Raw genomic sequence first — 55384 nt, forward strand, 5'->3', positions numbered from 1 at the left:
CAAATTGTCATCAGCAGGTTTCAGAATTAACAAATGGCACAGTTGACACCACTCAGAGCTATCGGACCAGGCCGGCTGCACACTCAGGCAGGCAGCATGTTATGTACCATTCCCATTTTCAAGCTTTTCCTCGCAACCATGAGACATAAGACATTTTTCAATTTCAGCTTAGATTCTGCAGCAAGGAGTGAATTCCACAGCGACTGAACATGCAGCCCCCAGCCTTGGGGACTGGCCTTGGCACTGAAGGCCATGCCAACGTGCATGGAACACAAGCCATAGAACCTCATGGATAGTGCCAGCCAGTTTGAGGGATGGGTTTGTCAAGGCACATCCAATGTACGGGGCCAATATGTGGCTGCATTGCACTGAGGCGCTGGAGCACATCCGTGACTACGTACAAATACTATGGAGAAATTATATAGATGCCAAAGAACAAAAGGACTTACTCCAAAGCAGCTGCTCCCCATGTATGATTACAAATGAATGGGAAACATATTCTCCAGCATGTGCAGGCACATATTCAGGCAGAAATACCTCGCTCTTCAGCTGCTGAAATAATTAAACTCTAGGGCATCAAGACAACTTTCTCTTCAGAAGAGAAAACTATATTACTCCCACCCTCCATCTCCCTTTACTAGCTTCCTCGTGATCTCCAAATCCTGGTAATTATCCTTGTTGCCAAAAAGATGCAGGAAACATCTCCAGCTGCCCCCCACCCAACCTTTCATCTACCTCTGTCTGCTCCCTCAGTACTTGCGTCTGATCTTTTATCCTCCTTGCTACAGAAAGATCCGTGCAGAACAAGCATCATTTCTCTTCATAGAGCCAGGCCAGCGTGGGAAAGCAGCCTTGGCAGCTCTGAGCCCACTGGTGAATCAGTGAGGAGCCAGAGTTTGATTAGCAAGCGGATAAAGAAGAACTGGCAGATAAAGAGTTTATTTGGATTTGTCTGAAAGCTTCTGAGAGAGTCTGTAACATGAGGTTATTAAGAAAATAAAGTAGGCAATTGAGATACAAACCATGATCATGGATCAGGAACTGATTAAGAGACAGAAAATAAAGGCTAGGAACTTACGGTCAATTTTCATTGTGGTTTATGGCTAACAATAGGATGTCCCAGAGCTTCAGTATTTAAATAGGATTGCCCCTTTGGCCCAAGCGGTTAGCCAGTATTCAGGCTCTTGCAGGATGTTTTCTGTTAGGATGGGAAATCCCTTATGTGTCAGGTACAGTAATTCCTCACTTAACTTTATGTTCCTGAAAAATGTGACTTTAAACGAAATGATGTTAAGCTAATCCAATTTCCCCATATGAATTAATGTAAATGGGGGGGTTAGGTTCCAGGGAAATTTTTTTCACCAGACAACTATATATTTTATAGATATACACACAGTAACGTTTTAAACAAACAATTTAATACTGTTCACAGCTATGATGATTGTGAAGCTTGGTTGAGGTGGTGAAGTTAGAGGGTGGAAGGAGGGAGGGAGGGATATTTCCCAGGGAATGCCTTGCTGCTAAATGATGAACTAGCACTCGGCTGAGCCCTCAAGGGTTAACACATTGTTGTTAATGTAGCCTCTCACACAAGGCAGCACGAACACGAGGGAAGGGAGACAATATAGCAGACAGAGACAGACACACACCCTGTGTATGGGAGAGAGAGAGAGATGCACACTGCCCCTTTAAGTAAGCTGACCCACTCTTAAGTGCATTGTCTTTTTAAGTGGATCAGGAAGTTGAGACAGCAGCTGCTGCCCCAATCTCTCTCTGTGTCTCTCCGTCCGTGTCCTCTCCCTGCTCTATATGGAGAAGGAGTAAGCGGGTGCAGGAGCAGGGGGGAGTGGGACACCCTGACAGCCCCCTGCACAGCAAGCAGGAGTCTCTGGGAGCAGCTCCGAGGGAGAGGGCAGAGCAGCACATGGCAATGGGGGGAGGGACAGCTGAACTGCCGATTGATAGCCTGCTGGGTGGCTGCTGCACAGGGAACTTAGGGGAGCGGGGAGCTGATAGGGGGGCTGCCGGTCCACCCTGGTTCCAAGCCCCCACCAGCTAACTGCAACGGGCTGCTCTTCCTGCAAGCAGTGGACAAAGCAGGCAGCTGCCAAACGACGTTAGAAGGGAGCATTACACAACTTTAAACGAGCATGTTCTCTAATTGATCAGCAATGAAACAACGTTAACCGGGACGACTTTAAGTGAGGAGTTACTGTATATTCTTGGTTACAAAAATATGTACACAAAGTCCTGTTTCCCTCAACATAGTGGAAGCAAACAACAACAGACAATTTCATTGCTCAGAAATCCCCAAATCTAATCCTCCAACAGGCTCTGTACCCAAGAAGCCTCGTCTTCCTGCTTCCTCTCAGGATCACGCTCATATCAGCTTCACCCAGCGTTTTGCCTCCAACACTCGCAGCCTGCAACCCATATTCTAGTCCCTGCTTTTGCAACCAGGACCACCCCTCAGGCCATGCACTTAGCTCTGACCTGCCATGCAGCCTAGTTCCCCAGGCTGTAGCTCCAAAGCCTCCAGCTATTTTTACTATATAAAAGGGCTTTGTTGCTGCTTCTGTTGACATTGGCTTAAGGAGGCCTATGAATGGGTCTGGGATCCCAATACCCACCTGCTGGCAGCCATTAGCACCTTTCAGCATAACGATATATTTATCAGTGATCCCAAAAAAGGTGAGGGGGCAACATTTGCAGAGGACACAAAATTAATTAGGTTAGGCAAGGCTAGAGAAGACGGAGGAACTCCACCACAAGGACCTGACAGAGCTAAGCGACAGCAGGTAATAATGTAGATCAGTGCACAGCCATGCAGAATGTATAGAGCAATTGGGACTACTCATACTCATTTCTGGGATCGAAATTAACTGGAACCAAGCAGGGAATAGAACTAGGGTTGTGAACAGCTATACAAAAACCTGGTGTGTGCACATGCACATGCACAGGGAGGTATAGAACAGAACTGAGATGCGTCAGCAGAGAGTACCAGAGTTAAGCTTGCATTGTTCCTGCTTCTAGTCCATAGCTATTGGACTTTCCTTTCATGAACATTAAAATCCACCCCACACAAACCTTTGGTACTCCCCTGCCCTTGGTGGAGCAGTGCAGCTATCCTTTCCCCTGCAGAGGCTGGGTCACTCTGGAACTTCTCCCATAGGGTGACCAGACAGCAAGTGTGAAAAATCGGGGCGGGGGTGGAGGGTAATACAAGCCTATATAAGAAAAAGACCCCAAAATCAGGACTGTCCCTATAAAATCGGGATATCTGGTCACCCTATTCTCCCAGAATAAATACAAGTCCCTCTTTTCCTTGGTGTGCTTGTTCTTTTTAATTAGATGCAGACATTTATGCCATCCCCCCACCAGACACACTGCTGGCTCCCCTTGGACATGTTCCGAGGCCTGCAATTTATTCAAATGACTGAGCACTTGTACAATAGCAAGGTGGGGCTGACAAGGCATAATTCTGCAGTCTACAATCACACTGGCCCTGGCAACAGCCAGCAGGATTCCTGTGATCAGCTGGAGCGGGTACACAAATGGGAACCTGGGACTAGATCGTTGTCTGTCTCCCTCCCAGTGAGTGAGCAGCAGCTGTGGTGCTCTCGGCTATTTAACAACATGGCAGGTCCTCTTCATTACAGCCCAACAAGAAATCCCAAGTTTGCTCTGCCAAAATGCTAGACAAGGGGGAATCCCTAAGTTTTAGGCTGATAGCCAAGAAAGGGACTTATGTTGGACTGAGTGTTCCCATCGGGAGTGATACCGGTATAACGACCTAGGTTTATATCCACCCCTTCACTTATGCAGTATAACTTTCTCATGTAGACAAAGCTTTGTCTCTGCGCACACTAGCAATATTGAATTTTTATAGTACTTTCCATCCAGGGATCTCAAAGCAAAGCACTTTACAGTCCTTACTGAAGCGGGCGCCTCTCAAACACACATGGTAGGGCAATGCTACCCCCATTTATAGTCAGTAAGCGGAGGCAGAGAGAGAGCGTGGCTTGCCCATGGTCACAGTAAGTCAATAGAGGAGAGAAAGAGCTATTAAAAAGGTTGGTCTTGTGGTTATAATGCTGAACTAGGCCCCAGAACATCTGAGTTTAGCTCGCAGACTGCTGGTATAGCCTGGGGCAAGGCACTGCCATTCTGTGTCTTGGCTCCCCGGCCCAGCTGTAAAATGGGAATCTTCCTTCATCTTGTCTATTTAGATTGTAAGCAGTTTGGGGTCAGGGCTCTTGCCACAGGCCCTGCAGTACAAACTAATGGGGTACGGATCTCATCTGGGGCTCTAGGCCAGTAGCTCTCAACCCTTCCAGACGACTGTACCCCTTTCAGGAGTCTGATTTGTCTTGCGAACCCCAAGTTTCACCTCACTTAAAAACTACTTGTACAAAAATCAGACAAAAATACAAAAGTGTCACAGCCACTATTACTTAAAAATGGCTCACTTCCTCATGTTTACCATATAATGATAAAATTAAATCAATTGGAATATAAATATTGTACTTACATTCAGAGCCATCCCTAGGGTAGGGCGAATTGGGGCAACCGCCATGGGCCCCGCACTTCAGGGGGCCCCACACTTTGTGAGGAAACGGGCGGGAAGGTGAGGCAGGGGCGAGGAGGAGCCGAACCTCCCTAACAACTTCCTCCCAGCACCTCCTGCCTGCCGCAGGCCCCACCAATCAGTGCGTCTCCCTCCTTCCCAGCACCTACCTCCGTCTGGAGGTGCTGGAGGGAGGGGGAGAGGAGCGAGGGCGCAGCGCGCTCAGGGGAGGGGGCAGAACTGGGTGGGGAAGAGGTGGGGCAGGGCCTTGGGGAAGGGGTGGAGTGGGGGCAGGACCTGGGCAGAGCCAGGGGGGAGCACCCCCTCAGCAGATAGAAACTCGGCACCTATGTCCCGGGCTCCGCACCCCCCCGTAGGGACGACCCTGCTTACATTTCACTGTATAGTAGATAGAGCAGTATAAACAAGTCGTCATCTGTATGAAAATTTAGTTTGTACTGACTTTGCTAGTGCTTTTTATGTAGGCTGTTGTAAAGGTAGTCAAATATCTAAATGAGTTGATATACCCCCTGGAAGATCTCTGCGTACCCCCCGGGGATATGCCTGCCCCTAGTTGAGAACCACTGCTCTAGGTGTTACCATAATACAGATAATAATGTGGTAGAGCTGGGAATAAAACCTAAGAAACCACTTCCCAGTTGCCTGCTGTGACCACTAGCCTGTACTTCCACCAGCTAGGGTTGCCAGGTGTCTGGTTTTCGACTGGAACACCCGGTCGAAAAGGGACCCTGGTGACTCCAGACAGCACCACTGACCTGGCCACTAAAAATCTGGTTGGCGGCGCAGGGGGGCTAAGGCAGGCTCTTTGCCTGCCCTGGCTTCGCACAGCTCCTGGAAGTAGCCAGCATGTCCAGCTCCTAGGTGCAGGGGTGGCCATGGGCCCTGCCCCAAGCACCAGCTCCACAGCTCCCATTGGTCGGAAACTGCGGCCAATGGGAGCTGCGGAGGTGGCGCCTGCCGGCGAGGGCAACACACAGAGTTCCCTGGCCCCTCCGCCTATAAGGCGGACATGACGGCTGCTTCTGGGAGCCACCTGAGGTAAGCGCTGCCTGGAGCCAACACCCCAAACTTCTCTTGAACCCAACCCTCTGCCCCAGCCTGAGCCCCCTCCTGCCCCCCAAACACCCCATCCCCCGCCCCCCCCCCGCGCCCCCCCCCCCCACACACCCCAAACCTCTCATCCCTGGCCCCACCCCAGAGCCTGCAACCCCAGCCAGAGCCCTCAGCCTCCCTTCCCCCAGCACTCCCCCCTTCCCCCTGTACTCCAACCATCAGGCCCATTAGCGATAATATTTAATGAATCTGTAAACTCGGGGGTGGTCCCGTTAGACTGGAGAATAGCTAATGTGGTTCCTATTTTCAAGAAAGGGAAAAAAAGTGATCCGGGTAACTACAGGCCTGTTAGTTTAACATCTGTAGTGTGCAAGGTATTAGAGAAAATTCTGAAAGAGAAACTAGTTGAGGACCTGGAGGTTAGTGGCAATTGCGATAAATTACAACATGGTTTTACGAAGGGCAGATCGTGCCAAACGAATCTGATCTCCTTCTTTGAGAAAGTAACGGATTTATTAGATAAGGGAAATGCGGTGGACCTAATATACCTGGATTTCAGTAAAGCGTTTGATACTGTACCCCATGAGGAATTATTGGTTAAACTGAAAAACATGGGGATCGATATGAAAATCCAGAGGTGGATAAGGAATTGGTTAATGGGGAGAATGCAGCGGGTCGTATTAAAGGGTGAACTGTCAGGATGGAGGGAGGTTACTAGTGGAGTGCCTCAAGGTTCGGTTTTGGGACCCATTTTATTTAATCTATTTATAACTGACCTCGGAACCGATTGCAGGAGTGGGCTGATAAAGTTTGCGGATGATACGAAGGTGGGAGGCGTTGTAAATTCGGAGGAGGATAGGGATATCCTGCAGGGAGACTTGAACGAGCTTGTGAATTGGAGTATCAGGAATAGGATGAAATTTAATAGTAAAAAGTGTAAGGTGATGCATTTGGGGATAACTAATAAAAATTTTAGTTACAAGATGGGGATGCATTGGTTAGAAGTAACGGAAGAGGAGAAGGACCTAGGGGTCCTAGTAGACCGCAGGATGACTATGAGTCGACAATGCGACGTGGCGGTGAAAAAAGCCAATGCTGTCTTGGGATGCATTAGGCGAGGTATATCTAGTAGGGATAAGGAGGTCCTGCTTCCGTTGTACAAGGCGCTGGTGAGACCTCATTTGGAGTACTGTGTGCAGTTCTGGTCTCCCATGTTTAAAAAAGATGAACTCAAACTGGAACGGGTGCAGAGAAGGGCCACTAGGATGATCAGAGGAATGGAAAACCTGTCGTATGAAAAGAGACTAGAGGAGCTTGGGTTGTTTAGTCTGACAAAGCGAAGGCTGAGGGGGGATATGATTGCTATCTTTAAATATATTAGAGGGATTAATACGAGGGAGGGAGAAGAATTATTCCAGCTTAGTACTAATGTGGATACGAGAACGAATGGATATAAACTGGCCGTGGGGAGGTTCAGGCTTGAAATTAGACGAAGGTTTCTGACCGTCAGAGGGGTGAAATATTGGAACGGCCTTCCGAGGGAAACGGTGGGGGCGACGGACCTGTCTGGTTTTAAGATTAAGTTAGATAAATTTATGGAGGGAATGGTTTAATGGTAAAACATAGTAGTCAAGGAAACCAAGAAATGGTAGGTAAATTGTATAATGGCTGACAGGGGTCAGGCTGGAGACTCTTACCTATATGCTCGGGGTCTTACTGATCGCCATATTTGGGGTCGGGAAGGAATTTTCCTCCAGGGCAGATTGGCTGAGCCTCTGGAGGTTTTTCGCCTTCCTCCGCAGCATAGGGCAGGGATCTCTAGCAGGAGGGTTTCTGCCGATTGAAGTCACCTAAAACAGGATTGGGGACTTCAACAGCAGAGTCCAGGGAAGGGGTAGGGACGGTTTTATGGCCTGCAGCATGCAGGGGGTCAGACCAGATGATCATAATGGTCCCTTCTGACCTTAAAGTCTATGAGTCTATGAGTCTATGAATCAGCCCTGAGCCCTCTCTCACACACCCCAAACCCCTCATCCCAGGCCCAGAGCCTGTACCTCCAGCCAGAGCCCTCACCCATTCCTGCACCCCCAACCCTCTGCCAGCCCAGAGCCCCCTCCCGCACCCCAAACTCCTCATCCCCCAGCCCCACCCCAGAGCCCTCATCCCCTCCAACACCCCAATCCCAGCGCAGTGAAAATGAGCGAGTGTGAGGGAGAGCAAGTGATGGAGGGAGGGGGGATGGAGTGAGCAGGGGGGGGGAAGAGGCGGGGCCTCAGGGAAGGGGCGGGGAAGGGGACAGAGCAAAGGTGTTTGGTTTTCTGTAATTAGAAAGTTGGCAACCCTATCACCAGCTGGGTGAGAGGCGTCCCAGTCCAGTTCCTACATGATGTGCTCATCTAATAAAAACTTTGTTACTGTGGTGCTAACACCCTCCTCCCTGCTTGATGGCAGTACCAGCAAAGGTGGCAAGGAAGAAGTGGGCCATAGAGGTTTAACTCCCCTCTTCCCCTAAAGATAGTGTCTCCCATTCCCCAAGCTGTGCAGAGGCACCTTCTTGCAGGGTGTGAGAGAGCTTGTGAAGTTGCTGCCTGTGCATGATCCCTTATGGGAACACAGAGGGGACTTCAGTCTCTCGTAGGGTGAGCAGATGTCCCATTTTTATAGGGACAGTCCTGATTTTGGGGTCTTTTTCTTACATAGGCTCCTATTACCACCTGTCCCGATTTTTCACATTTGCTGTTTGGTCACCCTAGTCTCTAGCCAGCACCTTTCACCAAGAGAAAGGTGGGGGAGAGAGTTCATCTTCTTGGCTTCCCACACATGCTCCAGGCCACCCGGACCCTCAAATGATATTGGCTGAATTTTCAGGGCTTGTTCAAACTCTGCAAAACCAGCATCTGCCCCTTTAATTCTTGGAACATGCCAGCTGACTACATCTCCGGCCCCTTAAATGCACTGCAGCCCCTCACAGCTGCCTAACCCTCCTCCCCACCCAAATAAGTCAGCAGCTGCCTAATTCCCCTGCCAAGTGTCCCATCCTCACTTCCTATGTTAACCCCCCTGTAACCACCTCCACCCCCTCTTAGAGCCAGGCCAGCCTGGATTCCTCAGCCAGCCCTCCATAACAACACAATGCTGACACGCCCTCCCCACCCAGCTTCTGATCTTTCCTGCAAAACCTGCTCTATCTCCCCTCTGTACCTAATGTCAAATTCACCCGGTCAAGCCAGTTTTCCAAAGGTTAATCAGAACAAATGACCAAAGTGAAAGAGCAAACTGATTTTAATTACAATGAGCCGCTGGGAGCAGAGACATCAGAATGTTAAACCTGTTTGTAGACGAGGCTGGGCTTTGAAGAGGGACTGCACCAAATATATTGGAAGGTTGGTTTTGTGGCAATCAGTCTTACTCTACTTAAATTAAACCCTGTGACATGGTCTCCTCTGTCCAGCTCCAACGTTTTCTTGTTTCACCAAGGAGCTGATCTTTTATTATTGCCGTTCTTAGGAGTGTATGAATTTTCCATGCTGCTCAGGCACTAGTTGTGTCTGCACAACCATTTTGTATCCCGCAGATTTGGGGCACCTGTGCTTTCAACAGGGATATAACATCCAAACTCCCTGCTTTTCTTAATCAAGTGTTCATGAAAGCAAGGAGGCAATAGGGCTGAATTCAGCTGGCCAGAGCTAGAGGACAAGTGCAGGGGTGTGTGGAACCTTCCAATCTGCAGCACCCCCTGCCACTCCAGGCTGATTTCTCCCTGCCCCCCACAGCTTTCCCTGTTGACCTCAGTGTTGACCTGCAGCACTGCTTTGTAATCCAAACCTGGGGGTCTCCTAACACAAACAGCTCTGCCAATGCATTTCACTTGTCTTTCCCTGGCGCTGCGAAGGGCTGCTAGAAAACCCAGCCCTGCACTCCAGGCTGAAAACAGGGATCCAGCCAAACAAGAATACAATCACTTTACATGTATCAGAGGGGTAGCCGTGTTAGTCTGAATCTGTAAAAAGCAACAGAGGGGCCTGTGGCACCTTTAAGACTAACAGAAGTATTGGGAGCATAAGCTTTCGTGGGTAAGAACCTCACCTACCCCTCTGATACTTGACACCATGCAAGGCACTGCATTTAGCCGTATGGAATGGAAATCTATCTGAAGAAGTGAGGTTCTTACCCACGAAAGCTTATGCTCCCAATATTAATGTTAGTCTTAAAGGTGCCACAGGACCCTCTGTTGCTAATCCCTTTACAGTAATCTGTGCAGGTTTGTAACTCACTTCTATTCCTAGCTCTGCCACTGACCTGCTGGATCATCTTGGGCAAGTCACATTGCCTCTGTGCCTCGGTTTCCCCATCTGTAAAATGGGGATGAGGATTTTGAACTCCTTTGTAAAATGCTGTGAGATCTAGGGTTGAAAAGTGCTGTACAAGTAGAGCCCTAATGGATACAAAATTTGGATCTGCATTCGATCTGCAAAAATGGTTTTGAAGGGCTCTACATTAAGAGCTAGGTATTATTATGCTATAATACAGTTGGGATGTTATAACTTGATTCCCCCACCCCCCACATAGTCATCTGGCCAGTGAGCTTGTTCCTTACTCAGAACTCATTCAAGTTACTTTGGAGATCACCATGACCACATGCATTGATGACTGTCTAAGGAGCCCTGAACAAAGGATAATGGGAATAAATAGCAAACTGGATGGGGTTTGAAACTGCATCCCATCTCTGTTAGTGAGCAGAAGGAGGGTATAAGCAGTGTGTTAATGCATTTACAGAGGCTGTTGAATTCAGACGAGCTGCAGACATTAGTGAGGACAGAGAAATAATACCAAGGGACCTTCAGAGATCAGAAACAGAGGCATAAGGTCAGGGAGAAAGTGCACAATTAAACATCCAAATGAAAAAATAATCCCAAACACAGCCATTCATTTGGTTGGCTGGAAATGAGGGGGAGAGCTTTCTAAAACAGTTCTACTAGGCTGTGGAAGAGCCCGCAAGAGGTTATGAACGCCTTATCGTTTGGGAGTTTTAAGATCAGGCAGGAAAAAGCATGAGCAAACATGCAGTCAGGACAACAACACACAAGTCAGAGGTGAGGGATGGCCCTAAGGGTTTCCTTTTTAGCTTTGTCCAACCAGCTCTGTTAGTTGTTAATAGAGACTAGGCCATTCCTTCTCCACCTGGGCAACTATTGGACTGACTATATGCTCTTCAGAGCCCCTTCATTAGGGTGACCAAATGTCCCGATTTTATAGGGACAATCCCGATTATTGGGTCTTTTTCTTATATAGGATCCTATTACCCCACCACCCCCTGTCCTGATTTTTCACACTTGCTGTCTGGTCACCCTACCCTTCATTAACTTACATGTAAATAGCAGGAATGGCAGGCAGGCAGGCAGGTCATCAACTCTCTTTCTTTCTCCTGGAAGGTACCACAACATATTTCAATCACCAAAGATAACTTCCCACCACTCCCCCCACTTTCCTGAACTTAATGGGCAGTTTCACCTTGACAAGGGGGAACCATAGACCACCTCTGTTCCCTCAGCTGAGCTGGGATTGGAGAAGCAGCAGGAAAGGGTTCCCTGCTCTCTGCTAGCTGTTGAGCTCTTCCCTGCATGTTAAGCTGTTTGTCCAGGAAGAGGATGGTGGGGGTGGTAGTGGTTAGGTGTCTTTAACACAACCCAGCTGGGTGGGGGTGGGATTTGGGAGGAGTAAGCCAGACAGCTTATCAGAAGGAACTCTCAGTCACAGCTCTGGTAGGAGAGGACAGAGGAAAGGAGATCAGGGCCACCAGTGCTCATGTGGTCTTTTCCACCCCAATGCCATGATCCAGCATCTCGGTTGTGTCTGTTATAGCTTAGAAAAAATTGACACTTCCTCAGGGTGAAGCCCAGCAGGAAAGGCCCAAGCTATTTTTGTGCCCTCTTGGCACAGCCAACAGGAGCAGTCCTCCTCAAAGGGTAAGTCATGTGGTTCAGTGGACCAACTGACCACAGTGTTAGTAACCAGGAGAATCTATGTTTTAGTCCCATTCCTTCTTTCAGTGGGCACAGGGACTAAGAGTATGTCTACACTACGGGATTACTCCAGTTTTACAGAATTCGATTTTTGGCAACAGGTTGTATAAAGTCGAGTGCATGCAGCCACACTAAGCACATTAATTCAGCGGTGTGCGTCCATAGTACCGAGGCTAGCGTTGACTTCCGGAGTGTTGCACTGTGGGTAGCTGTCCCATAGTTCCCTCAGTCTCCCCCGCCCATTGGAATTCTGGGTTGAGATCCCAATGCCTGATGGGGCAAAAAACATTGTTGCGGGTGGTTCTGAGTACATGTAGTCAGGCCCCCCTCTCCCTCCCTCCGTGAAAGCAACGGCAGACAACCGTTTCGTACCTTTTTTCCTGGGTTACCTGTGCAGACGCCATACCACGGCAAGCATGGAATCCGCTCAGCTCAACGCAGCAGTCATGAACATTGTAAACACCTCGCGCATTATCGTGCAGTTTATGCTGAACCAGAACCTGCAAAATCAGGCGAGGAGGAGGTGGCGATGGCAGCGCGGCGACGAGAGTGACGAGGACATGGATACAGAATTCTCTCAAACCGTGGGCCCCGGCGCTTTGGAGATCATGGTGTTAATGGGGCAGGTTCATGCTGTGGAATGCTGATTCTGGGCCCAGGAAACAAGCACAGACTGGTGGGACCGCATAGTGTTGCAGGTCTGGGACGATTCCCAGTGGCTGCGAAACTTTCGCATGCGTAAGGGCACTTTCATGGAACTTTGTGACTTGTTTTCCCCTGCCCTGAAGCGCCAGAATACCAAGATGAGAGCAGCCCTCACAGTTGAGAAGCAAGTGGCAATAGCCCTGTGGAAGCTTGCAATGCCAGACAGCTACCGGTCAGTCGGGAATCAATTTGGAGTGGGCAAATCTACTGTGGGGGCTGCTGTGATGCAAGTAGCCAAAGCAATCACTGAGCTGCTGCTACCAAAGGTAGTGACTCTGGGAAATGTGCAGGTCATAGTAGATGGCTTTGCTGCAATGGGATTCCCTAACTGTGGTGGGGCGATAGATGGAACCCATATCCCTATCTCGGCACCAGAGCACCAGGGCAGCCAGTACATAAACCGCAAGGGGTACTTTTCAAAGGTGCTGCAAGCACTGGTGGATCACAAGAAATGTTTCACCAACATCAACGTGGGATGGCCGGAAAGAGTTCATGATGCTCGCGTCTTCAGGAACACTAGTCTGTTTAAACGGCTGCAGCAAGGGATTTACTTCCCAGACCAGAAAATAACTGTTGGGGATGTTGACATGCCTATAATTATCCTTGAGGACCCAGCCTACCCCTTAATGCCATGGCTCATGAAGTCATACACAGGCAGCCTGGACAGTAGTAAGGAGCTGTTCAACTATAGGCTGAGCAAGTGCAGAATGGTGGTAGAATGTGCATTTGGACATTTAAAGGGTCGCTGGCGCACTTTACTGACTCACTCAGACCTCAGCCAAACCAATATTCCCATTGTTATTGCTGCTTGCTGTGTGCTCCACAATCTCTGTGAGAGTAAGGGGGAGACATGTATGGCGGGGTGGGAGGTTGAGGCAAATCGCCTGGCCACTGATTACGTGCAGCCAGACACCAGGGCGATTAGAAGAGCACACCAGGAAGCGCTGCGCATCAGAGAAGCTTTGAAAACCAGTTTCATCACTGGCCAGGCTACGGTGTGACAGTTCTGTTTGTTTCTCCTTGATGAAAACCCTCCCCATTGATTGACTCATTCCCTGTAAGCCACCCATCCTCCCCACTTCGATCACAGCTTGCTGTCAAAGGAAATAAAGTCACTATATTTTAAAAACCATGTATTCTTTATTAATTGATTATAAAAATAGGGAGAGAGCTGACAAGGTAGCCTGGGTGGGGTGTGGGAGGAGGAGAGGAGGAAAGGAAAAGGCCACTTCAAAACTTGTTGAATGACAGCCTTCTGTTGCTTGGGCTGTCCACCGGGGTGGAGTGGCAGGGTGCACGGAGCCTTCTCCCCCCCCTCCGCGTTTTTGGGCGTCTGGGTGAGGAGGCTATGGAACTTGGGGAGGGGGGAGGGTGGTTAAACAGGGGCTGCAGTGGCACTCTGTGATCCTGCTGCCGTTCCTGAAGCTCCACCAAACGCCGGAGCATGTCCGTTTGATCCCGCAGTAGCCCCAGCGTTGCATCCTGCGTCCTCTGATCTTCCTGCCGCCACCTCTCATCTCGAGCATCCCTCCTGTCCTCACATTCGTCCCTCCTGTCCTCACGTTCATTGGCTGCTTTCCTGTACTGTGATACTGTGTCCTTCCACTCATTCAGATGAGCTCTTTCATTGCGGGTTGACTGCATGATCTCAGAGAACATTTCATCGCACGTGCGTTTTTTTCACTGCCTTATCTGAGATAGCCTTCCGGATGGAGGAGGGAGGCTTGAAAAATTTGCAGCTTCAGGAGGGAAAAAAGAGAGAAAAGTATTTAAAAAGATACATTTTACAGAACAATGGGTATACTCTTTCACAGTGAACAACACTATTCACATTACATAGCACATGTGATTTCGGTACAACGTCGCATTTTGCATCTTAATATTGAGTGCCTGCAGCTTTGGTGTTAGAGATCACAAACGCAGGGCCGGGCAACAGAATTTGGCTTGCATGCGGCCATGGTAAGCCATTGTCTTTCTGCAACCTTCATAAAAGCAGCACCCTCCTTTCCCATACCAAGCAAAGCCCGTTGAGTGCTGCGGTTTTCGTGTTAACGTGCAGCAGCAGAAACCAAACTAACACACACACACCCGCATCCAATTGTCTGGGATGATCGCTTTATCCCTCCCTCTACCGCGGGGCTGGTATCAGGGAAGATCCCTGCTAGCCAAATGTGAACAGCTCAGCGCCAATGCCACCCCCCCCCCCGACTGCTTGGCTAATTGCAGGGAAGGATTTATTTTCAGCCACAGGCAAACAGCCCAGTAGGAATGGCCACCTCTGTCCCCTTAATTAAATTCCCGTATTTCAACCAGGTTCCCATGAACGATATCACTCCCCTGAGGATAACACAGCGAGATAAAGAATGGATGTTGTTTGAATGCCAGCAAACACAGGGACCATACGCTGCCAGGCTTTGTCATGCAATGATACTAGATTACTTGCTACTAGCATGGCGTGGTAAAGTGTCCTACCATGGAGGACAGAATAAGGCTGCCCTCCCCAGAAACCTTCTGGAAAGGCTTTTGGAGTACCTCTAGGAGAGCTTCATGGAGATGTCCCTGGAGGATTTCCGCTCCATCCCCAGACACGTTAACAGACTTTTCCAGTAGCTGTACTGGCCACGAATGCATCCCAAATCCTCAGGACAAATTAATCATTAAAAAATGCTTGCTTTTAAACCATGTTTTATATTTACAAAGGTACACTCACCAGAGGTCCCTTCTCCGGTTTCATGGTCCAGGAGACCGCCTTGGGAGGCTTGGGACGCTATTTCAGTCAGGCTGAAAAAAAGATCCTGGCTGATGGGGAGAACGGTGTGCTGTGTGCTCTCTGCAAGCTCATCCTCCTCCTCCTCATCTTCCCCATCCGCAAAATCCTCAGGCATGGCTAAGAGTACCCCCTAATCAGAATCGACAGTCAGGGGTGGGGTAGTGGTGGCAGCCCCCTCTAGAATTGCATGCAGCTCATTGTAGAAGCAGCATGTCTGCGGCTCTGCCCTGGACTGTCCGTTTGCTTCTTTGGTTTTCTGGTACGCTTGTCTGAGCTCCTTAACTTTCACTTGGCACTGTAGTGAGTTCCTATTGTAGCCTCTCTCCATCATGCCCTTGGAGATTTTTTAAAATATTTTGGCATTTCGTCTTTTGGAACGTAGTTCTGCTAGCATGGAATCGTCTCCCCATACAGCGATCAGATCCAGTACCTCCCGTACGGTCCATGCTGGTGCTCTTTTTCAATTCTCAGACTGCATGGTTACCTGTGCTGATGAGCTCTGCATGGTCACCTGTGCTCTCCACGCTGGACAAAAAGGAAATGAAATTCAAAAGTTCGCGGGGCTTTTCCTGTCTACCTGGTCAGTGCATCCGAGTTCAGATTGCTGTCCAGAGCAGTCACAATGGTGCACTGTGGGATAGCTAGCGGAGGCCAATATCATCGAATTGCATCCACACTAACCCTAATTCGAACCGGCAATGTCGATTTCAGTGCTACTCCCCTCGTCGGGGAGGAGTACAGAAATTGATTTTAAGAGCCCTTTATGTCGAAGTAAATGGCTTCATTGTGTGGACGGGTGCAGGGTTAATTTGATTTAACGCTGCTACATTTGACCTAAACTCGTAGTGTAGACCAGGCCAAGGACACAAAGCCCTTATCCAGCTGTGTAATGGAGATAACCATCCTTTCCCAATCCCAGAGAGGCACCCAAGGGGTTAATATTGCAGCACACTCTGAAGATGTTCTCATTTACCGTTGCAGAGATGGAGCTGGATCCCTGTGCCCCTATAAGGGAAGCTGGCTGCAATCTCTGGGAAGAGCCAGCCCTGGATTTCCATGCCCACTGTGATCAGGCTCAGCCTGCAGCCCATCGTCACCACAGCTAGCATCTAAACACAGCCCGTCTGGGATGTGGCTTGATGTTGGTAACTCAAAAGCAGCACAAACCTCAGCATAGCTACTCCCAGTGAGCCACTCCTACCCCCACCCCCCTTAGATCCTGCACTTGGCACAGTGGGAGTGACTCACTGGGACAACACAAGAGTTACACCCCTCGGTGACACCCAGACTGTGAGAGCTTATCCCAGACTCACCCTGGTTTCTCTTTGGCCAGCCACTAATGATTCTCTCTTACAGCTCCTTGTAGATGGCATTCTGCCTGGGGAGCCCCTCACTCCAGCTTCCCCAGGGAATCCCTTTCTAATTGTCCCCTTTGCTCGTTCATGTGGACACACGATGATGAGGTGAGGTGGAATGATCTCCAAACTGGTGGTGCCCATGAATCATTAACCAGTTTCTCTCATTTGCTTTTCTCACTCTTCTTGTCCTGACATTCTTCATCTCTGTGTCCCTCTGCCTCCTGCTCACTCCTAGTGACGTTCGCTATTAATAATATTCAGCATTTGCAAATTGCTTCTCTTCCAAAGACTTAAAGGGCTTTATGCAGATGGAGAGGTGTCAGTATTTCACTTTTATAGGTGGGGTATTAGAGACACAGAAAGCTCAAGCGGGTCAGTGCAGGGCTTGGAGTAGAAGAGGTCTCCTGATTGCTAGTCCAGTGCTCCGTTCCCCAGACCACAGGTGTCTGCTTCTGCAGCATCCACCCCAGTGTGCCTGATGCTAATGCTTTTCTCCTCTGAAAGGTGCTTATCAGAGTTAACTAACTAACCCATTAGTGTTTCATTTAGGTGTTGTCTACATAGAGGGGTTCATCTGCATTAACTTGAATTAGTATGCAGTCAAATGACCTCCATCCCCACGATGCATCATGCCATGCTTCAGAGTGTACTAACTCGCTAGGTAACACCTATTCCATAATCACTTTGATGGTATATTAAGCTCATCACTTATTGAGTTAGTGTGGACTAATGCTCATGTGAACACACTGCCCCGTCGCACTAGATTGGCAGTCTGCCAACTGCTATCCCACACTGCTTTGTGTGACACCAGGACCAGACTGTTTGTTTATCTGTGTGCTCTCCTGTGCTCCGGGGTCACGTTGATCAAATGAGACAAGACACTCTGTACTCTGCAATTCTGCAGCTGTGGCATCCGTTGCAGAATCCACCCCTTGTACCAGGATTTAAGCCTTTGTTTCAGATAGATTCAGTCTCCAGGCCTTATAGGAGGAAAGAAAACCGGCCAAATATGCACTGAGTGTAAAGCACAGGGCAGTGCGTGCTGCAGACAACCTGGAACAATCAGTGGATCATTGCAGCACAAACATCTAACTGATATCTTTATCCAACTGCTCCCCATGCCTTCCAGGGAGCCTACAGTCCTAACTGCCCCCTGCCAAGCTGCCAAAACCTTCTCCTTCCAATTTGAGAACATCTAGGATTCATTTATGCATTGCCAGTACAAAAATCTGCAGCCTGCTAAAAAATTAAACATTTTAGGGCAGTGCAAAACTAATTAAATTCAATAGCTAATTAAATAAGAGGGAGAATATCATGCTGAGTATAATAATCGTTTCCAGATTAACTTTAATGCAAACATGTATCTGAACCTGCAGCAGAATCTGCTGTGCTGGATTGCCACAGAATCCAGGGGTCTGGCTACAGAATTTAGGACCAGCTTGTCAGGGAGAATAGAGACTTTGGGTCTATCGAGTCTGTTCTGGATCAGACAATGGGGTATTTCCTGAGGGGGAGCTGTGAACAGAGAACGCTCTCTGGAGTCGTTGCGGGACAAGTTGGGAGAGTCTGAAAAACAATGATGGGGCCTAATCACATCTCTGTGCACACAGCTCCCCTTGATGCAAGTGCACATGAATCTGAGTGGACAGCTGGGCCTGTTGGGATTTTGTTTTAATTTGTATTATAATAATGCCCAGAGGCCCCAGCTGAGAGCAGGGCCCCATTGTACAAGGCTCTATATACATCCATGAGTCCCAAAGAGTTTACAGTTTATGGCCCCAAACCTGAAAAACATGTGCTGATCTTTACATGCATGAGTTATCACATTGATCTCTGTGAAATTGAGCACCTGCTTCACTGGTCACAGGATGGGGGCCTAAACAGACAAGACAGAGAGTGGGAGAAAGGAATTATTATCACCCCCGCCCCACGGGGAACGGGGGCATAGTGGAAATGAAGTGCCTTGCTCAAGGTCACACAGGAAATGTGTGGGAGAGCTGGAACCGAATCCAGATTTTAAAGTGATGCTTTCTTTGAGTTCTACACCTTTCCTATTATACAGACTCACTTTCCCCTTCTTTCTACAATATCCTTGACTACTTAGTGTTCTCTGGGTCAAATTCAGCCCTGATGCAGCTCCATTGACGTCAAAGGGATTTCACACACTGCACAGAGCCCTGAGTTTTCATTTTTTAATCTAGGGCTGTGTTTCCCTCTAAAGTAGTCATGGGGTCCTGGCTTTTAAATGAGCTCTATAAAGCATTGTTGGAGAAGACAGCAGTGTGGAGGAGGCTGGGGTGCAGTGCCAGCTCTCTGCTAAGTCCCTGCAGCCTGATACTTAGCAGACCTTTTGCTGTGAGAATGCAACTGTTGCGGCCGTTTCCCTGTTGTTGGTTAGTTTAGCCCTCCAGCTAAGCCAAAATGCCCATAGCCCCTTGTGGACAAATGGAAGGCCAAACAAGAGGTCCCTAAAGCCAAAACGTTAACCTAGTCTTTTCCCTGGCTCAAAATGCTCCTGTGAGAGCCTGACAAACTGTGCCTGGCTACAGTACTGAGCCCTAGGGTATGTCTACACTGCAATTAGACACCTGCACCTGGCCCGTGCCAGCTGACTCAGATGGGCTCAGGTTGCAATGCTGTTTAATTGCAGCGTAGACATTCCATTCCAGCTCAGGCTGCAATGTGAGCTCTGGGACCCTCCCCCCTCACAGGGTCCTAGAACCCAGGCTACAGGCGAAGCCCAGACGTCTATGCTATAATTAAACAGCACCCCGCCCCCCAGCTGGCACAGGCCAGTGGCAGGTTTTTAATTGCAGTGTACACATCCCCTTAGAGTCAGCGGGAAGTTCAAAGGCACTAGCCCTGGGGAGGTGTCAAGCCTAGCCAAGGACTCTCCTGACTCCTCCTACCACAAGGTTACCTCACTGCTTCCCCACAGGCCCTTCATTCCCCTCCTCAGGACTTGCCTCTCCAGGCAAAGCATAATCCCCTCCTTAGGGTTCATTGGCTGGGTGTCTTTTTTACGGTTTCTTCCTGGACCCGTTCCACTGTTCCTTCAAAAGCTCCCTCAGGCTCTCCCAGGGTCTTGCACTCAGAAGGGTGTGTGTGTGTGTGTGTGTGTGTGTGTGTGTTTTGTTTTTGTTTTTGTTTTGTCATAGAGATGCCCAGCAAGTCTTGTCCCTTCCCCAACCTCTCCCGTTGTGAGGGCAGGGCTGCTCCCCTAGCACTTATATCCTGCAGCCTGTGCCATCTCTGGCATTCCCAAACAAGTTTCAAACAACACCACTCTCGCCCCCTTCTTCTTCTTCTTCTTGAGCTACCCAGCTCTTTCCCTGTTTTTTTCAGCCGCTACCTCCCAGGATCCTTGCTAGGCCAACAGATCCTGGGCCTCCCTGCCCAGACCTTCTTTTTTGGCTAAAGAAACCCACCAGTTGCCCCTGCTAGGAACAGGAGAGAGTCACAACCATTTCCCCTCGCTGAACTGGGGAAAGACTAGGAGTACTTGTGGCACCTTAGAGACTAACAAATTTATTAGAGCATAAGCTTTCGTGGACTACAGCCCACTTCTTCGGATGCATATAGAATGGAACATATATTGAGGAGATATATATACACACATACAGAGAGCATAAACAGGTGGGAGTTGTCTTACCAACTCTGAGAGGCCAATTAATTAAGAGAAAAAAAACTTTTGAAGTGATAATCAAGCTAGCCCAGTACAGACAGGTTGATAAGAAGTGTGAGAATACTTACAAGGGGAGATAGATTCAATGTTTGTAATGGCTCAGCCATTCCCAGTCCTTATTTAATCCTGAGTTGATTGTGTCTAGTTTGCATAGTTTATTCAAACTCTTAAGAACATAGGCTTATTTTTAAAAAAATGTAGGTACTTTAAAATCAGGCATTACAGTGTCTAAATATGGATTTAAGTAAGTGGCCTGATTTTCAGAAGAGCTGAACACCCACAAACAGAAGAAAATGTTTGGACACTGATCTACATTTTTACCTGGCTCATGGGCTTCATTGAAGGACTGGAACTTTCATAGATTTGAAAGTTTGGTAAAAAAATGCATCCGAAGAAGTGGGCTGTAGTCCACGAAAGCTTATGCTCTAATAAATTTGTTAGTCTCTAAGGTGCCACAAGTACTCCTGTTCTTTTTGCGGATACAGACTAACACGGCTGCTACTCTGATACCTGGGGAAAGACTGCATCTATACAACTGGCCCACTTCCCAAAATGCCCCCATTTCCTTTTGGCCTACCAGGGAGTTGGCCCCAGTGTTCTCTAGCCTAATTTCATTCTGCTCATTACATTCTGTCCATAACATTTCATTTTTAATTGAGCATGGGATTCCCCTCTTCCTGCCCTGTTGTGTAATGTTCCTGTATGCTCTGGAACAGCCTTCACCCCAGAAATGGCTGCATTTCTGAGTTACAAAGTGTTCACTCCAGATTGGTACTCTGTAAAGCCAGCAGGGTGCTTTGGGATCCTCGGAGGGCAGGTACTGTGGAACTAGGGTAACCAGATGTCCCAATTTTATAGGGACAGTCATGATTTTTGGGTCTTTTTCTTACATAGGCTCTTATTACCCCTCACCCCCGTCCCGATTTTTCACATTTGCTGTCTGGTCACCCTATGTGGAAATCAGTCATTACTGTGGAGTGAGTATTGTGTGTAACCTGTTAGAATTCCTTCGCTGTGCCCTCCTGCTGCAGCCCCAGGGGCTGGTGCTCTCTGTGGGCAAAGACCCCTGCTGTTAGCTGAGAGTGTTCACTGATCTCACTCACAAGCCTTTGATCAAAGGCTCTCTTGCTTTGGGAAGTTTTCTGGCCTCAGAATTCTCTGCTGTGCTGATCAAGGCCAATTGTGCTGATCCGGGGCCTGAAACATCAGAGAAAGCTGGCTTAGGACTGGGTGCTCCCGGGGCTTAGCCATTCGACAGGCCTTTGCAAGAGCATGACCCCATGTGAAGGGGGGTGGGTGGGACTAAGACTCCTGTCAGAATGTACAGCTTTCTGTACGCAGGGTTTCTCCTATCTCTGATTTTCTCCTCCACTCCCTAGCCGGCTCCGCTTCCTCTCTCTCAGTGCATCCCATCGCTTGTCAGTGTGAATTAAAGCAAACTCCTCCATCCTCTAGTCTCTTTGTTGCTTTGCCTAGGAACTGCATCAAATGATTTGTTTCACTCTCCCTCACCTCTCCATCAAGCCCTTGCCTCTCACTCTCTTTTCTTGCATCTGGGCGCAAGCAAACAATACATATTTTAATACAGCTAAATGTACATGTATACAACAAAGAATGCAGGCCATACTTACAGGATGGGGGGACTCTATCCTGGGAAGCAGTGACTGAAAAAGAGTTGGGGGTTGTGGTGGATAAACAGCTGAACACGAGCTCCCCGTGTGATGCTGTGGCCAAGAGGGCTAATGCGAACCTGAGATGCATAAACAGGGGAGTCTCGAGTTAGAGATGTTATTTTACCTCTATATTTGGCACATATGTGACTGCTGCTGGAATACTGTATCCAGTTCTGGGTCCACAAGTCAAGAAGGATGTTGATCATTGGAGAGGGTTCAGAAAAGAACCACAAGAATGATTAAAGATTTAGAAAACAGGCCTTGTAGTGATAGACTCAAGGAGCTCAATCTATTTAGCTTAACAAAGGGAAGGTTAAGGGGTGACTTGATGTCAGTCTATAACTACCTACATGGGGAATAAATATTTGATAATGGGCTCTTCAGTCAAGCAGAGAAAGGTGTAACATGATCCAATGGCTGGAAGTTGAAGCTAGACAAATTCAGACTGGAAATAAGGTGTAATTTTTTAATGGTGAGAGTAATTAATCATTGGAACAATTTACCAAGGGTCATGGTGGATTCTCCATCAGTGACAATTTTTAAATCAAGATTGGCTGTTTTTCTAAAAGATCTGCTCTAGAGGAATTATTCTGGGGAATTTCTGTGGACTGTGTTATTCAGGAGATCAGCTAGATGATCACAATGGTCCCTTCTGGCCTTGGAATCTCTCTTTCTCATGACTCCCTATTGAATTCCAGTGATGCTTTCAGCTCCTTCCTGAAATGCTCAGAACTGCCCCCTACATATAATTATGCAGTATGTGTTGGGTCAGTTTTTTACCCCCAGTTAGTAATCCAGTCTCATCAGAAAGAGGGTCAGGGAGCTCACATAATCCCTGATTGCTCCTTTCCCCCTGTCCCAAATAGGGAAATAATCCCCGTTGTGTTAAATGATTGTGGCTGGAGCATGGAGAATAAGGAAGAACACAGACCAGGCAAAGAAACTCACCAAGATTTATTAATCTCACACAGGAGAGAAATCCCAGCAGCTCCTCAAAAGCAACAATCCCCTTTGCCCCAAACCCTGCAGGTTACATCCCACCCGCAGTGTGTTCTCCCCCATGGGGTCAGCACCGGGGGACGTCAGCCACTCTCTTGTCAGGGGCTAGACAGTGTTGTATAAATGGGAGTGGTCCAGCTACCTTAATGAAACATTCCATTGAGACTGCAGGACTAGGTGGGAATGCAGGGGAACAGTTGCAGGAACAAGAGAGGGTTCCAGGGTGGCTGCCCTGAAGCCAGGGGACTCATGCAATGGAACAGCTCTAACTTTGGATACAGTGCCAGTGGTTATCAAACAAAGGGGCCCATTTCTTAAGCCAGATCTTCCCCATGATTCCACCCCACTAACCAATCCTGTTCCCATAGCCGCCTTGCAGCCAATCGAGATTTCCATGAAGATGAAGAAGCATTAGGACAGTAGTGAGGAGTAAAGATTAAACTAAACCTGCTTTGCTGCCATGGGTGCAGTTGCTTGCTTTCTTCTCCCCAGAGGCTGGTCAGGACCAAGTCGCCCTTTGATGCCTGTAGCCTCGTCTCACCAGCTGACTTTGCAACCTGGTTAAGTCCTCCGGTGTTGACTACTCCTATTGTGGTGTCATCCACAAATTTGATCACAGTTATAGTTACACCAAAGAAACATCTGAAATGTCAGGCACTCGCAAGATCCAACCTGAAACATTGCATTGAATTCTGGGACTCACAGTGCCTGTGAGATATTGACAGATTGGATGCAGGTCGGAGAAGGCCTGGAGGGAATGATTTATATGAGGATATTGAAATAATTAAATTACATATAGCTTAGCTATACAGCAATCCAGGGGAGCGGAACACAATAGACTCTTAGCTATTTGAATGGTGTAAACACCAAGGAAGGAGAGGGATTATTTAGGGTGGAACAAAGGGGTGTAGCTAGGAATAATGGGATGAATTTGGAAAGGAACAAAAGACAAATATCAGGATACACTGATGGAAAGATGTATTAGTCTTAGGAAGAGTCCCACGAGAAGTGGTGGAAGCTCCGTTGCTTGGGACATGCAAAGCTAGAGTGGACAAAGCACTAGGAAGTGTCCCGTAGGGAATAATCCTGCTTTGCTAGGGTGGAGGGAAGAGACCGACTTAATAAACTAACAGAGCTTTTCCATCTTGAGCTTCTATGAGTCTATCAGCATGCGTGGGAGGGGACACTGAGATGTAATAATACCAGGTTTTCCATTTTTTACTTGCTATATACTCATTTTAATAATAGTGATGGTGGTAAAATTAGTATAATAAGCTATTAATATGAGTTGCTGACTTCCTTGCAATTGGGGTTTGGGGCTAGGATTGCAAACAAGGCCCCCTCTGATACAGAGAGGAGTAGCTGGGGGTGGAGGATTAGCACTGGAGCACGGCCTAAACCTGCTGGGAATTACTAGAGAGGAGAAGACACACAGGCGGGGAACAGAATTCCGCTGCTTGGGACGTTAGAGACATTGCCCCAGTTTTTCCAGTGACGGAGGTTTTGAACTGCCCCACTCTCACATACACACACAGAGATCCTATTCCCATCCCTAGTTCAAACAAAATGACAAACTCTCTTCACACATAGCTACACACATTCTTCCAACCACTCCCCCCAGCATTCTGATACCCACACTACAGCCTATGTTTTCAAACAGGGCACGTCAATTTTGCTCATCTCAATTTTCCAGTACCCAAGATGCCATGCAAAATTAGTGGGCACTGTTGAAAATGTAGGCCTAAATGTGTAGGGGGAATACCCCCTGGGTGACTGTGAGCAATAGACACACACACAGGGCTTATCAAGGGGCTAGTTAATCTGGCTAATCTCAAGAGGGAAGTTCAGATCCTTGAACCCCAACATGTGGGCAGTGCCTTACACTGGATCACACAGTTAATTGTGTGGTGTCATATCGTACATGGTGGTAAAACTCCACCCCCTTCTCCTCGCCACACATTTTCAATATAGGCAGTGGGAGTGCAGTCCTTTCCCCAGTGATCATGCTGTGTCTAGTTCTCCATGTCTCTCATTTTTATGTTAGCATGCTCCTACTTTCTGAATTTCCATTGATGGATTCCACTGCTCCCACAAGAATGGTACAGGCAAGTGGGTAGGGGTGGAACAATCATAAAGAAGCCACAGCTGACACTGTTAAGATTAGCCATCACTGCAGTGCAATTTCCCAGTGGCTACATCGTTCCATCTGCTTGCATACTCAGGGGTGGAAGGGTGACTCCCTTACTGGATTATGCATTTCTCCTCTTGCTTTATATTATCAGTGGATGGTCAGCAGGCCCTGAGGTCTCCCTGGTGAGGTCACAGCCAGTGGGTTGCCAGTTGTTACAGAACTTTCTTCAGCCAGCAGTCCTCTCTGAGCAGAGACAGTGGCGTCCTGTAGCTGATGAGTCCATGCCTCAGGGAGATGGGTGTCTTCAGCGCCTTTCCGCAGCGGGCCCTGGCAGCACCTGGCATTTTCCTCCTGGATCTGGGTGACCTCGGTGTTACCTCCATACACACCTGCAGCATTGTTGGCCACATTGGTAACGTGGACTTTATTGCCAGATCTCTTCTTCTTCCGGCTCTTGTTCTGAAAGAGGAGGCAAGTGAAGACTTGCTTGAACTTCTTGCGGAAATGCTTAGAGATGAGGGCATAGACGATGGGGTTGAGGCAGGAGTTGGCATACGACAGGCAGTGGGAGGCCAGGCGGCAGGCATAGGTGGCTCGGTTGAAGGGGAAGTAGCCAAACCAAAAGCATAGGATGACCAGGTGGTGGGGCAGCCAGCAGAGGCAGAAGATTATGGCCACAGCCACAATCATCTTGGTAACCTTGCACTTGGCCTTACGGGACTCTGAGATTCTCTCGATGGGGTCTACGGAGGTCCACAGGAACTTGATCGTCCTGGCATAAGCCAAGCTCACAACAACCACGGGCAGGAGGTACCCAAACACAAAGGTGAGGATGTCCAGGATCTTCCGGCGTTGGTCCTCCCAAATGGGGACACAGATGGGCACCCCGTGGTAGTGGATAATCTGGTAGTAGCTGAGGTAGGGCCCTGAAAAGAGCAGTGACAGGGTCCAGATCACTATGATGGCAACCGCTGCATTCCAGGAGGTCCGGAGATCCCGGGATTTCAGTGGGTAGCGAATGGCCAGGTACCTGCAGAAGGGATGGGGTGAGGCAGGGGTTAAACAGCAACACAAATGAGTAAGCAAAGGAACTTCACTGTCACTGTCCTGCTATTCCATGCAGCCCCCTCCCAGGTGCTGTCTCCAGTGAGGCCTCTCATCTTCACTCCTCCACCCCTTGGGAGGGAGGATTAAGCAGAACCCCCTGGGCAATTTGATCTTTCTTTCTTCCACCACTCAAGCATTCTTCCCCCCAATCCCTCCTCCACCCAATGGACTCTTTGATCCTCCTAAGCCAGCCACGGGAGAGATTCTAGTTTCCTCACTGACACCCTGTTGCACTGGGCCTGGGGGACTGATGGGTTTGGAGAGCAGAAATCCAGCCTCAATTCACTCCTGTACGGAAGAACAAACCAACCTCTCCCCAACGAGGAAGAAAAAGGGCTGGGTAAGCAGACTGTGGGAGAGCTTGTTTTGGGTGCTGAGAGAGAGGAGGAGGAGGAGGTGAGGAGCAACAGAGAAGGGAGGGAGAGAGGAAAGGGAAATGGGGGAGAGGGATAACGAGAGAGGTTTATGGGGGGAAGGGAGAATGGAGGGAGTTGGGAGGGGAGATCTGTGGGTTGACAGAGAAGGGAGACCTGTGGAATGAGTCAAGGGAGGGGATGGAGATGGAAGATGAGGGAGCTCTGTGGAATAGGTCATGGTGGATCTGCTAGGATTGTGGTTGAGGGTAAGAGCACATGCATGGCCCTGTGCAACAGCCTGCCACTGGATCAGAAATGGACAGCAGTGACAAGGGGCTACAGGGGATCAAACCCCAGACACAGTGAGTGACCCTGTCCTGGGTGGGTTGTGCCTGCTCCTGACAGATACCGGTGGGGTCTGCCTTTCTCCTACACTTACCTCGCCATGCCAATCCAGTTTTTTGAACTGAAGTGAGAGACCCAAAGCGTGAGTGGGGATGGGTGGGGGAGGCTCACCTGTCAACAGAGACGGCTGCCAGGGTGAAGCTGCTGGCGTACATAGTGAGGTAGATGAAGAAGTGCACAGCCTTGCAGGCAAAGGAGCCAAAGAGCCACCCGTCCAGTGTGTAGATGGTGGCTTGGAAGGGGACGCAGCAGATGATGAAGCAGAGGTCTGCCATGGCCAGGTTGAGGATGAACAAGTTGGTGGTATTGTACTTCACCTGGCCATTGTGCAGCAGCACGGCCAGCACCAGCCCATTCCCCACTGTGCCCAGAAGGAAGATGAGGGAGAAGACCACCGGCACGATGATGCCCGCAGCACGCACCTCCAGGCTGTTGGAGGAGGCATTCCAGCTCTCTGGCATCTCCCCATCAGACAGTGGGCCTGGCAAGGGAGGGAAGAGAGAAAAACAGCAGATCCTCTGTGTCTACTGTGCATCTCCAGTGTGTCTGCTGGGTGTCAGCGGCACAAGAACACCTCTCAGTGGAGAACACAGCAGCTACTGTCAGCCCTGCTCCTATTGACTCCACCTAGCTGGAGCTCCACCTTTGTGGCCCCTTTGTGGTGTCTTAGCAAGGCGAACCCATGAGTCTCCCAGTGAGAGGCCCTAGTGTGTATCTTAGCTATGCTGGTATAAAGGAGCGGTGGTGGCTTTAGGCCTATGCAGCTGCATAGATCCCTGTCCTTCCAAGGTCTCACTTCACACTCCCACTAACCCATCATACCAGGCCCCATCCCTGGTCCCCAGTCTGTGGTCCCGTTGGAGTGTGGTGCCCAAGGGCTCTGGCAGGGGGTGAATTTCATAACAGCTCTTCCTACCCCTGCTTAGAAAGCTGTACTTTGGCTCCATCTCCTGGCCCGTATGAGGGAGGGTCCCCAGGAGCCACAGAGCCTCTCTCAGAGGCAGAGGGATTTGCTACAGCCTGAGAGAGTCACAGGCAGGGAGGAGGAGACTGGGGGTGTTGTGGATATAGGGAGGTGGGGCTTGAACCTGAGTGGGGCGGGAGCTGTCACTTCACATAGAGCCCCACAAAACCAAGGGCCAGTTCTGGCCAGAGCAAAAGCAAACACATGCACAGTGAAACCCCAGTGAGGTGACTGAGGTGCAGTGGCATTTGGGGTGAGACTGCAGTACGTTTGCTGGGCGCTAGGAGTCGAACCCTGGCCTGCTGTCACATCAGAGCACAGCGGTGGGTCATAGCCTTTGACACCCTGCTAAACTAAGAACAAGTCCTTTCGCTGATGCCCTTGTGGCCCCTGAGGTCCAATCTCCCATTAGACGTCAACATCCAATAAGCTGATTTAACGATGACATCAAGAGATGCAGAGTCCCTTCATCAACTGTGACATAATTGACTGGACTTCTATTGGGATCAGCCAGTCAGGATTTGCTTGGCTTTAGGTCACCACAGGGACCCTAGCTGTGCTAAATCCAAGACAGCCTCCTGCACCAGCCAACGCTGCATGAGTGCAAGTACCAACGGTGACACCGGCCTCTGTTGGGGGAGCCTCTGCCAGGCACCACTTGACCCTCTTTACTCCATTACATTCCCAAAGCCGTTAAACCTCTTGGGATTTCTTGTTTTAGTGAGTTTTAATCTCAGCTTTCCTTTGACAGGGGCTCAGCAGAGGCCCCCAGGGAAGTAGGAGGCAGCCCTTGGGGGTGGGGAAAGCGACCCCTGCACCTTCTATCCCCACAGCATCACCTAACCAGCTCTGATAGCAGGGAGGTCTCCTAGGCCGAGGGGTTCTGCCATCTAAGTTAGAAGGGACACAGTCAGCCCTACCTTACAAGAGCAAACCAGCATGCCTGGCCCCAGCGCCCTCCAGCCCGGCTCCCTCTGCTCTGTCCCACACCAAAAAGGGGTTAGCGCTCTCTTTCAACCCAGCGTTCCCACTGTTCTAAAAAGTGGTGGGGCCAGCGTCTAGAGATCACTCGGTGTCCCACACCAGGGGATGGCTGCCTCTTGCCATGTTTGAAGTAATAAGAGATCGAGGGATGAATTAGAAAAATGACCAGTTTTGTGTGAGCAGAGGCAGTTTTGTTCAGTGGACACAGCCCAGGCCTGGGCATCAGGAGACCTGGGTTCTACTCCTGTCTCTGTGACCTTGAGCAAGTCACTGTCCCACTCTGCGCCCATTTCCCTTCCTCCCACTCTTTGTCTGGCCTGTCAGTTTAGACTGTGAGCTACCGGGGCAGGCACTGTCTCTTTATGTGTTTATTTAGCACCTAGCAGAATGGGGTCCTGGTCTCGGCTGGCTCCTAGGCACTACCGTAAGACAAAGTAATAACATTAAGAAGCTAAGTTCAACTACATGAGCAGGGAACTGGAGTATTCTGGCTAATTCCAGGACTTCGCACACACAGTGACCTCAAGCAGAGCACTGCGTGACAGCGCACGTCACCAATGAGGCACAAGCATCGTATCCTATATTAGATTATCTTCTTATTATTACACCGGCAGAATAAATTGTCATTGGTTGATCAGTAATCATAAGGGAAGGACATTGTTACCGAGCAACATCTGATGATCAACTATTTATGGGTGCAATGAGCCCCCAGAGTCTCTTCTGTCTTACTCCAGCAGGGACCAGGGCTTTCCCTCTCATTCACAGAACTTCACTCGAGCAGGTTGTCTCTGCACTCCTGGCTCTTGAGGGGCTGACTCTGTACCTCTGGTCTCCACAGCTCTCCCGCCCAATGTCCTCTCTTTCCCATGCGGAGAGACCTGTTCCCATAGCTCTGACACATGAGTAAACTTTGCACCACATGGAGAAACCTGTCCCCATACATCTCTCTCCCCAGAATCTTCTCTGCCCCACACAGAGAGATCTGTCCCCATAGCTCTTCAGAATCCCCTCTACCCCACATGGAGAAATCTGTCCCCACAGCTTTCCCTCCCAGATTCCCCTCTGGCCCACACAGAGAGACCTGCTCCTATAGATCTTCCCCCCAGTATCCCCTCTGCCCTACACAGACACCTGTCCCCCCAAATCCCCCTCCCTTCCCAACATCCCCTCTGCTCCACACACAGGAGCAGCGCCAGGGTTTTTGTGGCCCTAGGCGGCAGCGCTCCTCCTCAGAGCATTTGGCGGTGGGGGGTCCTTCCACTCTGCGTCTTCGGGGTGCTTCGGCGGCGGGTCCCGGAGCGAGTGAAGGACCCGCCACTGAAGTGCCCCGAAGACGCGGAGGAGCGGAAGGACCCCCGCCGACAAATTGCCGCAGAGGATGGCAAAATGCCACCCCCCAAATCCTGCCACCCTAGGCTACCGCCTAGGGTCCCCTAGTGGAAGCGCCGGCCCTGTCCACACAGACACCCCCCCCACCCCCCCCCCCCCAGCATCCCCTCTGCCCCACACGGACACCTGTCTCTCCAACCCCCACAGCATCCCCTCTGCCCCACACAGACACCTGTTTCCCAGCTGCCCACTCCCAGCATCCCCTCTGCCCCACACGCACCTGTCCCCCCAGCTTCCCCCGGAGCCGCACGGCAGCAGCGGGCGGGCTCTGTTGCTCTCCCCGTCGAGTCCCCGGGCTCTGGCAGCGGGGCGCTCTCTCTCGCTGGCGGCGCCCCGGCCCCAGGCCCCGCGGACGGGGCAGGAGTAAGGGGAGAGCGACCGCGCTGCCTCCGCCAGCCCTGCCCGGCTCGGGCCACTCACCTGCGCCTCGCTCCGGGGCGCTGCGATCCCGATCCCGCTCCCTCCCCACGGGCCAGAGGGACCCGGAGTTTGCCCGAGCTGCGCCTCTCCCACGTGGCGCGGGGCCCCCTCTGGCTCCCTCCTTCCCAGCGCTCCGCCGCGGAGCCCGCCGCGCTGCTCCGCTCGCCGGGAGGCTGGCGCCGGAGTTAACCCCTCCGCGCCCGGCCTCGCCAGGTGTCCAGCGCCCCATGCAAAGGCCGGAGGCTGCCTCGGCACAGGAGGCTGGTGGCTCACAAGGGCCAGGGCAGAAATTCCCCCAGAGCCCGCAGCTCTGCGGAGACCCACTGACCTGGCCCGGCCCAGCCCCTCCCCTCCGATCTACCCCCGGGCCCTGCACCCCACCCTGGGGTACAGAGACTGAGCGCCCCCAGGCTCATGATTAGCCTGGCCAGCACCCAGGAGCCCCAGGCACAGCCCAGCTCCCCAATCGGCCCCAGGCGCCTGGGGAGGACAGAGCTGCAGCATGTGTCACCTCAGCTTCCCCAGCAGAGGGTGCTGGAAGTCCCCTGTGGGCACGGGGCAATGAGAGACCGGGGCGGGGGGGGGACACCCCGCAGGCAGCCAGACACACAGGGGCTAGTGGTGGATGAGGGGCTGTGCCTTCGTCAGGGGGACGCCTGGGGAGGGGAGGTGGTTGGGGTGGGACTGGAGTGAGGGGTTGCAGGCAGAGCCGGTTGTGGTCCCTGCGGTGACAGTAACACACAGGCCAGAGTGCAAAGGGCACCATGAGCCCAGCTCAGCCATGGTGATATCCCATCAGAGGGAATGGAGTGTGCAAGGACTCCAGCCCCCCGGGGGCCTGCGGCTGGGTGAGCTAGTTAAACGCACAGGGTTAACTCTAAAGCAGCAAGGGAGGGAGATGAAGGGCCCCAAAGCCTGTGTGTCTGGCTGACCCCAGTACTCTTGACGCCATGAGAACAGGCCATTTGGAGGCATGTGGCCCTGTCAAGGCGCAGTCAAGTGGGGAGTTCCTGGCTCCCCTGCTCCCCAAGGGATTTTAGATGAGATGGATCCAAAGTCTCTCAAACGCAGCTTCTTCCCATCCCACTGTGGAACAAACAATCGCTGCTGGGAGAGGCACGTGCTGGGGAGGATGAGCAACTAACCCTCCCTGCCCCCCCCCATCCACTTCTCTCCCTTCTCCACGGGTCCAGGCCTATACTTCAGTGCTGGGCTAATGGATGCAGCGCAGTTTCATTCAGGAGTGAGCTTTCCCAGGTGGCCGGATGCAGTGCTTAATTTGTGCCAGGGCTGAGCCCTGGCACCTCTGGGCTTACCGCGTCAGTTATTAAAATTAAAAAATTGCTTGATCTTCAGCACCTATTTGCTTGAGCCCCGGCACCTCTTTCATTACAAATTAAGCAGTGCTGGGATCAGTCCTGCACAGAGGCAAGCAGCCATTCACATTCACTCTGCATGGCTAGTGGTCTTACACTCACACACCCCTTGATGCTGCCTGCTCCGGTAACTCTGCTCAACAGGACTTAGCCATGAGATTTCCCTCAACACCCAGCAACAATGGTGCCTCCAGCAGCATCTCCCTACACCCTCAGCAGCACCCATCGCACCACTACAACCAGCAGCACATCTACAACCTCAGCCCCACCCTGCCACAGCCCCACTTTCCCAGCAACATCCATTGTCCCTCCTTGCCAAGCAGGACATATTGCACCCCAACACACAGGAACATCTTTACATCCCCACTTACCACCCCCCACCAAGCAGCTTCTCTAGACTGCCAGCAGCACCTGTGGGACCCAGCAGCATCCACAACACCATGCAACCCCAGCAGCATGTACTGTTGCTCTACAACCAGCAAAACTCACTCTAATCCGACCCTCCGGCACCACTCATATTCCTGCAGCTGTACCCACTGCACTCGGCATCACCCACTGCCTCTACACCCACTCATCCATACTCTCTCTCTCTCTCTCTCTCTCTCTCTCTCTGTGTGTGTGTCTCCCTGTGAATAGTTGGTTGTGTCTCTGTGACAGCAGCAGTGTCTGGTATCAGACTCCGTAACTAGGGGAAAGGGGAAGGATTTCTCTCAGCCAAAGGGATCCACTGATAACCAGAGAGGTAGAGGGAGGGAACTCAGAGTGCCAGCCTGCAGCAAGACACACGCAAGGGGAGCCCCGAAGGAGCTGCACCCATCATGGAGATGGCCAGAGTAGGTTTCATTTACCTGCTGCTGCTGGGGAGCTGGGCCCAGGGGCCTCTTCCCTCTGGAGCCTCTCTCCTCTCCCAGGAGGGAGACCTTCCTCTAAGTGAGGACCTTCTGCTGCCTGAGAAGATCGGTGAGACCACCCCACCCAATCCTGACATCCACCTCATCCGGAGCAAGCCATCTGCCCACGTGAGGCCATATAGCCTGTCCCGCTCTCCAAATGACTACCACTACTCCCCCAAGCCCAAGCATCTCAGGGCCCCTCGGTTGTTGAAGCTGCTGGGCCCCTCATACGACCCCTTCTGGATGTCCCCGCAGGATCCACGAAGCCGCAACACCAGTCTGGAGCAGCTGGGCACCCTGAGCCAGGACCTGGCCGATGGCACCAGCCGTTACCGGAAGAAGCTGCTGCAGGAGGCTGAAAATGTGGAGCTCCCTGTCCTGCTGCCCCCTGAGGAGGGGATGGCCAGCAACCTAAGCCAAGCTGTCGCCCACCGCCTCCGTCGGTGGCTGGTAGACAGCGCCACCTGCCACCTGACCTCATCCTGGGTGGATCTGGGGCCTGTCTTCTGGCCACGTTGGGTCCGCCACACAGAGTGCGACACCTCCCACACTGGCTGCTCCTGGCCTCCTGGCATGACCTGCCGTCCTGCCCAGTTCACCCACATCAAGCTCCTGGTCTGGCACTGCTGGATGAGCAAGGACCCAGCCATAGACACGGGCAGGATTCTCCAGCAATGCACCTGGAGGCAGATCCCCTACCCAGTAGTGTCTGCTTGCAAGTGCTCCTGTCGGTAATAGGACAATGAGGGGCAGGGGGCTCTTCCCCCACTGGAGGGGTGGGATCACGGGTGCATTGCCACTTCGGTGCTCCTTCAGGGGGTTGCTATCATGTTGCAGCAGTTTGAAATTGCCTGCACAGCCAAGGCTTGAGAAGCTGAGCGGAGGACAGCATGATCCCACCTACATTCCCTACTGCAGGTAGAGCTGGGAGTCCTCTCCAGATGTTCTCCTCTCCACCTGGACCAGCAAGATATCACAGATACTCCTCTGATCTCTCCATCCACTACAGCCAGGATCCAGCATCCTCCTGGAGGAAGTCCTGAGGCTGTGGAAAGCTGGGGATCCCTAGAAAATTACAGAAGAGGGGGAGCCAGAACTTGGGCTCCCCTCCCATATCCAAGGGAATGAAGCCAGGAAGAGTGCCATGGGAACTGGGGGCACCAATAGTCATCTCAGGTTTAGATTCATAATTCTACGGCTTTGGGATCCATGGGGGTAATGTGGTGCAGAAATGCTGGTGACGATTATTACCAAAAGGAAGTGCAGCTGTGTGTGTGCAGAAATAAAGATACAGAATAAGAACTTGTAGGAGTCTGTGGAATTTAATATATAAAATGGAGCCAAACTGATCCCTTTGCTGTCTACAGCTGCTTGGCTACGTGGCACAGCCTGCTGGGCCTTTGCTTATGGGTCATAGGTTCGAATCCCCACTTCGGGACATTGGCTTGTCCCCAGCGCTACCCCAACAAGGCTAATCCCAAAGGGAAGTAAGTGCTGTGCTACTCTGTTAAACCAAGGTCCCCGACCCCTGCTATTGGAGGGTTCCCTGTGGTGGCAGAGCAGGGCAGTGCTGGGTCAGGAGGAGGTGGGTTCTGTACTATGGGCCTGAACCATAGCTCACTGCAATCCTGGGAGCCTTCCCATTAAGCTTACTGGGCACTGGCGCGGGCTCTCGGAAGTGGGGTCACTTCTGCTCCCTCTGTCCCTTACCTGGGCACGAGGAGAAGAGAGACAGCCAGAGGGAGGCAAGGGGGCCAGTGCCAGGAGGAAGGGCAGTGGTTAGCTGTTTACACAGGGAGTCCTTGTGCCTGCCTGTTGTTTGAGCGATTTATCGGCTGTGAAGGACTGGGGACAGGGTCGGCTCCGTTTCCCGACACAGCCCAAACAAACGAACCCAAAGCAGCCCTGTGCTTCTCATCGCCGGGCCTGCAGCAGCCTTCGCGGCTACCTTGATTCAAGCCCTGCTCTCCCCTCGGGCTTGGTCTGTGTCTTCTGCCCTATACCAATTACAGTGAAACGCTTGCCTGCAGCTCAGTACTTCTCTGTGTAGAGCAGAGGTAATGGGGCTCGGGAGGACTGGGATCAGTAATGAAATGAGCTCGGTGGTCATTAGCCCAGTGCAGAGCACCAACGCACTGCTAACGGACATCTGACTGTCTCTTCCTCGGCGCAGAATTAGAAGAGCAGGGGGGAGCTGCAGATTCAGATCGAGATACACTGGCTGCACGTGTGCGCATTGCAAACAGCGGCAGGTCAGGCATACAGTTGCTGCAGGGCAAGGGGTACTGGTGTGGGTTGCGAGGGGTTGGACTGTGTGTGTGTGTGTGTGTGTGGAGGGGGGAGCGGCAGATCAGCACTAAGGTGCATCAGCAGAGCTGTGGAGAGCCCTAGACTAGAATAGCAGGGGATGCATGGCCTTGGCTTTGTGTAGTCTGCTGAACAGCCAGCACCCTCTGATTTCTGTGGGGCACAGGGCGGCAGGAACGCTGGGAGAAGCTGTGGCGTCTGCAGCAGTGTGACATACACCAGGAAACCGTGAGAAGCAGAGCTTTGCAGTGAATTCAGTACTAACACAAATCCCACACTCGACGGGGCGTTATTCGTTTGCAAGATTTCATTTCTCCAAACCCTTGCTTGCTCAAGAGCCGCTGCAGAAATTGCACAGTTGGGTCTTGAACCAGCGCAGCTGTTGGGGAAGACCTGGATGGAGACAAAGGGTTTGGCAGCTAAAGGGGAGCGGGAGGATGGAGGGCACAGAGGAGGCAGCTGTGGCAGAGGGAGTGGGGAGGTTTGGGCAGCCAGCAGTAAAGTCAAGCTTTTCTCACTGGGGCAGGTCTGACAGCTGGGTGGTGTGGGGCTGGGGGAGCTCACCCCTTAGGGAGGGGTTGGCAGTTGAGGGGGAAAGAGGGAAACTGGGCCACTTGGGGAAGGAGGCACAAGAATCTCGTTACGAGGGGAGAGTTTGGCAGCAGCAAAAGGGGCACTGCCTCTCTCCTCTCCCCTCACTGGTCTGCTTCCTCTTTCCACCATCAACCTGTGTGCACCAGCTCAGCAACACTCCTGGTTGATGTGGGTGCTGGATTAGAATAGCAGGGAGAGCTGCAGACCAGGATGGAGGGGCACTGGGAGAGCAGGTCTGGGTGCTGGATTAGAATAGCAGGGAGAGCTGCAGACCAGGACGGAGGGGCACTAGGAGAGCAGGTCTGGGTGCTGGATTAGAATAGCAGGGAGAGCTGCAGACCAGGACGGAGGGGCATTGGGAGAGCAGGTCTGGAGTAGCAGGGACCTGCAGATCAAGAATGGGGCACATTAGTATTTGGCAGAGCTGTGTTGGAACCCAGGACTGGAACAGAAGAGTTGCTGCAGGTTCGCTCAAGTGCACCAGATGCAGGGGCAAGCCTAGGGCTGGGTGTACTACCGCTACTGGGGAGAAAAGGGCATCCGTAGATACAGGATATGAGAGGATAAAACTGGATTCGATGACAAAAAATGGTGAAAGCTTTGCTTGGGGGCTCAAAGCACTCCCACACACCCAAGGCTTAGTCCCTCCCTGCTGGTGTCATGGTACAATGGGGCCCCTGAGTGGCAGGCAGCTTCTCATCATTTTCTGTGGCCATGAGACAGAGCTGGCTTGTTCTGCGTACGCTGGCACTGACACGGCTATCTTCCTCTCAGCTAGGGGTGCCCTATGGCAGGGGTTTTGCTCGGAGTCAGCTAACGCCAGTGCTAGCAGGCTCTGACAACTGGAGATCTTCCCAAGGCTGGAGCTTACCAGATCGGAAGCACTCATACAGGAGCCCTTTGGGAACCACAGCAAATGTTCTCCTGATCCTTTAGCCCCCTCTCATTTTAGAACAGGGCAAGTCCCATTTGTTTTCATGATGGAGACCAAATCTAAACAGAAATTGTCTCCTGGATAGCTCCCTTTCCAGGCCCCCACCCATCTCTCATCCCACCCCCAAGTGCCCAGTGGCAACTGCGGTAATTGCTTACGTGGAAAAGTGACAGGAAAGAAATGACTGTACCCGGTCCTGTGGTGGCTCTGCTGCCCAGGTGCTTTCTCCTGGTGCCTCTTGTAGGCCAGCAGCTACCAGTGGAGACAAACCAGGCTAGTTCCGCCTCCCTGTTCCAGCCGCTTTTTACAGGTGTCTTGGTGGCAGTTTGACAAGCACAGCCAACTAATTTTCAAGCTGCATCACTGGATAAAGAACTGCCAAGAGAGATGCCCGAGCTCTCACTCTTAATAACAACCATCTAGAGGCTTCACCAGGGGCAAAACACAGCTGCCCATCTCCTAAGCGAGGTGGGCTGCCTTGAGCACGCACCATCTGGCCTCCTGTTTGCTGCTGGATACAGTTCAAGGGGCTGGGGCAAATCTTACAGGCCTTGTATAGGCCAGCACCTCCTTAACTTGGGGGCTGCCTCTTGCTCTCTAGAGTGGCAGTAACACTTCCCACCACTGCTGCCAGGGACGCAGGGAGGATTAGCTACCAACTAATGTTAGCGCTGCCCTGCCCTGCAGAGCGGTGCCAACACACGGCACCCACGTGCACGCACACAAGCGGGAGATTTCTGATTTAGACCAAAGACAATGCCAAAAATTCTCCCGCGTGGTGTCTTGGGTTCACTTCTGGTTCCTGCAAAGTGAATCACTCACAAAGAGTTTGAGCAAACAAGTTCCAGCACCCAGCCTCGCTCCATGTTTTCTGGCATGTTATAATTGCAACGAATGGATCCAAATTATAGGTTTCTGTCATCAAATGCGATCATCTCCTCAACCCCTGGAGACAACACAGCCTCTGTGAACTCCCTCCCCCCATCCCTCCTTAGCCTTCCTGTATGAACAGATGTTGGGCAGCAGCGCCCTCTACTGGATGGTAATTGTTGTTTGTAGACTGGGTAAGAACGGTACCAAGAACCAACTCAGCCCGTTTAACCCCTGGCCTAGTCCTGACGAGACACCAGAAGGCCATGGGGTACAATGCTGCTGGTCTACCTACTGAGCTGCATGCCCTCTCCCCTCCTACAGAAGGAACAGGAGAGACAGACACGGGAGGCGAAGCATTCTGAAGACCGGGACAGCACAAGGGCTTAAAATGGCCAATGCGGAATGGAAACTATTAACAGAGAGGGGAGAGTGGCCCCAACCCCCTGGCTACAGTGGCACCAACATCCCAGTCAGGGCTAATGGGCCCTTTACAGCAGTTAGAGTGAGGTGGTGCACCAATGGGCACGACATAGAGCTGTTATGCCAGCTCCCATCTGCACTGGGGGAATTCCCTGGGGGCCGGATCTGCTGGTTTTCCAGCCCCTTTATGCCACTGGAACGGTTTAGAGGGCTAAGATGAACCATGCCTTTTAAGTGTACAATGGTTACTAACAGCAGGCTCTCCCCCTGAAGACGGTCGTGTGGGGTTAAACACCATTTCCCCACCCCTCCAGGCTCCCCACCTCTGCAGGCAGCAGTGGGAAGGAGGGGAAGAACAGACTGCAGGCCTGGGATGGGAGAATCACACCAAGATGCTTGTTCGTGTTGATTTTATGTCTTGGTTGAATCTTTAATATGTGTTGTAACATGAAGAGCCACCCCCAAACCATCGCCCCCACCACTGTGAACGCTATGGTGGCTAACGCCTCCAGAGGCCAGGATCTCTTTATCTTCAACATCCTACTATCTTCAGGGCATCACTCTGGTTATGGTTCTTCCCCAGGTTAGGCACGGTCTTGCTTGTGGAAAGGCTGAGAAAGGCCCCATCACATCCCCTGTGCTAGCTGGTTAGTCAGGGCAACGCTCCATGTTTACGCCCCACCTCTGTGAAGGCCTCCACGCAGCGGTCAATGTCGTCCTCACTGTGGACGGCTGAGATCTGCACCCGGATCCGCGCCTTCCCCTTGGGGACCACGGGGTAGCTGAAGCCGATGACATAAATGCCTGGTGATGAGAGTCATGTGCAAGGGGGAGGGAAACATTAATACTGGGGCTCGTTTACTGGTGGGAGGGAGTCTTCAGGGGTTTTAGCTTCTTTTCTCCCCTCCACACCTCCGTAAGCAGGGATCAGACATAGCAGCACACAACTCCATGCTGGTGCTGGAAGGGTGCCCCCTACAGAGCTGCGAGGGAAGCAATGGGAAGGGCAAATGGTATATGTGCTATCCAGCAGAATGGCGGGGTGGGGAAAATTTCTTATCCAAGGCCCTATAGCAAAGCAGAGACAGTGTGAAAGGGAATAACTAGAGCTGGGGACTTCCCCATTGCTGGAGGGGCTGAGGAGGTAAAGAAAATCCCCTACGGCTACCAGACATGGAGTAAGATAGCTACAGGGAAAGAGGATCAGAGGCCATCCCTTCATCCGCACGTGACACCACCACGTGAAAGCCCCAGCCCCAGCCCTATCTGGGTTTACCTCTCTCCAGTATGTCATCAGCCATCACGGACGCTAGCCGGGCCTCGCCCAGCATCACAGGGCAGATGGGGTGATCATTCCCCGAGATGCTGAATCCGGCTGCAGCCATCTTGCTTCGGAACCTGCCCGGGGGGAAGGGGAAGAGGAGCACATCATCCCTGCTTGGCGAAGCCCTTCCCCTCAGCCATCAGCCCACGGCTCTGGCACCTGCATGGCTCTGCACTGTCCTAGCTTTCCATGGCCAGGATCAAACTCCGCACCACCCAACCTGAGTGCGGAAGGGGCCATTCCTCCGAGATCCCCTCCTATTTTCTGCCCACCTCAAAGGCCTCGTGGCAGGCTCCGCTGTGCCACTCTGGCTATCATGGCGCCTTCTGCATCCAGACTGGTGCCTGGCATGTGGGGTCATGCTGGAGCTTGCACTAGGTAATCCCACAGCTATGATATCACAGCCATCTCCCTGGAAACCACAGGTGGTGCTATCAGCAGAGGATGGGAAAAGAACCAGAGACAACTCACTCCTGAGCAGAAAGGAGTCTACTGGCCAAGGGGGTGAGATGGGCAAGGAAGTGACTGCATGGAGAAGGGGCTTGTTGGGGGTCTCCCCCAGAGAAAGGATCCCAGGTCCTCAGCCCTCACCGCCTGGTCTTGGCCACCATGGACTGCGCAATGGCATTGCTCTCCATGAGCAGGTCCAGGGCCTTGGAGGCGCAGCCCACGACAGCAGGAGGCAGGCTGTTGGAGAAGAGGTATGGGCGGGAGCGCTGGCGCAGCAGGTCGATAAGGGCCTTGGGGCCAGTTGTGTAGCCACCTGCAGGGGGAGGAGACAGAAAGAGAGCATCCTTTGGGACGGGGAGGAACAGCCAACAACGGGACCCCAGGACGTCCCGTCCCCCCCCCCAGTAACACAGGCAGCAGTGCCTGGGATCCCAGCTGGTTAGTTTCACTAAATTGTTCCCCCTTGGGTGCCCAGGTGTGACATCTCCAAAGGGAGGTTAGAGGAGGGTGCACCTGGCAGGGCTTGCTAGACCCCTTTCACCCTCGTAGTGACCCTCGTTGGGTCCAGGCCCTTCAGCTCCTGTCCATGTCTTGGTGTTCCCCATCGGTTCTGTACTGTTAAAGGGAGGGGGCAGAAGGGTTTCGGGGAGCTCTCGGGTACAGGGCCACGTAGAAAGACAAGGCCCCAGAAAGGGGAATATCTGAACCTGCTGCTCCTCCAAGTGCCTTCCCCAGCGTTGAGTTGACAATGTCCACTTGGTCCATTACCCCCAGCAGTTCATCAGTACCCCTGCGAGGAGAGAACACGACCCCATCAGCCCTGGCAGCTCCGACCTGGGGGGCTGGGCCGTGGTGGCTGTGCCCTGGCACCAGTTCATTGGTGACTTTCTCTCCAGCATGGCTCTGATGTTTTCCCAGTCCTGATGGAATAGCCACACCTCCAGTGGCAGGTTAACCCAATGGGCACCGCCACCCATTTGCATTCCCACCACCAGCTTTGTACTAAAACGAAGGATACGCAGAACCAGGACATTAGCTATGGATGCAGGATGTGAAATCCCGACAGGGCCGGCTTTACCAAGAGCGGGGCCTGATTCCTGGGGGCGGGGCTTGCTGCAAGCCCCACCCCCAGGACCCGAGCCGCGCCGCGGGGGGGGGGGGCCGCGCCGGGGGTGGGTGAGGGGGATCCCAGCCGCGCCGCCGGGGGGCCGGGGATGGGGGGACCCGAGCCGCGCCGCGGGGGCCGCGCGGGGCGGCGGAGGCGTGCCGGGGGGGGGGGGGGACCCGAGCCGAGCCGCGGGGGGGACGGGGTCCCCGAGCCGCGGGGACTGGGCCGGACTGGAGCCAAGCCGGGCCAGAGCCGCTGGGGCCTGCGGGATGGGCGCGCCTCCCCGGAGCCCTTCTCCCGCCCCCACCCCAGCTTACCTCGTGCTGCTGGCCCGCCCCTGCTTCGTCTCAGACTTCCCGCGAATCTCTGATTCGCGGGAAGCAGGGGAGGGGGCGGGGCATTCAGGGGAGGGGAGGAGGGGCCGGGGAAGTGAGCTGGGGGCGGGGCGGGGTTGATAGCTGCAGCGCGGGGCCCTCTTGGCGCGGGGCCCAATTCAGCCGAATCGGCTGAATCGGCCTAAAGCCGGCCCTGAATCCCGATGTGCCGTGCTGTGGGAAGGCCTTGTCCAGCCAGCGACAGCGTAAAGCAGCAGGGAGCAGGCCAGGGAAGCATGGCTAGCCAGCCTGGCTGGCCTCCTCAGGGGAGTTCTCTCTCCAGATGGGGTGAGGTCACCTCCTGCAGGAGGGAGCCAGCCCTGCTAGCAAAGGCAGAACTGGGGGCTCGGCGCGTGGGCTCCTCATCCCTCCCCAGTGCAGGCTGCTCTTACTTCCTGCACACAGCAAACTGGTGGTTTCATAAGTCAGAGCAGAGACACAGCCCCTCTGAGTATGCTCCGAACAGGCCCCCGCCCACCCACGCCCCAAGACTGAGAATGCTACCCCCAAAATCTGAGCCCACCCCCGTTATGCCACTCCCTGACACAAAGACAGGTGTAGAAAGGAGGATGCTACCATCTCGTAAGGGGGCGGGGGAGGTCAATGGCCAGGTGGGGATCCCTTCAAGGACTAGTGGCTCTAAGGATCCACAGCCCCACAAGAAAGAAACCCCCTATTCAAACCCGTGGCTGGTCTAGCCCCAGAGAGTGAGACGTGGGACTAGCAGGAAGGTCTGGTCTTGTACCGCCCATTGGGCCCAAGGAAGCCAGTGGCATGGCATTCATCGATGAAGACGAGGGCCTGGTATTTCTGGGCCAGGCTGCAGATCTCCTTCAACGGGGCGATGTCACCATCCATGGAAAAGGCACCATCGGTAGCCACCAGCCTCAGGCGGTGTTTCTATGGAAGAGAGTGTGGCAGGCTGCAAGGGATCATGGGTAAAGACAACGGCTTGAGCAAATGTGTTTGGGAAGTGGGAGGAAATGGAGACTGGGGTCTAGTACTCCCGGTACGTGACTATATGGCCCCCACCCACCATCTCCCCTCCATCCATTCTTGAGCTCACATTCTGGCAGTTTTCCTCCTGCCAACGAGCAAAGGATTGGATTCTCCCTAGAGTCTAGCAAGGCGGCTTCAAATGCTGGCCAAAGGAGGTTACTCCTCTAGGAGATGCAAAGTTATTCTCTGGGAGATGGGCACCTTGCTCCTAGACTGGCAGGGGGTCACAGACCGAGTGCATCCCCAGGGGAGACCACGTCTTTGTACCTGTGCATCCTGCAGCTTGGCCTCCAGGTCCTGCATGTCCATGTGCTTGTAGCGGTATTTATTGGCCTTGCACAGGCGGATCCCGTCAATGATGGAGGCATGATTCAGCTCGTCCGACAGCACTGCATCTTCTGGGGTCAGCAGTGCCTGCAGACAGCAAAACAATGGGCTGCGGTGGGTTACGGGGGGGGGGGGGGGGGAGTGTCCTTGCTAGATGCATGAGCAAAATTCTGTGTCGCCACAGTACTCTGGCTTGGCAGCCTCACTAGCCGACCACCAGAACCTTCTGCATCCTATTGGTGGTCAGGCCACTCATGGGGCAGTGTCAGGGCACCACGTCTCTCCTCATGTCATGGGATACACCACTAAGGCTTCTATCTCTCAGCTCCTTTTCCCCGCCATGGGGTTCCTCTCCCTTTGCATTCTTTGTTCCATAAGCCATGTCTCTGCCAACCCTACAGGATGCGCTGACTTCCTCTACCAGGGCTGGGCCTAGGTTGGGGACAGTCGCCCCTTGCCCCACACTTTTGGGATCCTCGCCATCACCATGCACCCACAAGGGGCTACCCATCCTCCCCTACAGGCCTCAGCCACCCTCGCCAGTATGCATGAGCCGCCTCCCCTACTTTTTAGGTGGAGTGGCTGCATCCGTTTTGAATTCTCATGTGAGCGGGTCCAGAGAGCTCAGGTTGGGGATGTTGGGGGCTTGCAGAAGGTGGCCAACAGTGATGGGTCACTCTGAGGAGACAGCTGGATGGGTTCTACTGCAGAGGCCCACCCAAAACTTAGGATTCGTTGTGATGGTCACCCTACTAGGAAGGAGGAGATGAAGGCTGACTAGAAAGCTCCATGGCACCTCAGCCCCCCACCCCAGCAGCACACAGAGCCATTGGGTCTTCTCTCTATCCCTATCTCATCTCCCTTAACTTCAGCTTGCAACCTGCTGAGGGAAATGTGATCATCAGCAGAAGCAACTGCTTTGGGAGCTTGGCTTGTTGCCTATGTAGCCCTTCCCCTTGCTGCCCCCTACACACAAAACACAACACATGCACTATGAACCTCAAAGATACCAGCATTGGCATCAAAGCAGCTGGCATAGAGGATGGCGTCTTCTCTCTGGTGGAAACGAGAGATCTTCTCTTCCAGGTTCTTGTGTATATTCTAGAGAGAGCCAAAACAGAGAGTGAGGGATTTCTATTAACATGACCAGTGGTCCAGCTAGAGTTCCCTGCTTGCCATGGTTTTCTGCGTGGGATGCCTATTTTTTTTTCCAAATGAGTTTTCTCAACAAGGAACCTAAATTGTGGTTATAATTTTTGGTCCCACAAACCAATCACTACAACCACAAGACTCCAAACCAACACAGACACAGGGCACTTGCGCTGAAGCACTTACCATTTTTAACTGAGATGTTGCCCCAAAAAGTTTAAGTGCCACACAAAGGGCCCAGATCCTCAGCTGATGTAAACTGGGGTAGCTTCATTGATGCAATGGAAGCTACCTCAAGTTATTGTAGCTGCAGGTCTGGCCCTGGGAAATTTGGGGTGTTTATTTTATAACTAGAGATCCGCAGGGTTTTTTTACAACCCTGGGTTTTGTTTTTTTTTTTACAACCCTGGGGTTTTTTTTATTGGTTTAACGAGAAAGCCTATTTTATACCCTTAAACTGACAGTGCATGTAGGGGGGTGTCTGTGTGGCCATGTGTACGGATAAGCATGTGGAGCTGTATCTGTGTGGACATGCATGTGCTGATAAGTGTTCAGAGAAAGGGAAGCACGTGAGCAGCATGCCTGCTCTGTTGTTATAGGTAACTATGGAGGCAAAGCTGAAGGCTTCTTTCCTCTGTGGTGGATATAGGATTGGTTTGGGGGAAATCAAGATCCTGGGAAGAAATCATGGAGAATGGCAGCTAATTAATATGCATGGGAGTGAAGGCTTTGCCTTCTCCCAGGAGCCCATGTGGAGACCTGGTTATTGGTTGGAGTGGAAGGGACAGGCTCACACAGTAAGGTGTGTGTGTGGGGGTGGGGTGGGGGGGAGGAACGGGACACCACAGAGTGAGGAATAAAGGGAAGGGAGTGGGGACAGCACATCCATGGGGAGAGGGACAGGAGAAGATATCAATGGAGGAGGAAAGGAGAAACAAGTAGGGGAGAAGGGGAAGGAAAAGGAGAGAAAAGAGGGGCTAGACCTAAAGCATTCTACTTGGTTCCACCTGGGAGCAGTGTGGCTTGGTGACAGATGATTGGGTTTTAGACCCAGGGAAAGGCTACTACTCCACTCTGGATCACGGCCCCACCCATACCTGAGTCCCGCAGATGAAACGGACAGAGCTGAGGCCAGCTCCGAACTTCTCCAGGGCCTCTAGTCCAGAGCGGATCACCTCAGGGTGGCTGGAGAGCCCTAGATAGTTATTAGCACAGAAATTCAGGATCTCTGCAAAGAGGAGGAGGGCAGGAAGGAGTGAGCAATGCATATAAATCCTACCCACCCCCTGATGCAGCAAGACAATAGAGCAAACCTCAGCCAATAGCAGGACTGAAGCTAACACACCAAAAGCAGCCAGGTATGTGCCCGGAACCATGGAAACATTCTTATGTCACATTTCCAGCGTGCCCCCTGGGCTGATTATTGAGCAAAAGTAGATGGGTCATTGTGAAGCAATTGGACTTATTATTGAAGTGGGCTGTAGCCCACGAAAGCTTATGCTCAAATAAATTTGTTAGTCTCTAAGGCGCCACAAGTACTCCTATTCTTCTTGTAACAGTTTAGCCAGTTTCCTCTGTCTCTCTCCTCACATAAGCAGAGGCATGGCAGTGAGGATCTGTCTATCTGGGATCTCCATCCAGCAGGAGACAGGCTGCCTGTTGCTTCAGCAGGCAGGCTGACTTTCCGGTTGTACTGGTTTTTAAATTCAGGTTCCAAAAAAAGGCTGATTCAAGGACAGCGCTAAAATTCTGGCTTTTTCTGGCCACTTTGTTTTTTGAATATAGGATGAAAATCTGAAAACTCAGATAAAAGTAGGCAAACTAATTCTCAGATGACAACACGAGCAAGTATCACCTCTTCCAGGCCCTAAATAGAAAACCAATGTCACAACCAAGTCCCGCTCTCTGAACAGACTCCAGTCAGTTGTGACTCGCTCCAACCACAAATCCCATGTGCTGCTAAGCTCCCTGGGCCTGGGTAGCGACTGGTCACTATTCCTACCACTAGGTCTTTCAGGCATACTCCCAGGTGCAGGCCCTACATCTGACACCCTTCGTGGGCACTGAGACCCCATAGTCCAAGCACCTCAGAGCCAGGAACCAGTGCCCCAGCCTTGGAGCCCCCAGTTGCTTAGACACATTCCCCAGAGTCCATCTGGCTGTGGGATCGCTGTTTTTTTCTAGTTAACCCCTCCCAGGACAACACGGCAGCAAAGCAAGGACACACAGGCTTAGCAAAGGAATTTCTCACACACACTTTATTCTTGAAAAGCTCAAGATCGTTACAGATCTATTGAAAACAACAAACTTTGGACACAGCCTCCTCAGTGTCCTCTCCCCCTAGTGAGTCCTGGGTTTGGTTCTGTCCCTTAGGGGAAGCCAAGCTCTGCTTGCCTCCACTCCCTCTAGCTGTTTCTGGCAATGACTCAGACAGCATGTCTTAAGACAGCCTCTGACACCTTTTCTGTGCCTGCTCTTCCTCTGGGGATTCGTCCAACACCCACTGCCAGCTTCCAGGCAGGGAGGGAATCAGTCAACATTATTGGCCCTGCCAATAGAACCCCCGTTACTCCAGGAATGGATTGCTGTGCTCTGTCCCAGCTTTTCAGACAGTTTCTGGACATGGGGTTGAGTTCCTGCTACAGACTGAATGCTCCAAGCCATACTGAAGATTACATTTGAAATGAAGGTTGAAATACAATAGGTGTTCACAAAACAAAAATGGGATTCTGAAACTGACAACCCCCTTTCAACCGTCACCATTGTGGCAAGTCCCAGACACAAAGGGCTGGGAACGGATAAGGACCAATGCTTATTATTTCTGTTTAACATTTATACTGTGGTAGAAGCCAAAGGCCTCAGTATCAGAGTCTTATTGTGCTAGGTGTTGCACACACCCACACACTCTCTCTCCCCCCTCCCCCTCCCACCCCCCAAAGAGCTAAACCCTCATTATGGCCAGTTAATGCAGACAGGGTCAAACCATCTTTAAAAAAAAAAAAAAAAAACCACCACCACCTTTCATGTTCATTAAACTACTACAACAACAACAACAAAAAGGGTGGGGGGGGGGTGGAGGGGTGTTTGTTTGTTTTAAATATGTCGAAATCAGCAAAATTAGGCCCTGATCACACTGGCTTGCCAAACCATGACCCCATATCCTGCAAATACTTATCTTTACTCACACGAGTAATCCCATTGAACTCAAGGAGATCACTCGCATGCTTAAATTAAAGCATATGCATATGTTTGCAGGATCAGGGTCATCCTAGGCCCTTAAAAACCAGGTTAGCAACAAGCATGTTTAAACACAGTTTCTTAATTCCATTTGAAGAACAGAGTTAGCGCCTAAGGGCTTAAGCTACACTACAAAAGCCTCAGTGTCAGAGGACTGAGCTGCAATATGCTATCTCAAGACACAGTCAAAGGTTGGTTCTCTCTTGTAGACAGGTCCTTACCTATGTATTAACCATATCAGGGGGCATCAGGAAGTCAGCTTCCCCAGTTCTGTTTGTTTGTTTTTTCTGTTGTGATTTAGTATAAATGGGCCAAAATACTGCCAGAGATAGGTACTTGTCTAGACAGGGATATGCAGTCACAGACACGAATCATCAACAGCCAGGTGTAGGTTAAGCCTTTTATAGAATAGGATTATTACATTTCTACAGTATATCCCAGAGTGATACAACCGAACAGCTCATGGAAGATGGTGGTTGGCCATGTGAGCGGCTTAGGTTTTTTAAGTGGGTTTTGAAATTTATATACAGTGGGGTAGAAAGTCTGCATTTTCTCCATGGGTTTTGTCAAAAAACTAGAGCTCCTACTCTCAGTGTACCAGGCCAATTTTTATTCTTTGTATTACAATAGTGCCCCAACTGTGACTGGGGCTCCATTGTGCTGGGCATCATAACAAAACATAGCAAGAGACAGAGAAAGTGTGGGAGAAGGGAATATTAATAATATTCCCATTTGATAGATGGGGAAACCGAGGCAGATATTCACAATGCTGAGGCCGGAAGGGACCAGTGCGATCATCTATTTGACCTCCTGCGTAACACAGGGCATAAGAATTAATTTAGGGAAGTTCTGTTTGGATTAGAGCATGTCTTATAGAAAAAAAACATCCAATCTTGATTTTAAAATTTTCAGTGATGGAGAATCCACCATCACCTTTGGTAATTTGTTCCCATGATTAATTACCCTCACTGTTAAAAAGTGCACCACACACTGGAAGAAAAAACAAACAAACAAACAAAAAACAAAAACAAAAAAAACAGGGAAGTTACTTGGAAATGATGCAAGAAATCCAAAACAATTATAAAAACAAACAACAACAAAAACACAAACAAACAAACAAAACACCTCAGGACAGCCATCCAACACAAACAAAAAGTGGAACCAACTACAACTACTCCACAACCCACAGAACAACACTGACCCAGAACACCTCTGGGAGAAACCATGGCAACGTACCTACTACATGGACATTACTCGACACCCAAACGTCATCAATTTATGGAGCTGAATTATCTGTACTCTCCAAGGGACGGAGCTTCTGTCCCACTACAGAAGCGGATGCCATACTAACATGTGGAAAACTAGAACAATTCTTCCACTGTCTCCTCCTCAAAGAATGACGACATCACTCACAATTACCACGTCCCCACCAACAGTCAGACTGGATACCACAGAGCAGACGAAACCACATCCGTGATCATTACATTGATTGCTTCAGGGGGAAAAATTGATTGTGAAATCCTTAGCAATCCACCATAATCCATCCACCACCGAGAGGACAGCCATGCAGTCCTAAAATCTAACCACCAGATAGTGATCAAACCAACAGACACGATGACTATGTTAATGAGGCCAACTGACAACTCTCTGACACCACCTAATATAAAGAACTCAAAAAAGACCCCACACTGCAATTTACCCAGGAACTTAAGAATATCATCAAATCCTTCCCCAAACAACTCCAAGAGAAACTCTACAAACTCGTCCCCTACTAACCCATCCCAGGCACCTTATACATCAGAGGGGGGTAAACTACGGCCTGTGGGCCACATCTGGCCCGCAGGACCCTTCCCTCTGGCCCCGAGCTCCTGCCAGGGAGCGGGGTCAGGACAGGCTTGCGGAGGAGCCAGCCCAACTCCCGGCAGCGTGGTGAGTGGGGCGGAGGCTAGTCCCTAGCCCCTCCCCTTCTGCTCCCCTCCCTCCCTTGCAGTCACAGTTCTTCCAGCGCCTGGGCAGTGTGGCTGCAGCTCAAGCCGGGCGGCACGGCTATAACGCCGCCAGAGCTGGTGCTCCAGGGCGGAGCGGTCAGGGGGCGGGGGAAATTCCGGGAGGGGGGTGAGGAGCAGGAGGGAGGTGTTGGGGGGGGGGGCAGTCAAGGGGCCTGGGCCCTGTTGCCAGGGACAGGGGCAGAGCAAGCCAGGACCCCCCTCCACCCCCAGCATGCTTGGCCCCTGTCCCCAGCAGCCAAGCCCAGACAGGGAGTGAGCCCTGTCCAACTGCCAGGGAGAGCAGCCAAACAAGCAGGGGAAACGCACAGGGAAAGGACTGAGCCCTCCTTTCCCCCACCCCACAGGTAACGTGGGGCGGGGAGAGCAGGGAGGGTTGGATAGGATGCAGGAGTCCTGGGGGGCAGTCAGGGTTGGGAAGCAGGGAGGGTTGGATGGGGGGGGAGTCCAGGGGGGCTGGATAGGGTGCAGGGGCCAGATAGAGGGTGGGGGCCAGGCCATACCTCGCTGTTTGGGGAGGCATAGCCTCCCCCAGCCTTCCCTACCAGGCCCTCCATACAACTTCTGTACCTGATGTGGCCCTAGGGCCAAAAAGTTTGCCCACCGCTGTTCTACATGCTTCCCAAGATACACAGACAAGGGAACCCAGGCAGACCCATCATATCTGGCCACAGCACTCTTACTGAAGGAATATTGGAACTCATAGAAACCATCTTCAAACTACTCACTGCACAAAGGCCCAGTTTCCTCCAGGACACAAACCGACTTCCTCCACAAACTCCATAACATTAACAATCTCCCTTGGAACACCATCCATGTCACTTCCCTATACAACAACATCCCTCACAATGACAGCATGGCTGCCTGCCTCAAATATTTACAAGACAATGGACAACCCTCAGATATCCACCCCAAACGCTCTCCCAACTCATCCATTACATCCTCACCCATAACAATCTTACATTCAACAACAAACACTTTGTCCAAACCATGGGAACAGCCCTGGTTACTAGGATGACGCCCCAATATGCCAACCTCTTCGTGGGCTACCTTGAAGAATTTCTGGATAAGTGCACCACGAAACCAATGATATACCTGAGATACATTGATGATATTTTCATCCTCCGGACAAACGGCTTAAACTCCCTCTCAGATTTCTACCACAACTTCAAAAACCACTATCTGTCCACTAAACTCTCTCTGGAACACTCCCACACTAGCATCAACTTCCTGGACACCCCAATCAGCTTCAGCAATGGAACCCTACAGACAACCATATACAAGAAACCCGACGGATTGCCACACCTACCCTCATAGATCCAATAACCACCTCTAACTCACCAAGAAATCTGTTATCTACAGCCAGGCACTCAGGTACTACAGAATATGCTCCGAGGAGAAAGTCTGGGATATACACATTAATACACTCAAAACCAACTTCACCAAACAAGGACACTCCACCAGAGAAGTAGATCGCATCACCTCACGCTGAAACCCATATGGGGTTTCATCAAACAACTACAATCCATACTAAGTGAAGACCTCATCTTGAAAGAAATCTTTTCTGATCCCTCACTTCTGGCCTTCAAACAACTCCCCAAGCTCACCATCAGAAGCAAGCTCCCCACAAACCAATACACACCAACTCAAAGCAGCACCAGACCCTGCCAGAACAACAAACACAAAACCTGCAGACATATCTCCACTGCTATAATGATCAACACCCCCCACAACACACCTTTCAAAATCCATGCATTCTACACATGCAGTGTACCTCAGCCAATGCACTAAATTCCCCAATAACAAATACTGTATGTGTGTGAAACCAGACAATCATTACGGTCTCAAATGAACTCACACAGAAAAATGATAAAAGACAAAAACTGACTATTGCCTGTGGGTGAACACTTTTCACTCTCTCCCAGGGCTCTGCCACGACCACACAAGCCATGTTAAAGTGCTGCGTTGCCAGTGTAGACTAGCCCTTAGAGCGTCTTCAGCAGACGCCCTACAGCAGTGCAGCTGCATCAGTGCAGGTGCATCAGTGCAGGTGTAGACCTGCCCTTAGCGGTGATGCTCACAGTACCTTTCCCAGCCCCGAAGAAGAGTTTGTCTCTCTCCCCAACAGAAGTTGGTCCAATAAAAGCTATTACCTCACCCACCTGGTCTCCACCTTATTTCAAGTCTGAAGAGACAGAGAGTCAGGCTATGTCTACATTAGCACTTTTGCTGGAAAAGCTTGTCTGTCAGGGGTGTGGGGGAAAAAACAAACAAAACAAAAACAAAAAAAACCCCACACACCTCTGAGTGACGTATGTTACACTGACAAAAGTGCCAGCATAGACAGTCCTATGTCGGTGGGAGACATAGCTACCACAACTCATGGGGGGCGGTTTAATTATGCTGACGGGAAAGTTCTCTTCTGCCCACATAGAGCAACTACACAGGAGACCTTAGAGATGTGCCGCTGTAAGGTCTCTAGTGTAGACACAGCCTAAGGCTATGTCTACACTACACAACTTTTAACAACATGGCTGTGCTGCTAAAAGGCATGCAGTGTAGCCGCTGTTTGTTGGCTCTCCTGCCAACAAAAAACTTCCACCCACAACGAGCAGCGTTTGCATTGTCGGCAGGAGAGCGCTCCTACCAACAAAGCGCTGTTCACACGGACGCCTGTCGTCGGCAAAAACTTTTGTCTTTCGGGGGGTGGAGGGGTGGTGATAACACCTCTGAAAGACAAAAGTTTTGTCGTTCAATTGCCAGTGTAGACATAGCCCAAGTGACTTGCCTGAGGTCACGCAAGAAATCTGCAGAAGAGCGAAGAACTCATCTTCCAAGCCCCAGTCCAGTGCTCATAAATACTACTGCCTTGTGTTTGTCATCCAAAAAACCTTAAAAAGAAGGAACAAATTCATTCCTAACCCCTGCAGTGATCACTCTGCTTCTTGAAGTGTGAGTTTGGATTGCCTTATTTTAAGCTGGTATAAACACAAACGTTATTATTGGTCATAAAATCATCCAACTCTTTTTTAAATACTCCAATTCCAGTATTTGACTCCTGCAGCGAGGATTCCACAGGCTGGACTACACACAGCAAGAAGTAGTATTTCCTTTGACTGGCTTTAAATTTACTTGCCATTCGCTTCATCAAGTGATCCCTAGCTCTCATATTATGGGACTTCATAAGAGGGCAGGATCTGACTATCTTTCACAGTAATCCTCATAATAATAAATCTGTCAGTTATAAGCATAAAGACAAGTCAAATTAGGCCCAAAATGTATTTGTTTTAAAACAAATAAAAATAAATGAGGTTTTAGAAAAACTGATGCCCACAGAATTGGGTTTTGGTTTTTAATTCAAAGAGAAAGTTCTCAAATAAAAACACAAAAACAAATGAAAAAGCCCCAAATTATGTTCATAAACTGCCTTGCCACATTGTGCTTGTGCAGAACCCAAAAGATATATTGACTAAAAACAAAACTGAATCTGGCTAATCAATCTAACATCATTGTCCAAGCTGAGAGAAATACAAAAAATAAACAAACAGTGTATAAACAATGTCCATTAAACTAGATGTTCAATATTCTTTGTTTTACTTTTTTTTTTAATATTATTTTAGCCTGATAATGCTGCTTTAAATCTTCTCAAACACTTCTCCCAGCTAAATCAAACAATCCTTCATTCCGCAATCTTTTGGTGCATGTAACTACTACCCAGGACCTATCGATCTTCACTGCCCTTGATTCAATAATCTCACTACCTCTTTTGTAATCTGAAAACACATTGCTCCAAAGCAGGAGTTTCCTGAAATAATATTGCATTTTCCATGTCTTTTATAAAGTACACTCAATAATAATGTTCATGTTTTTACTGCATATGCACACAGGGTTCTCTATCCAGGTTCTCTCCCCCCAGCACATGGGTGGGTCAGACTGTTTTGGCCTCTGTTCATTATCTAATGAATATTAAAGCTGAGTTTCATCTGCTACAGTGCTGCTCTCTCCCCTAAACAGTCTTAAATTCATATGGAGTTTCTCATAATCCTTTGTGGCTTTTACTAACTGCGCTGTGTGTCTCTCCTCTCCCCCTGTCTAGCCAACACCGGAGACGCGTTAAATTTCATAGATGCAATACCTACCTCCTCTGCTGCCTTCTACGTGGATGTGTGGCCCTTGTTTTGATGTTATAATCCTCTCACTCTTCCAGGTACCAGCGCCTCGGATGCTCTCTAGCTCAGCCTCCAGGACGTGGTTGAGTTGGGCCAGGGCAGCCCTTGCTCTGTAGGAACTACATTGCCCCTGGGAGAGGGGGTAGCTCAGAAGGCGGCTGCACCACATTGCTCCAGCCCAGCTTCACAGCGAGAAGGCAAGCGGCAAAGAACCCGATACTGGCAACATGTGGCGGAGGCGGAACCTGAACCAGCCAATCAGAAAGTAGCAACAGGCGCACCAATCAGCGACAGAGTTTATTTAAGGGGACACGGCTGACACTAAAGACTAGGGTGTGGGGAGAGCCGGGGCAGGAGTACAGTGACTGAAACGTGCCCAGCTCTGGTCAGCGACCTCAGCCTAAGGATTAAATTAAATTAAATTAATGGAGATATCCTATCTCCTAGAACTGGAAGGGACCTTGAAAGGTCATTGAGTCCAGCCCCCTGCCTTCACTAGCAGGACCAAGTACTGATTTTGCCCCAGATCCCCAAGTGGCCCCCTCAAGGATTGAACTCACAACCCTGGGTTTAGCAGGCCAATGCTCAAACCACTGAGCTATCCCTCCCCCCAATTGATTGAGGGGCATTGACCCAGCACTGCGTGGGTCTCATAGCTGTAATAACAAGTGGGTACTACAGGGGAGGATTGAGATACATGGGGGATCTCAGGACTGGAACAGGACAGTTGGGACTAGGGCGCCCAGATAGCAAGGGTGAAAAATCGGGACAGGGTGTCAGGGGTAATAGGCACCTATATAAGAGAGAGACACAAAGATCGGGACTGTCCCTATAAAATCGGGACATCTGGTCGCCCTAGTTGGGACCACAGGCCAGGAGCAGTATGTAGAGACAGAGGGATGTGGATGTCCGAGGGGAATGGAAAAGCCAGAGCTGCTGCAGGTCATGACTGAAGTCCAGGCAGGGGCAGATTTAAGGGTCAGAGTTTGGTCAGCAAACCCGCTGCCTGGGGTTCAATGGTCACGTCGCCTTAGGCTTATTTAAACTTGAAAAGTAAAAAACAAAACACACACAACACTCCAATCAAAAATCACAGGCCTAAACAAAAATGGATTCTAACTGTGTTGGCTTGTGTGTTTCCATTTATTGGAACCTTGCACCACAGCAACACGTTTCCTTGGCAAGTTGCTCTATGATTCTGTCCAGCTCCAATCTTGCAATCTCACCTTTCTCAATTTTAAGGAGAGCAAGGTCACTCAGCCATGTCTGTAATAGTGTTGAACACTTTTTGCACATTCATCACCAGCCACTTGGTATGGTGAGAAAGAGCCAACACATTTCCATTTCTGGTAAGGTAAAACATCATCAAGAGAACTTGACTCTATGAAATTCAAGTAGTTCTGGACAAGAGCTGTTCCAAGTGACAAACTGAACACCTCTGTGTCTTTTGTAAAATAATACATCTTGAAAGACATAATCTTGTGAACCGAGTTTAAAGAAAAATATGAGTATTTTCCCATGCGTTTAAGAACTTCCTCCTTTGACTTTTCTAAAGTTATTTTTAAGTTGTCTGGGATGGAGGAAACCAGATAGAATAACTGCCTCTTCATATCTCTCACACTGAGATTTTAGTTCCCCGATCATATTGTCTAAGACAGGAGTAGGCAACTTATGGCACGCGTGCCGAAGGCGGCACGCAAGCGGATTTTCAGTGGCACTCACACTGGCAGGGTCCTGGCCAACGGTCCAGGGGGCTCTGCATTTTAACTTAATTTAAAATGAAGTTTCTTAAACATTTTAAAAACCTTATTTACTTTACATACAACAATAGTTTAGTTATATATTATAGACTTATAGAAAGAGACCTTCTAAAATGTTAAAATGTATCACTGGCACGTGAAACCTTAAATTAGAGTGAATAAATGAAGACTCAGCACAGCACTTCTGAAAGGTTGCCGACCCCTGGTTTAAGACCTCAAATATTTCCTTTGATAGTTATCTTTTGCTTCTAACAGAGAATCATGTGCAAATTCATCATCCATGCGGTGTACATGTCTCTTCCTATGACTTGAATAGTTTGCACTTTCAAACCCTATTGCTTCTTACCTGTTGTGAGATTCTTTTATAATTTCCTCATACTTTTCTTCAGATCTGAATTTGCATAGCTCATTCACTGTGCTCTCAAATATCCAGCGGACTTGGAACAGATCAATTTTGTTTGACCAAAGGATTCC

The 55384-nt window shown here is 50.8% G+C and overlaps 3 protein-coding genes across 6 annotated transcripts; 1 reads left to right on the forward strand and 2 right to left on the reverse strand.

Moving 5' to 3' along the window:
* Window positions 1-22794: 22794 nt before the first annotated feature.
* Window positions 22795-30875, reverse strand: GALR3 (galanin receptor 3). Of its 2 annotated transcripts, none has more exons than XM_034776899.1 (3): window positions 30611-30875; window positions 26965-27334; window positions 22795-26015 (listed from the first exon to the last, which is right to left on the reverse strand). In XM_034776899.1, the coding sequence occupies exons 1-3, from the start codon at window positions 30837-30839 to the stop codon at window positions 25133-25135; spliced, it is 1482 nt and encodes a 493-aa protein (XP_034632790.1). In that variant the 5' UTR covers window positions 30840-30875; the 3' UTR covers window positions 22795-25132. The 2 variants fall into 2 exon arrangements, with proteins under 2 accessions (XP_034632790.1, XP_034632801.1); XM_034776910.1 differs by lacking the exon at window positions 30611-30875 and adding an exon at window positions 30411-30585.
* A 1902-nt stretch (window positions 30876-32777) lies between these two features.
* Window positions 32778-34170, forward strand: LOC117880607 (noggin-like). Its single transcript, XM_034776923.1, has one exon. It carries the CDS (start codon window positions 32805-32807, stop codon window positions 33612-33614), a length of 810 nt encoding a protein of 269 aa, XP_034632814.1. The 5' UTR covers window positions 32778-32804; the 3' UTR covers window positions 33615-34170.
* Window positions 34171-38406: 4236 nt separating this feature from the next.
* On the reverse strand, window positions 38407-53371 carry GCAT (glycine C-acetyltransferase). Of its 3 annotated transcripts, none has more exons than XM_034776952.1 (9): window positions 53121-53371; window positions 44836-44933; window positions 43589-43690; window positions 42530-42676; window positions 42009-42163; window positions 40489-40571; window positions 39923-40094; window positions 39284-39405; window positions 38407-38811 (listed from the first exon to the last, which is right to left on the reverse strand). In XM_034776952.1, exons 1-9 carry the CDS (start codon window positions 53317-53319, stop codon window positions 38660-38662), a joined length of 1230 nt encoding a protein of 409 aa, XP_034632843.1. In that variant the 5' UTR covers window positions 53320-53371; the 3' UTR covers window positions 38407-38659. The 3 variants fall into 3 exon arrangements, with proteins under 3 accessions (XP_034632843.1, XP_034632835.1, XP_034632826.1); XM_034776944.1 differs by having other exon boundaries at window positions 38407-38789; window positions 44836-44966; XM_034776935.1 differs by having other exon boundaries at window positions 44836-44966.
* Between the last annotated feature and the right edge of the window lie 2013 nt (window positions 53372-55384).

This window comes from Trachemys scripta, chromosome 1, assembly GCF_013100865.1.
Source record: "Trachemys scripta elegans isolate TJP31775 chromosome 1, CAS_Tse_1.0, whole genome shotgun sequence".
NCBI classification, from domain to species: Eukaryota; Metazoa; Chordata; order Testudines; family Emydidae; genus Trachemys; species Trachemys scripta.

Bases quoted from the DNA above. Each gene is read 5' to 3' on its own strand.
- GALR3 (XM_034776899.1), bottom strand. From the start codon at position 30,839: ATGGGGCGCTGGACACCTGGCGAGGCCGGGCGCGGAGGGGTTAACTCC. The intron at 27,335-30,610 runs GTGAGTGGCCCG...CTCCCTTGCCAG, and splicing joins CGCCCCGGAGCGAGGCGCAG to GCCCACTGTCTGATGGGGAG. The intron at 26,016-26,964 runs GTGAGCCTCCCC...TCCCTTCTGCAG, and splicing joins GCAGCCGTCTCTGTTGACAG to GTACCTGGCCATTCGCTACC.
- LOC117880607 (XM_034776923.1), top strand. From the start codon at position 32,805: ATGGAGATGGCCAGAGTAGGTTTCATTTACCTGCTGCTGCTGGGGAGC.
- GCAT (XM_034776935.1), bottom strand. From the start codon at position 53,319: ATGTGGTGCAGCCGCCTTCTGAGCTACCCCCTCTCCCAGGGGCAATGT. The intron at 43,691-44,835 runs GTATGGGTGGGG...GGCTCTCTCTAG, and splicing joins GTTTCATCTGCGGGACTCAG to AATATACACAAGAACCTGGA. The intron at 42,164-42,529 runs GTACAAAGACGT...TCTCTTCCATAG, and splicing joins CCAAGCTGCAGGATGCACAG to AAACACCGCCTGAGGCTGGT.